Raw genomic sequence first — 65,459 nt, forward strand, 5'->3', positions numbered from 1 at the left:
CTTGTGCGGGTGGATGGCCGCGATCCAAGGGATCAGCAGGTCCGCGCGGAGGCCCGCGTCCAGGCGCACCCTGCCGCCGCGCAGCCAAGTACGGTCCGCCTCCTCGAACCTCCAGAGCTCGATGTGGGGGGCGTCCAGCTCCATCAGCTCAGCGTAGCGCACAGCTCCCTGACTCAGCGCAGCGCAGCGGAGCCTCTCCACCCCGGTGCTGCCTGCTGGAAGCACCCTCCCCGTGGGCAGCGGGATGTACCTCAGGGTGCGCTCCTGGCCGTGCGCGTCCAACAAGAGGAACCCCAGGCGGAGGTCGACCCAGGCGATCCTCCCGCCGTGGGAGACCACGCCCTGGCCGGACCCTGACCACGGCCTGTCGCCGCCGCCGACCGGGACTCCCTCCACGGCCACAACGAAGCCCCTCCAAGTCCAGGTGCGGCTATCGAAGCATAGAACGACAGCCATACCTGCTGCTGGTGCCTGCTGGAGCGCCAGCACCAGGAAGCCGTCGCCGTCGACGCGCGAGACCATCCCGATAGTGTCAGGTGCCAGGAAAGCTGCTGGTCCTGGAACCGGGATCCGAGTCGCCGTACCAGAAGCGATGTCGCAGATGAGGTAGTGGTAGTAGTCGGGGCGCGCGCGGAGGAGGAGGAGGAGGAGGTGACCTGGGTCCAGCACCGCGGCCACGTAGGGGCCCTCCTGGTCCTCGAGCGAAGCGAAGGGGCCGCTCGCGCTGATCTGGGGAGACACCGCCAGCGTGCTCGGCCGCGGGGGTGTGTCGGCATCCAGCTGAACCTGCACACCCGGCGCCATGTGGGCGTCCAGCAGAGCAACGGAACCCAGCAGGATCCAGTCCAATCGGTCGCCGGTGGGGATCATCTCGATCCTGCAAGACAAGACACAACACCGGAGCGCGAGAACGCCCGCGTTTGAGGCCAAATCCAAGCCATGGTGGTGATCGTTTCTTCATTTTCTATGTCGGAGAGGAGAGGAGGAGGTTGAGAGGGGAGAGAGGGCACCTGAGAGCCGACCACGACGACGAGATCGGGCGCGGCGTGGTGCGGGGACGGGCAGGGCGGAGCCCAAGCCTCCGCGGCGGCTGGCTTGGGGCCTTGTGCGTGAGCTGCCGTATCCACGTCTCGAGACGATGCCTGTCGAGGAACGCATCCCAAAAGCTGTTCCAGAGGCGGCGAAGGGCGGCGTCCAGCGTCGCGGCCATACGGTCGTCGTCGTCATCGACGACGAGGACGTCGTCGCCGTGGGGCTCGAACTGGAGCGTGCGAGGGCGGCGCTCGGGGCCGCGGCGGCGGAGGCGGAGCCGCTCGAGCATCCCGACGGGGCGGCGGCGGAGGGCCTCCTCGGCGTCGCGCCCACGGCCTCCGAGGAGCGCTCCCGCTCCCGGGCGCGGAACCGCCTCGAAGAGGTCTCGGAGCGCCGGGCCGAAGGAGTCGCTGGAGGGCAGGCTGCAGCGGAGCTCTGCCAGGAGGTCGCGGGTCCGGCGGAAGAGCTCGGCCGGGCCCGGAAGCCCCTGCAGGAAGTCCTCCACGGCGGGACGCGCCGTCGCCCGCCAGCGCGGCGACCCGTCGCGGAACCGGGGCCGAGACGAGTCGGGGGCGCGGAGCAGGGCGGATGCCCGGGTGGCGGCGGCGCGGAGGGCGGCGGTGGATCCCGCGGTGGCCGTGCGGACGCGCGCCGCGGCAAGAACACGGACGCGCCCGGCGCCGGCGAGGAGGCGGGTGACGGCGGACATGGCGGCGGGGTGGGGCTCGCGCGTGGTGTGGACTGTGGAGGAGAGGAAGGGAGGGCAGGGGGAGAGCGAGCGAGGTGAGGTGAGGTGAGGTGCGCAGCGAGAGAGAGGGGTTGGGGGCTTTGATATGCCGGCGGCCGGGGAGCGGAGTCTGTTGGTTGGGCAGTTGGTTTTGGAGGGAACTTTGATACCGCCTCGCCTGCCTACTTGCCACGGATCGTCGGAGGCGCACGCGGCCGGCGATGGCCGAGGAGCTTTGCCCAAACCATCTTGTTTTCTTTTGCTTTCATATTTAACTTAGAAAGTTTACACAATTTAATCTTCGCCATTTCAAAAAATTTGAAATGCTTCAACTTAGATTAATAATTGGATAATAAAGGATCGAGGGCTGGCCTTGCCATCATGTACTTCGCAAGATATTCTTCAAGCACAAACTCGCGCCGCCGATCCGATGCCGATGCAACGAAAGGAACCGAGGGCGACCAATGTCACGAGGTCAAGCTCGAGTAGAGCCCAAGATCAGTGGCGGAGCCAGAAAAATAGGATAAGGAGAGCCGGGTATTGTTAAACTTTGTTGGGGTGAGCCAATCTATCAAAAACACCCATTTTAGCAAAAAAAATGCTGCTACTATTCATATATTAGGCCTAAATCACAGGTGTTAGGGGGGCTGGTCCGAGAGGATGATCAGCCACACTGGGACTGAGACACGGCCCAGACTCCTACGGGAGGCAGCAGTGGGGAATTTTCCGCAATGGGCGAAAGCCTGACGGAGCAATGCCGCGTGGAGGTGGAAGGCCTACGGGTCGTCAACTTCTTTTCTCGGAGAAGAAACAATGACGGTATCTGAGGAATAAGCATCAGCTAAGGGCCCTGGCTCGCACCCCCCTGTCTCCGCCGTTGCCAAGATCAATAAAGTAAGAGAGCTCGAGCATCCACAATTGTATGAATTTTGTTGACTCTAAGCCGAATACATCAAACTCTATCTTTTAACTTTTTTGATTTATTTGAATACTCCTGTTACAAGCTATCTTTTAGCCGATTATATCAAACTCTTAAATGGGCCTCCGAATCCGCCCCCTCTGTGTGGTATCATCCCTGTCTAATTTGTCGCAGTCGAGACGTGGCATGAACCTCCCAAACCGTCCATCCCCCCATCCAAACGACATGATCCTCCTCCTCGCTTGAGCTCTCACCTTCTCTCTCTTCCAAAACCTACCCATATATACAGCACAATCTGAAGAAAATACAAACATAAGAGGCATATTGGAACTATCATTTGTCCATGCTCCAATTAATACATGCATGCATGACACATCACATACTACGTACCTACGGCTCAAGTAAAACTAAAAACGGCTATATTTATGAAAGAAGGGAGTGGCTAAGTAGGCTAGAGATAAGGCACTCGCTTAGGGAGTTGCGTGAGTACGGTAATCATGTAGTTGTGTTTTTGTTGCTATGATAATTTCAAGGTTTTTAAACTGACAAGAGGGGAACTTGTCAAATGGTAGATAATAGGAAGAAGACCATGCATGTTTATCCTTCCCATTGTCAAAAACATTATTTGGTGCACAATACCGAAAACTATTGGTCTCTTATGATGTCAAAATTGCTTAGTTGGTCCTTTTGTCAAGTAATCTTATTATCTGTGTGCCATGTGTATCGTATCACAGTCCGTACGAGCTCACAAACACAATGGCTCATGGGACTCATATATACATACGCAACTGACTTCATAAGGCGTACTACGTACCCAAGTTTTCCTAAAAAAAAGAGTTGTATCCCTACCAAACTGAGGAGTCTTGTTTGTGGATGACCAAGAGTACCTTGCGATGAGGTGGGGCTGCCTCCATAATTTGCATATTATAAAGTCGTTTGAGTCCGGCACCATGGAGGAGGGCGAAGATCTATTGTGCCCTATTTCGAGATCAACTAGATATAAACAGGACTAGGGCTATTATCCGCCGAAAGGGTTGAAGCTAGGTTAAACTCGTGTCTTGTGTCTATGTGGTGACATGTGATGACGTCTCACTCCCAATTATCTAGTGCGACTAACATATTGCTGAGAGGCATCCGACGTAATTGTCCTCAACAGTTTCGTCGATGGATCAATGACATGTGGTTTCACGTGTGTGGTGGCTACGTAATCAAGGAAATGGGAAGGTGGAGGAAGTTTATCTGAATACTAAAGTAAGAAGGAAAATTAGGGGGAAATCCGTAAACTATATGACAAATTGAATTTACTAGCCATAGAAATTTATTCTAAAACACATTTTTAATCAAACATACATTAAAAACAATAAATTTAGAAGAAACGTGAAATTTAGAAAAATCGATTGTGCCATAGAAAGTTATTGAACTACCAAAGAACTAAAACATGAAATATAAAAAGCGAAACATTTTTAGTTTGAACCATTCCCATGGTTCCAACCAAGTATTTCGAAATGCCAGGCATTTTAAAACATCCTAATAATCTGGAGTAACTTCATGGATAATCTATTTACCCCTTGATTTTTTTTATCTAATTTCTTTTCATGTTTTTCCTTTTGTTCCTTGATTTTGATGAGAGCACGACCATGGACGATATTAGCAATTATCAAACCATGGACGATATTAAGAATTATCAACTTTGTTAGGGTCAATCTGGCATGAGTGTTACCTACTCATAACAAGAAATGAAGAATACCAAGTACATACTCCCTTCATCCAAAAATAACTGTCATGGTTGAACTAAAATCACAACACTTATTTCTGGGCGAAGGGAGTACATGATTGGAGACACCTGGAAAAAGCACATGGTAATTATTCGGTAGCATATATAGTGAACTTCCGTCCCGTCCCAGCAACGTGGGAGGCGACCGCAAAGAAAAGAGTAAGGTACCACCTCAACACAATTTTTTTTCTTGTGTGTGGTAAAAATTCATGTAATGTGTTGTTTGAAGTAGTTTGTACATGTTTGGATGCGAATGTGTGAACTTGTTTGTACATGTCATTTTGTTGTTTGAAGTAGTTTGTACATTTTTTCGATAAGGAAATAGTTTGTATATGTTTGGATGCGGACGCGTGCTGTAGGTTGCATGCAGGATCCGAAATGCTTTATATACGAAGGCGAAATAATTAAATACATGAGATGTAGATAGACATACCGCATGTCGTACGTGGTGCATGGCCCAAGTAAGAGGTACGTACACTCATGAAGCATGCATGAACTGCAAGTCAACAAACTAGTTGAGGGGTTTTCTTTCTTCAAGAGGAAAGAAAGAAAAGCGACCTCGGCCAGGCGAGTAGCCTTCCCAGCCATCCTCGGGCAGCTCCTGGCCGCCGGCGACCTCTTGATCGTCGGTGGTGAGGGGGTTGCTAGATCCGCACGAGTAGATCGTGTAGATTTTGGTTTTACGCGCTAGTAGTTTAGATTTTTTGGGTCGTTCAACATCTTGACTTCGGCGATAGCGATGACGACGATGAATAAAGAAGCTGTAAATCCTTCCCCATCGAGGCGATCAGCCATACAGTCAGGGATGGATTTGGAAACCGGTCTATTCAAGTTAGGATGGCGTGGCGGCGGCAAACATCCTTATGTTGAACTTGGGTCCTCGGGCTCCACCGTTCCGACGGCGTTTTCTCCAGCGCCGGCGCAAAGCTTGGGAGGTAGTATGGTTTTCTCCTCCGACATTTTAGTGGGGGTGAGGGGGAGGGGGTGGTACCTTGGTCTGTTTTTTTTTTCAAAGGCAATGGCTTCTCCTTTGGTAAACTACTTTGGAGGTTCGAAAAGTTGCATATCAGCGATGGAGCCGCATCGAGCTCGAGTGAAGAGGTGATTCGTTACTTTTTACTTTGATGGTTGTTGCGGTTGTGCCGGAGGTAGATGATGGACGTTGGAGTCAAGCTCAGGAAAGTCGTCGGTCTTGATTGTGATTTTCATTCTCGACTAGTGGTTCTTTGTGCAAAGACTAGCATTCCATAGTTTTTTCAGTTTTGCCAGGTCGGTTTGCATGTGACTCGTACAAGTCAACAACTAGAAGCCGCGGTCCTCATCAAAGCCATGGCGCACCTCCCGCGCAAAAAAGAAAACAAAAACATGGTGCACCGGCATTGTCCGCATCAAATTAAAGCCAAAGGAGACATTCAAGTACTAGTTTTCTCTTAAACCGAACTTTATAAACTTTGACTAAGTTTATAAAATGTTACCATTAGACTCATCGTTGAATATATTTTTCATATCATACATATACTTATTATTGTAAATGTTCATAATATTTCCCACAAACTTGGTCAAATTTTATAAAAGTTTGGCTCATAATAAAGCAAAGCAAAATTCGTTGTAAAATTTCTAAGACTCTCCCTCGTGTCCGCTTTGATTATATGGAATCATCATCATCATCATCATCTTGAAACATGTCCCTCGTTGGAAATCGTTGTGTGATCTTTTAGGACCACAAATGCTACAGAAATCCTACGGAATCCACAAATGGTCCGGCTACGTCCCCTGCTACAGGTACAGCAGCGCCGCCACCGTCGCAGGTCCGAAGCCTCCGCGCAGGGCAGGACAGGAGTGGTGCCGATCGCGCCACGCGGCGAAGCAGTCCACGCCGCCAAAGCCGTCCAAGCCGGCCGCGCCCGAGGCGCCGCGGCCATCTGCGTCCGCTTTGAGCGGTGCAGGGTGTGGCCAGAGAGGCTCCCCGGCCAAGTGCGTCCGGTGCAAGACCGTGCTGCGCGAGCAGGAGCAGAGAAGGACGTCGTCGTCGGGGTCGTAGACGAGACGTTCCATTGCCCCTCCGGGTGCCCGCGAGGCGAGACGCAGTTCATGTCCATGGATGGAGTCCGCCGGTGCCGGACCAGCCTGAAGCGCCTCATGGTCAAGGTGAAAGGCCCCTTCAGAGTTCAGAGTTCAGGATGCCATGTATATACTTATAACTAGCTCACAAACCTTTTCAAAAAATAAAAACAACTACAGTAGCTCATATGATAAACCTTGCAATAGATGTAAACTTTTCTATTTTCCGATGAAAACATACATGACAAGATTGTATAATTGCTTGATATATCTATATGTGGCACTATATGTTTCTTACTGAATGTTGTTGGTCCAGGCATAGGGAAGGGTGCTAGAAAATATACATGTTGGAAAACATGAGCAAAGGTCGGCCACAAGTTTAGCAATGGCTGCTGAATGTAAGAGCAGGAAAAAAGATAGTTTTGATCATGACCGGAACACCGAAACCTCTATAGAAACCTACTCTTCTTGCCCCTGTACTGTGCATCATCTCTCTTCTTCAAAACCATATACCACTGTCCACTTCGATCTGAAAGACGGAACGATCTGGCAAGAGCCGTATCAGTCCTCGTCACCGGGGGCCCAGGAACGAGGCAAAGGACTAGCGAAGCTTGATGATGGATTTGTCACCCTACCCTGCAACACACAAACACAGGGTTGCTTACTTGTCCAGGAGAGAGAATTACAGGGTAGCACCGATAAACATTGATTCAACTCCGTTAAAGCTGTGTGGTTACACAAGACCAAAGTACCAGTTGTAGTAATCGGCGCAGAGTGTTGAACAGACCTGATTCAACTTCTTCAGAGATTCTTCTGCATCTGCTAGCTTCTCTGTAACTCTTTTCTCAACATCAGAAATACTAGTCTCTTCCTTCTACCCTGTTTAAGTGATAGTATTTGTGCAAGAGCAAAGAATCTTCCACACACAAGAACTGTTCAAAAGACAAGCTACTACAGCAAACATCTTTCCTACTACCTCCGTTTCTAAATATAAGACGTTTTGGCAGTTTAAATCGAACTGCCAAACGTCTTATATTTAGGAACAGCCGAACAGGGGAGTACATAAGTAGTGTAAGCATCTACTTACTTTGCAGCTCATACTGAACTATCAGCTTCTCCTTTTCAACTTCAAACTTTGAGAAAAAAATCTGCAGAACACGACGTGTGGACAAGTAAGTAATCGACAATAGAGATCATTCATTATGTGGCAAGAAACTACAAATTCAGGTCTCATTATGCGCAAGTATAACATGAAGATATTGGCTCATCCTTTCAAACAAATGATAAACAATTAAGTGTATTTAATAGCCAGTAGCACGATTTCTCATAAACTGCACACACAGTTTGACCAGCTTAAAAGGTTAACAAAGACATGGTTTTCTTTGGATAACTTTTGGCAATAATTCTCCTACATGTGTCAGGGAAACGATAATAAACTCATTTATACGCAAATATGCTTATATAATTAGACAGGAAGCAGCTACTGTTCTTCTAGAGTCAATAGCTAGGGCAAGAGCAGACTATGTTCTACATGTATGTATTTATCGTAACACGTAGGGTGTATATATGCCATAGACTTCAGAAAATATGGTAGCAGACGCCCATTCGGCGTCCCTTTGAAATTCTGTATGTGTGAAGCCTTGTCTTTGCAGAACTTGTCATGAGTGTGGCTTGAGATTTGGTGTAGTCGGTCTTCAATGAACCTTCACACTGCACTAAAAATAAAGCTGGGAACCAAACTATTTTAGATAACCGGATGCACATCATTGTATCAATTGAAGTTCAAAAACCACTTTGGAAGCCTTCGTTAGAGCTTTAAGAACCTTCTGCCAGCTAATGCAATCAGTAACATTTGTCAGCATTCAGACTACATTTCAATGGACATTCACAGTTTTCATTATCAAGAACTAGCTTACGTATGTGTTCATGTTGAAGCAATGAGTAAAAAAAGAGCATACCAAATCTTTACTATAAAAAGGATAGCAGAAATTTCTATTCCTACACACAGAAAGTTAAAGACGAGTGAAACAGCTCAGTTCACCTTTCCTTCTCAAACTGTCTTGATGTCCTGTACCATAGATTGAATCTCTGTTGTAACGCTGAAAGTTAAAAGAATCTATTTAAATTCTACCAGCAGCTGAAATGTGTGCAATAGACATAACTTGGGACCTTTGTCAGACAGGAAAGGCTCAAATTTTGAGCCACTGAATATACACACTGAGAGGTCATCAATTCATCATATGAATCTATCCTTCATACCGGTGATCATGTATGCTATGCTTCCTTATAAGTTTATGATCAACTGCCACAGCATTACAAAGTGCCTAAAATGTCTCTTATAAGTTTATGATCTACTGGCGCAGCACTACATGCAAGACCTAAGCAGTCATGACCAATCAGGAAAACCATGGTATGCTGCCCTGCTAATTTGGAGATGCGAACACAGATTTCCAGTGTCTAAATGCAACACAGCAGGTAGAAACAGTTACATGACTCCGAAAGTCTTTGCAGGCTATTCTGAGAATGAGTCAGGAGAAAAATAGGAAGGTGGATGCATATATTCGATCAACAAAACTAGTTATCGTTCCACAAAGAAGGCGGATAAATCATGTTCAAACCAATAGGTGCACACAACGCTTCCAGGTCCTATCATTGCATCAGTACATGCCCACTTACTCCAATCATCAGATGGGCACCCGAACATACAGAAACAACATGGCACTCATATTCTAGTTCTCATCCGATTACAGACTTCTGAAACCTAAATTCAGATACAGGCATACAGCAGGCTAAAAGCACCGATAACGCTCATAACTCCAAAATTCTACCATTGAAGGGAACAAATATCCCATAAGTTTATGATCAACTGCCACAACATTGCAAAGTGCCTAAAATTTCTCTTACAACTTTATGATCTACTGGTGCGAAATTACATACGAGACCTAAGCAGTCACAAACAACCTGACAACCATGGTACGCGATCCTGCTACTTTGGTGATGCAAACATAGATTTCCAATATATAAATGCAATACAGTAAACAGAAACCCTTACATAACTCCCAAGTCTTTGCAGGCCATTGTGAGAGTGAGCCAAGAACAAAATGGGAAGGCGGAATACATATATTCTATCAAAATAACTAGCTATAGTTCCACAAAGAAGGTGGATAAATCGTCTTAAACCAACCGGTGCACGCAGCGCTTTCAAGTCCTATCGTTGCATCTACCATACCCACTACTCCAATCATCATATGGTCACTCGAACTTTCACAAACAATATAACACTCGTAAATCCTAGTTCTCATCCAATTACAGACTTCTGGAACCTAAATTCAGGTACAGGCATACAGCAGGCTAGAAGCACTGATAACACTCATAACTGCAAAATCATACCATTGAAGGGAACAAATCTCCCATAAGTTTATGATCAACTGCCACAACATTGCAATGTGCCTAAAATGTCGCCTTGCAAGTTTAGGATCTACTGGCGAGAAATTACATACGAGACCTAAGCAGTCACAAACAACCTGACAACAACGGGGTGCTGTCCTGCTACTTTGGTGATGCGAACATAGACTTCCAATATCTAAATGCAATGCAGTAAACAGAAATAATAATATAACCCCCAAGTCTTTGCAGGCTATTTTGAGAGTGAGACATGGACAAAATGGGGAGGTGGATGCGATGCATATATTCGATAAAAAAAACTAGCTATGGTTCACTCTGAACAAGGTGGATAAATCATGCTAAACCAAAAGGTGCACGCAACACTTCTAAGCCCTGTCATCGCATTGGTACCTACTACTTCAATCATCACCTGATCGTTCACAAACAACATGACACTGGTAATTCCTAGTTCACATCCAATTACAGACTCCTGAAGCCTAAATTCAGATACAGTGCATACAGCAGGTTCAGATACAGTGCATACAGCAGGCTCGGATACAGGGCCTACAGCAGGTTCAGATACAGGGCATGCAGAAGGTTTGGATTCAGGGCAGGCAGCAGGTTCAGGACTCCAGGTACTCGTAGCCACTGAACCCTAGTGTTGCAGGCAACAAATCTCCCATAAGAGTGGGGCTGGTAGAAACAGTGTGCACACTAGCATTACGAAATTGACCGGGGAGAAACATGGGGAGGTGGAATCACCTGGAGATGGCCTGCTCGGTCTTCTTCTGGCCGTCCTTGTGAGCCTTGTCCTTGATGTGGCGCAGCGTCGTCACGATCTGCTTGAAGTCATTGTCTCGGCGGATCCCGTCGGAGCAAACACCCAGAAATCATACGGCCAAATCAGTGAAGCACGCGAAAATCCGACACAAATCGAGCGTGGGGGAGAGGAGGAGGAGGGGGCGCGGCCAGGAAACCCTCGGTCTATTCCATCCGAGAAACGCCGCGAGCGGGACGCGCCGAGCGCAGAGCAGCGGCGCGAATAGCTGGGGAGGGAGGGGGAGGGAGGGGAGGGGAGGCACCTGTCGAGCTCGAGTTCGCGGTCGGAGTCGTCCATGTCGCGCCGCCTCTTGTCAGAACGAGGCGCCTAGTCCGGGTCCTTGGCTCCATCCAGCTTTCCGCCGCTCGCCCTCGCCTTCGCCGCGGCCGACATCGCTCGCCGGTGGGTGATGGTGGTGGACGAGAACTCCGCTTCGCTTCGCCCCGGTGTGCGGTGTGTGCGTGTGGGGTTTGTTTTCTTTTTTTCTTTTTTTTTTGAGAATCAGTGTTTGTTTGTTTGTTTTGTGTGTGTGTGTGTGTGTGTTTTAGTAACTCGTGTGTGTTGTGTGTGTGTGTGTGTGTGGGGTGGTGGGTGGGTGTGTGAAGGGGAGGAAAATACCCCTGTATAGCCTTTTTTCCTTTTTGACAATTCTACTATATAGCTTTTTCAAAATTTGTACAAGTAAACAAGGATTTTATGTGTATTTGTGTAAAATTTCAGGATTAAATATCTTGAAATGCGATTTGTACAAAAAAAGACAAATTCATGGTCTAGGAGGATGAATAGTATCATGCGCTAAAAAGGCTCATATTTGTTTTTTTTTTCATAGACCTCATTTCGACGTATTTCGTCCTGAAAATTTAGACACTTGTGCATTATAACTCCATGTGTATGTATATCTTTTGAGAAAAGCCTAGGTTCAGCCAGTGGAAAACTCAAATGTATCATCCGCCTCTTGTGAACAACACGTGTCCCACGTGGGATCCATCAGTATCTCCCTTCCTAACCTTATCCCTTCACGATCTCTCATGTCCACTTGTTTTCTTCTCTAATATTTCTGCAACTGACTCTTTGTTGCAAAAAATTCGGCAACACAATCCCCGTTGCAAAAAGGTGAAGAATAAAATTGCAACAAGACCTCTATTACAAAAAAAATATGCAACATGACCTTTGTTGCAAAAAAATTGCAACACGATCCCTATTGCAAAAAGGTGACGGAGAAAAAAATTTGCAACAACATTGTTGCAAAAAATTCCGCAACACCACCCTTATTGCAGAGGGCCTTCTGCAACACAACTCTTCTTGCAAAGGGAGGTTGTTTACGTGGATAGATCGGATGACCATTAGCGTTTCCATCCAATGGCCGGAAAGGCGGTGGATATTTTCTTATTATCCAGAATATTTTAAATTTAAAATATGAATTTTTCAAATACCAGCGTCCATGGAGCTCGGCCACCAAAATGGTATTTTATTTTCTTGCTAATAATATACTCTTACTAAAAATAGGCTAATAACATGATCTGCGGTGTTTACATTTTCCCTGAAAACCTAAAACCTCTAGCGGCAGCTAGGGCAACTAGGGCTTCGAGGGGGCCGTCTTCCGGCACTGTCCTTCGTAACTCCCCTCCGCCAATGACCTCTCGGACGTTGGTGGGGAGGGGGGTCACCGGATCCCGTGTAGACAGATCGTGTAGCTTTTTGGGTTTTAGGGTCATAGTATCTTAGGTTTTTGGTTGTTCGACTTCATGGCTTCGGCAACGCGATGGCGGCGGTAAATAATAAAGCTTCCATCCTCGACATGACGTTCTGTTCGTTGGTGGGTGATGTATCTGGTTGCTAGTTTGTTCATGTGGGGTTGGTGTGGCGGCGGCGATGTCCCTATGGTGAATATGTATCCTCGGGCTCCGTTGTTGTGACGGTGTTTGCTCCATCGCTAACGTAAAGCTCGAGAGGTAGTGCATGAGTGGATGTAGATAGCGATCTGCGTCGATGGCAATTGGAAGATGGTGGATCATGTGTTGGGTTATGGTTGGTGGTTGGCAGCTATGGTTTCCTCCTCTGATATAATTGTCGAGTGGAGATGGCAGATCTGGAGTTCGATGGTGTGTCTGGGGTGCTGCCCCGACAAAAAAATTTCAATGTCATTTGTTTCGCCTTTGGTAAACTACTTTGGAGATCCGAAAAGTTGCAAATCAGCGATGGAGCAGCGTTGAGATTGGGTGAACAGGTGATCCGACACATTTTCTTTTGATGGCTGTTGCGGTGGTGCTGAAGGCGGGTAACGAGTGTTTGGTGTCAGGTTCAAGGGGTTCTTTTGTCGGGAATCGTAGCATAATTTAAAATTTTCCTACGTTCACCAAGATGCATCTATGGAGTCTACTAGCAACGAGGGGAAAGGAGTGCATCTACATACCCTTGTAGATCGCGAGCGGAAGCGTTCCAATGAACGTGGATGACGGAGTCGTACTCGCCGTGATCCAAATCACCGATGACCGAGTGCCGAACGGACGGCACCTCCGCGTTCAACACACGTACGGTGCAGCGACGTCTCCTCCTTCTTGATCCAGCAAGGGGGAAGGAGAGGTTGATGGAGATCCAGCAGCACGACGGCGTGGTGGTGGATGAGGCGGGTCTCCTGCAGGGCTTCGCCGAGCTTCTGCGAGAGAGAGAGAGGTGTTGCAGGGGAGGAGGGAGGCGCCCAAGGCTGTAGGTTGCTGCCCTCCCTCCCCCCCCCCTTTATATAGGCCCCTGGGTGGGGGGGTGCGCCAGCCCTGGGAGATGGGATCTCCAAGGGGGGGCGGCGGCCAAGGGGGGAAGGGGTTGCCTTGCCCCCCAAGGCAAGGGGGAAGCTCCCCCCTAGGGTTCCCAACCCTAGGCGCATGGGGGGAGGCCCAAGGGGGCGCCCCAGCCCACTAAGGGCTGGTTCCCTTCCACTTTCAGCCCATGGGGCCCTCCGGGATAGGTGGCCCCACCCGGTGGACCCCCGGGACCCTTCCGGTGGTCCCGGTACAATACCGGTAACCCCCGAAACTTTCCCGGTGGCCGAAACTTGACTTCCTATATATAATTCTTCACCTCCGGACCATTCCGGAACCTCTCGTGACGTCCGGGATCTCATCCGGGACTCCGAACAATTTTCGGGTTTCCGCATACATATATCTCTACAACCCTAGCGTCACCGGACCTTAAGTGTGTAGACCCTACGGGTTCGGGAGACATGCAGACATGACCGAGACGCCTCTCCGGTTAATAACCAACAGCGGGATCTGGATACCGATGTTGGCTCCCACATGTTCCACGATGATCTCATCGGATGAACCACGGTGTCGAGGATTCAATCAATCCGTATGCAATTCCCTTTGTCAATCGGTATGTTACTTGCCCGAGATTCGATCGTCGGTATCCCAATACCTTATTCAATCTCGTTACCGGCAAGTCTCTTTACTCGTACCGCAATGCATGATCCCGTGACTAACGCCTTAGTCACATTGAGCTCATTATGATGATGCATTACCGAGTGGGCCCAGAGATACCTCTCCGTCACACGGAGTGACAAATCCCAGTCTCGATCCGTGCCAACCCAACAGACACTTTCGGAGATACCCATAGTGCACCTTTATAGTCACCCAGTTACGTTGTGACGTTTGGCACACCCAAAGCACTCCTACGGTATCCAGGAGTTGCACGATATCATGGTCTAAGGAAAAGATACTTGACATTGGAAAAGCTCTAGCAAACGAAACTACACGATCTTTTATGCTATGCTTAGGATTGGGTCTTGTCCATCACATCATTCTAATTATGTGATCCCGTTATCAATGACATCCAATGTCCATAGTCAGGAAACCATGACTATCTGTTGATCAACGAGCTAGTCAACTAGAGGCTTACTAGGGACACTTTGTGGTCTATGTATTCACACATGTATTACGATTTCCGGACAATACAATTATAGAATGAACAATAGACAATTACCATGAACAAAGAAATATAATAATAATCATTTATTATTGCCTCTAGGGCATATTTCCAACAGTCTCCCACTTGCACTAGAGTCAATAATCTAGTTACATTGTGATGAATCGAACACCCATTGCGTCCTGGTGTTGATCATGTTTTGCCCTAGGGAGAGGTTTAGTCAACGGATCTGCTACATTCAGGTCCGTGTGTACTTTACAAATATCTATATCTCCATTTTGAACACTTTCACGAATGGAGTTGAAGCGACGCTTGATATGCCTGGTCTTCCTGTGAAACCTGGGCTCCTTCGTAAGGGCAATAGCTCCAGTGTTGTCACAGAAGAGAGTCATTGGGCCCGACGCATTGGGAATCACCCCTAGGTCGGTAATGAACTCCTTCATCCAGACTGCTTCCTGTGCTGCCTCCGAGGCTGCCATGTACTCCGCTTCACATGTAGATCCCGTCACGACGCTTTGCTTGCAACTGCACCAGCTTACTGCTCCTCCATTCAAAATATACACGTATCCGGTCTGTGACTTCGAGTCATCCAGATCTGTGTCGAAGCTAGCGTCGACGTAACCCTTTACGACGAGCTCTTCGTCACCTCCATAAACGAGAAACATATCCTTATTCCTCTTTAGGTACTTCAGGATATTCTTGACCGCTGTCCAGTGTTCCTTGCCGGGATTACTTTGGTACCTTCCTACCAAACTTACGGCAAGGTTTACATCAGGTCTGGTACACAGCATGGCATACATAATAGACCCTATGGCCGAGGCATAGGGGATGACACTCATCTCTTCTATATCTTCTGCCGTGGTCGGGCATTGAGCCGTGCTCAATTGCACACCTTGCAATACAGGCAAGAACCCCTTCTTGGACTGATCCATACTGAACTTCTTCAATATCTTGTCAAGGTATGTACTTTGTGAAAGACCAATGAGGCGTCTTGATCTATCTCTATAGATCTTGATGCCTAATATATAAGCAGCTTCTCCAAGGTCCTTCATTGAAAAACACTTATTCAAATAGGCCTTTATACTTTCCAAGAATTCTATATCATTTCCCATCAATAGTATGTCATCCACATATAATATGAGAAATGCTACAGAGCTCCCACTCACTTTCTTGTAAACACAGGCTTCTCCATAAGTCTGTGTAAACCCAAACGCTTTGATCATCTCATCAAAGCGAATGTTCATACTCCGAGATGCTTGCACCAGCCCATAGATTGACCGCTGGAGCTTGCATACTTTGTTAGCATTCTTAGGATCGACAAAACCTTCCGGCTGCATCATATACAACTCTTCCTTAAGGAAAAAAAAGCCATTAAGGAATGCCGTTTTGACGTCCATCTGCCATATCTCATAATCATAGTATGCGGCAATTGCTAACATGATTCGGACAGACTTCAGCTTCGCTACGGGTGAGAAAGTCTCATCGTAGTCAACCCCTTGAACTTGTCGATAACCCTTAGCGACAAGTCAAGCTTTGTAGATGGTCACATTACCATCCGCGTCCGTCTTCTTCTTAAAGATCCATTTGTTTTCTATGGCTCGCCGCTCATCGGGCAAGTCAGTCAAAGTCCATACTTTGTTTTCATACATGGATTCTATCTCGGATTTCATGGCTTCTAGCCATTTGTCGGAATCCGGGCCCGCCATCGCTTCTTCATAGTTCGAAGGTTCACCGTTGTCTAACAACATGATTTCCAGGACAGGGTTGCCGTACCACTCTAGTGCGGAACGTGTCCTTGTGGACCTACGAAGTTCAGTAACTTGATCTGAAGCTTCATGATCATCATCATTAACTTCCTCCCCAGTCGGTGTAGGCACCACAGGAACATTTTCCCGCGCTGCGCTACTTTCCGGTTCGGAAGGGGTGACTATCACCTCATCAAGTTCCACTTTCCTCCCACTCAATTCTTTCGAGAGAAACTCCTTCTCTAGAAAGGACCCGTTCTTGGCAACGAAGATCTTGCCCTCGGATCTGAGGTAGAAGGTATACCCAATAGTTTCCTTAGGGTATCCTATGAAGACGCATTTTTCCGACTTGGGTTCGAGCTTTTCAGGTTGAAGTTTCTTGACATAAGCATCGCATCCCCAAACTTTTAGAAACGACAGCTTAGGTTTCTTCCCAAACCATAATTCATACGGTGTCGTCTCAACAGATTTCGACGGAGCCCTATTTAAAGTGAATGCGGCAGTCTCTAAAGCATAACCCCAAAATGAGAGCGGTAAATCGGTAAGAGACATCATAGATCGCACCATATCCAATAGAGTGCGATTACGACGTTCGGACACACCATTTCTCTGAGGTGTTCCAGGCGGCGTGAGTTGTGAAACTATTCCACATTTCCTTAAGTGTGTACCAAATTCGTGACTTAAATATTCTCCACCACGATCTGATCGTAAGAATTTTATTTTCCTGTCACGTTGATTCTCGACTTCACTCTGAAATTCCTTGAACTTTTCAAAGGTTTCAGACTTGTGTTTCATTAGGTAGACATACCCATATCTACTTAAATCATCAGTGAGAGTGAGAACATAACGATATCCTCCGCGAGCCTCAACACTCATTGGACCGCACACATCGGTATGTATGATTTCCAATAAGTTGGTTGCTCGCTCCATTGTTTCGGAGAACGGAGTCTTGGTCATCTTACCCATGAGGCATGGTTCGCACGTGTCAAATGATTCGTAATCAAGAGACTCCAAAAGTCCATCTGCATGGAGCTTCTTCATGCGCTTTACACCAATGTGACCAAGGCGGCAGTGCCACAAGTATGTGGGACTATCGTTATCAACTTTACATCTTTTGGTATTCACACTATGAACATGTGTAACATCACGTTCGAGATTCATCAAAAATAAACCATTGACCAGCGGGGCATGACCATAAAACATATCTCTCAAATAAATAGAACAACCATTATTCTCGGATTTAAATGAGTAGCCATCTCGAATTAAACGAGATCCAGATACAATGTTCATGCTCAAAGCTGGCACTAAATAACAATTATTGAGGTTTAAAACTAATCCCGTGGGTAGATGCAGAGGTAGCGTGCCGACGGCGATCACATCAACCTTGGAACCATTCCCGACACGCATCGTCACCTCGTCCTTCGCCAGTCTCCGTTTATTCCGTAGTTCCTGCTTTGAGTTACAAATATGAGCAACCGCACGGGTATCAAATACCCAGGAGCTACTACGAGTACTGGTAAGGTACACATCAATTACTTGTATATCACATATACCTTGGGTGTTGCTGGCCTTCTTCTTGTCCGCTAAGTATTTGGGGCAGTTCCGCTTCCAGTGACCACTTCCCTTGCAATAAAAGCACTCAGTCTCGGGCTTGGGTCCATTCTTTGACTTCTTCCCACTAACTGGTTTACCGGGCGCGGCAACTCCCTTGCCGTCCTTCCTGAAGTTCTTCTTACCCTTGCCCTTCTTGAACTTAGTGGTTTTATTCACCATCAACACCTGATGTTCTTTTCTGATCTCCCCTTCCGCTGATTTCAGCATTGAATATACCTCGGGAATGGTCTATTCCATCCCCTGCATATTGTAGTTCATCACAAAGCTCTTGTAGCTTGGTGGAAGCGACTGGAGGATTCTGTCAATGACCGCGTCATCCGGGAGATTAACTCCCAGCTGAGACAAGCGGTTGTGCAACCCAGACATTCTGAGTATGTGCTCACTAACAGAACTGTTCTCCTCCATTTTACAGCTGAAGAACTTGTCGGAGACTTCATATCTCTCGACCCGGGCATGAGCTTGAAAAACCAGTTTCAGCTCCTCGAACATCTCATATGCTCCATGTTTCTCAAAACGCTTTTGGAGACCCAGTTCTAAGCTGTAAAGCATGCCGCACTGAACGAGGGAGTAATCATCAGCACGCTGCTGCCAAGCGTTCATAACGTCTTGGTTCTCTGGGATTGGTGCTTCACCTAGCGGTGCTTCTAAGACATAATCTTTCTTGGCTACTATGAGGATGAGCCTCAAGTTCCGGACCCAGTCCGTATAGTTGCTGCCATCATCTTTCAGCTTGGTTTTCTCTAGGAACGCGTTGAAATTGAGGACAACGTTGGCCATTTGATCTACAAGACATAGTGTAAAGATTTTAGACTAAGTTCATGATAATTGAGTTCATCTAATCAAATTATTTAATGAACTCCCACTCAGATAGACATCCCTCTCGTCATCTAAGTGAAACATGATCCGAGCTTAACTAGGCCGTGTCCGATCATCACGTGAGACGGACTAGTCAAGATCGGTGAACATCTCCATGTTGATCGTATCTTCTATACGACTCATGCTCGACCTTTCGGTCCTCCGTGTTCCGAGGCCATGTCTGTACATGCTAGGCTCGTCAAGTCAACCTAAGTGTATTGCGTGTGTTCCGAGGCCATGTCTGTACATGCTAGGCTCGTCAACACCCGTTGTATTCGAACGTTAGAATCTATCACACCCGATCATCACATGGTGCTTCGAAACAACGAACCTTCGCAACGGTGCACAGTTAGGGTGAACACTTTCTTGAAATTATTATAAGGGATCATCCTACTTGCTACCGTCGTTCTAAGCAAATAAGATGCAAAAACTTGATAAACATCACATGCAATCAAATAGTGACATGATATGGCCAATATCATCATGCTCCTTTGATCTCCATCTTCGGGGCACCATGATCATCTTTGTCACCGGCATGACACCATGATCTCCATCATCATGATCTCCATCATTGTGTCTTCATGAAGTCGTCACGCCAACGATTACTTCTACTTCTATGGCTAACGCGTTTAGCAACAAAGTAAAGTAATTTACATGGCATTATTCAATGACACGCAGGTCATACAAAATAATAAAGACAACTCCTATGGCTCCTGCCGGTTGTCATACTCATCAACATGCAAGTCGTGATTCCTATTACAAGAATATGATCAATCTCATACATCACATATATCATTCATCACATCTTCTGGCCATATCACATCACATAGCACTTGCTGCAAAAACAAGTTAGACGTCATCTAATTGTTGTTGCAAGTTTTTACGTGGTTTGTAGGTTTCTAGCAAGAACGTTTCTTACCTATGTATGACCACAACGTGATTTGCCAATTTCTATTTACCCTTCATAAGGACCCTTTTCATCGAATCTGTTCCGACTAAAGTAGGAGAGACAGACACCCGCTAGCCACCTTATGCATCTAGTGCATGTCAGTCAGTGGAACCTGTCTCACGTAAGTGTACGTGTAAGGTTGGTCCGGGCCGCTTCATCCTACAATGCCGCCGAAACAAGAAAAGACTAGTAGCGGCAAGAAGAATTGGCAAACTCAACGCCCACAACTACTTTGTGTTCTACTCGTGCATAGTGACTACGCATAGGCCTGGCTCATGATGCCACTGTCGGGAATCGTAGCATAATTTAAAATTTTCCTACGTTCACCAAGATGCATCTATGGAGTCTACTAGCAACGAGGGGAAAGGAGTGCATCTACATACCCTTGTAGATCGCGAGCGGAAGCGTTCCAATGAACGCGGATGATGGAGTCGTACTCGCCGTGATCCAAATCACCGATGACCGAGTGTCGAACGGACGGCACCTCCGCGTTCAACACACGTACGGTGCAGCGACGTCTCCTCCTTCTTGATCCAGCAAGGGGGAAGGAGAGGTTGATGGAGATCCAGCAGCACGACGGCGTGGTGGTGGATGAGGCGGGTCTCCTGCAGGGCTTCGCCGAGCTTCTGCGAGAGAGAGAGAGGTGTTGCAGGGGAGGAGGGAGGCGCCCAAGGCTGTAGGTTGCTGCCCTCCCTCCCCCCCTTTATATAGGCCCCTGGGGGGGTGCGCCAGCCCTGGGAGATGGGATCTCCAAGGGGGGGGGGGCGGCGGCCAAGGGGGTAAGGGGTTGCCTTGCCCCCCAAGGCAAGGGGGAAGCTCCCCCTAGGGTTCCCAACCCTAGGCGCATGGGGGGAGGCCCAAGGGGGCGCCCCAGCCCACTAAGGGCTGGTTCCCTTCCACTTTCAGCCCACGGGGCCCTCCGGGATAGGTGGTCCCACCCGGTGGTCCCGGTACAATACCGGTAACCCCCGAAACTTTCCCGGTGGCCGAAACTTGACTTCCTATATATAATTCTTCACGTCCGGACCATTCCGGAACCTCTCGTGACGTCCGGGATCTCATCCGGGACTCCGAACAACTTTCGGGTTTCCGCATACATATATCTCTACAACCCTAGCGTCACCGGACCTTAAGTGTGTAGACCCTACGGGTTCGGGAGACATGCAGACATGACCGAGACGCCTCTCCGGTCAATAACCAACAGCGGGATCTGGATACCCATGTTGGCTCCCACATGTTCCACGATGATCTCATCGGATGAACCACGGTGTCGAGGATTCAATCAATCCGTATGCAATTCCCTTTGTCAATCGGTATGTTACTTGCCCGAGATTCGATCGTCGGTATCCCAATACCTTATTCAATCTCGTTACCGGCAAGTCTCTTTACTCGTACCGCAATGCATGATCTCGTGACTAACGCCTTAGTCGCATTGAGCTCATTATGATGATGCATTACCGAGTGGGCCCAGAGATACCTCTCCGTCACACGGAGTGACAAATCCCAGTCTCGATCCGTGCCAACCCAACAGACACTTTCGGAGATACCCGTAGTGCACCTTTATAGTCACCCAGTTACGTTGTGACGTTTGGCACACCCAAAGCACTCCTACGGTATCCGGGAGTTGCACGATCTCATGGTCTAAGGAAAAGATACTTGACATTGGAAAAGCTCTAGCAAACGAAACTACACGATCTTTTATGCTATGCTTAGGATTGGGTCTTGTCCATCACATCATTCTCCTAATGATGTGATCCCGTTATCAATGACATCCAATGTCCATAGTCAGGAAACCATGACTATCTGTTGATCAACGAGCTAGTCAACTAGAGGCTTACTAGGGACACTTTGTGAACTAGATTGTTGACTCTAGTAAACTCTTTGGATGTTGGTCACATGGTGATGTGACCTGTGAGTGTTAATCACATGGTGATGTGAACTAGATTATTGACTCTAGTGCAAGTGGGAGACTGTTGGAAACATGCCCTAGAGGCAATAATAAATTGGTTATTATTATATTTCCTTGTTCATGATAATCGTTTATTATCCATGCTAGAATTGTATTGATAGGAAACTCAGATACATGTGTGGATACATAGACAACACCATGTCCCTAGTAAGCCTCTAGTTGACTAGCTCGTTGATCAATAGATGGTTACGGTTTCCTGACCATGGACATTGGATGTCGTTGATAACGGGATCACATCATTAGGAGAATGATGTGATGGACAAGACCCAATCCTAAGCCTAGCACAAGATCGTGTAGTTCGTTTGCTAAGTGCTTTTCTAATGTCAAGTGTCATTTCCTTAGACCATGAGATTGTGCAACTCCCGGATACCGTAGAAATGCTTTGGGTGTACCAAACGTCACAACGTAACTGGGTGGCTATAAAGGTGCACTACAGGTATCTCCGAAAGTGTCTGTTGGGTTGGCACGAATCGAGACTGGGATTTGTCACTCCGTGTAAACGGAGAGGTATCTCTGGGCCCACTCGGTAGGACATCATCATAATGTGCACAATGTGACCAAGGAGTTGATCACGGGATGATGTGTTACGGAACGAGTAAAGAGACTTGCCGGTAACGAGATTGAACAAGGTATCGGGATACCGACGATCGAATCTCGGGCAAGTAACATACCGATAGACAAAGGGAATTGTATACGGGATTGATTGAATCCTCGACATCATGGTTCATCCGATGAGATCATCGAGGAGCATGTGGGAGCCAACATGGGTATCCAGATCCCGCTGTTGGTTATTGACCGGAGAGTCGTCTCGGTCATGTCTGCATGTCTCCCGAACCCGTAGGGTCTACACACTTAAGGTTCGGTGACGCTAGGGTTATAGAGATATTAGTATGCGGTAACCCAAAAGTTGTTCGGAGTCCCGGATGAGATCCCGGACGTCACGAGGAGTTCCGGAATGGTCCGGAGGTGAAGATTTATATATGGGAAGTCTTATTTTGGTCGCCGGAAAAATTTCGCACTTTATCGGTATTGTACCGGGAGTGCCGAAAGGGGTCCACCAAGGGGGTCCACCAGCCCCGGGGGGCCACATGGGCTGTAGGGGTGTGCGCCTTGGCCTATATGGGCCAAGGGCACCAGCCCCAAGAGGCCCATGCGCCAAGAGATAAGGGAAAGGGAGAGTCCTAAAGGGGGAAGGCACCTCCGAGGTGCCTTGGGGAGGATGGACTCCTCCCTGGCCGCACCCTTCCTTGGAGGAAGGGCCAAGGCTGCGCCCCCCCTCTCCCTTGGCCCTATATATAGTGGGGGGGAGGGAGGGCAGCAACATCTAAGCCCTGGCGCCTCCCTCTCCCTCCCGTGACACCTCTTCCTCCCCGCTTGCGCTTGGCGAAGCCCTGCCGGGATCCCGCTACTTCCACCACCACGCCGTCGTGCTGCTGGATCTCCATCAACCTCTCCTCCCCCCTTGCTGGATCAAGAAGGAGGAGACGTCGCTGCTCCGTACGTGTGTTGAACACGGAGGTGCCATCTGTTCGGCGCTAGGATCATCGGTGATTTGGATCACGACGAGTACGACTCCATCAACCCCGTTCTCTTGAACGCTTCCGCTCGCGATCTACAAGGGTATGTAGATGCACTCCTCTCTCTCATTGCTAGATGACTCCATAGATTGATCTTGGTGATGCGTAGAAAATTTTGAATTATTGCTACGTTCCCCAACAGTGGCATCATGAGCTAGGTCTATGCGTAGTTTCTATGCACGAGTAGAACAGAAAGTAGTTGTGGGCGTCGATTTTGTCAATTTACTTGCCGTTACTAGTCTTATCTTAATTCGGACCGACCTTACACGTACTCTTACGTGAGACAGGTTCCACCGACTGACATGCACTAGTTGCATAAGGTGGCTAGCGGGTGTCGGTCTCTCCCACTTTAGTCGGATCGGATTCGATGAAAAGGGTCCTTATGAAGGGTAAATAGAAATTGGCATATCACGTTGTGGCTTTTGCGTAGGTAAGAAACGTTCTTGCTAGAAACCCATAGCAGCCACGTAAAACATGCAACAACAATTAGAGGACGTCTAACTTTTTTTGCAGGGTATGCTATGTGATGTGATATGGCCAAAAGGATGTGATGAATGATATATGTGATGTATGAGATTGATCATGTTCTTGTAATAGGAATCACGACTTGCATGTCGATGAGTATGACAACCGGCAGGAGCCATAGGAGTTGTCTTAATTTATTGTATGACCTGCGTGTCAATGAAAACGCCATGTAATTACTTTACTTTATTGCTAACCGTTAGCCATAGTAGTAGAAGTAATAGTTGGCGAGACAACTTCATGAAGACACGATGATGGAGATCATGGTGTCATGCCGGTGACGAAGGTGATCATGCCGCGCCTCGAAGATGGAGATCAAAGGCGCAAGATGATATTGGCCATATCACGTCACTTTATGATTTGCATGTGATGTTTGTCATGTTTACATCTTATTTGCTTAGAACGACGGTAGCATAAATAAGATGATCCCTCACTAAAATTTCAAGAGACGTGTTCCCCCTAACTGTGCACCGTTGCGAAGGTTCGTTGTTTCGAAGCACCACGTGATGATCGGGTGTGATAGATTCTAACATTTGAATACAACGGGTGTTGACGAGCCTAGCATGTACAGACATGGCCTCGGAACACATGCGAAACACTTAGGTGACTTGACGAGCCTAGCATGTACAGACATGGCCTCGAAACACAAGAGATCGAAAGGTCGAACATGAGTCGTATAGTAGATGCGATCAACATGGAGATGTTCACCGATGATGACTAGTCCGTCTCACGTGATGATCGGACACGGCCTAGTTTGGCTCGGATCATGTATCACTTAGATGACTAGAGGGATGTCTATGTGAGTGGGAGTTCATTGAATAATCAGATGAACTTAATTATCATGAACATAGTCAAAAGGTCTTTGCAAATTATGTCATAGCTTACGCTTTAGTTCTACTGGTTAAGATATGTTCCTAGAGAAAATTTAGTTGAAAGTTGATAGTAGCAATTATGCGGACTGGGTCCGTGAACTGAGGATTGTCCTCATTGCTGCACAGAAGGCTTATGTCCTTAATGCACCGCTCGGTGTGCTAAACCTCAGCGTCGTCTGTAGATGTTGCGAAACATCTGGCATGCACGTTTTGATGACTACGTGATAGTTCAGTGCGTAATGCTAACGGTTTAGAATTGTGGCACCAAAGACGTTTTTGAAACGTCGCAGAACATATGAGATGTTCCGAAGACTGAAATTGGGATTTCAGACTAGTGCCCACGTCAAGAGGTATGAGACCTCTGACAAGTTTCTTAAGCCTGCAGACTAAGGGAGAAAAGCTCAATCGTTGAGCACGTGCTCAGATTGTCTGAGTGCCACAATCGCTTGAATTGAGTGGGAGTTAATCTTCCAGATGAGATAGTGATGGTTCTCCATAGTCACTGCCACCAAGCTATTAGAGCTTCGTGATGAACTATAACATATCAGGGATAGATATGATGATCCTTGAAGTATTCGCGATGTTTGACACCGCGAAAGTAGAAATCAAGTAGGAGCATCAATTGTTGATGGTTAGTAAAACCACTAGTTTCAAGAAGGGCACGGGCAACAAGGGATACTTCATGAAACGGCAAATCAGTTGCAGCTCTAGTGAAGAAACCCAAGGTTGAACCCAAACCCGAGATTAAGTTCTTCTGTAATGAGGGGAACGGTCACTGAAGCAGAACTACCCTAGATACTTGGTAGATGAGAAGGTAGGCAAGGTCGACAGAAGTATATTGGATATACATTATATTAATGTGTACTTTACTAGTACTCCTAGTAGAACCAGGGTATTAGATACCGGTTCGGTTGCTAAGTGTTGGTAACTCGAAATAAAAGGCTGCGGAATAAACGGAGACTAGCTAAAGGTGAGATGACGATATGTGTTGGAAGTGTTTCCAAGGTTGATGTGATCAAGCATCGCATGCTCCCTCTACCATCGACATTGGTGTTAAACCTAAATAATTGTTATTTGGTGTTTGCGTTGAGCATAAACATGATTGGATTATGTTTATCGCAATACGGTTATTCATTTAAGGAGAATAATGGTTACTCTGTTTATTTGAATAATACCTTCAATGGTCTTGCACCTAAAATGAATCTCGATCGCAGTGATACACATGTTCGTGCCAAAAGATATAAAATAGTAATGATAGTACCACATACTTGTGGCACTGCCATTTGAGTCATATTGGTATAGAACGCATGAAGAAGCTCCATGTAGATGGATCTTTGGACTCACTCGTTTTGAAAAGATTGAGACATGCGAACCATGTCTATTGGTATATATGCATGAAGAAACTCCATGCAGATGGATCGTTTGGACTCACTTGATTTTGAATCACTTGAGACATGCAAATCATACCACATGGGCAAGATGACTGAAGGGCCTCGTTTTCAGTAAGATGGAACAAGAGAGCAACATGTTGGAAGCAATACATTTGATGTGTGCAGTCCAATGAGTGCTGAGGCACGCAGTGGATATCGATATGTTCTTACTTCACAGATGATTTGAGTAGATGCTGAGTGTATTTACTTGATGAAACACAAGTCTGAATTATTGAAAGGTTCAAGTAATTTCAGAGTGAAGTGGAAGATCGTCGTGACAAGAGGATAAAATGTCTATGATATGATCATAGAGATATCTGAGTTACGAGTTTGGCACACAATTAAGAAATTGTGGAAATTGTTTCACGACTAATACCGCTTGGAGCACCATAGTGTGATGGTGTGTCCGAACATCATAACTGCACCCTATTGGATATGGTGCATACCATGATGTCTCTTATCGAATTACACTATCGTTTATGGGTTAGGCATTAGAGACAACCGCATTCACTTTAAATAGGGCACCACGCAATTCCGTTGAGACGACACCGTTTAGAGAAACCTAAGTTGTCGTTTCTTAAAAGTTTGGGGTTGCGATGCTTATGTGAAAAAGTTTCAGGCTGATAAGCTCGAACCCAAAGCGGATAAATGCATCTTCATAAGAATACCCAAAACAGTTGGGTATACCTCCTATTTCAGATCTGGAAGCAAAAGTAATTGCTTCTAGAAACGAGTCCTTTCTCGAGGAAAAGTTTCTCTCGAAAGAATTGAGTGGGAGGATGGTGGAGACTTGATGAGGTTATTGAACCGTCACTTCAACTAGTGTGTAGCAGGGCACAGGAAGTTGTTCCTGTGGCACCTACACCAATTGAAGTGGAAGCTTATGATAGTGATCATGAAACTTCGGATCAAGTCACTACCAAACCTCGTTGGTCGATAAGGATGCGTACTACTTCAGAGTGGTACGTAATCCTGTCTTGGAAGTCATGTTGCTAGACAACAATGAACCTACGAGCTATGGGGAAGCGATGGTGGGCCCGGATTCCGACGAATGGCTCGAGGCCATGAAATCCGAGAGAGGATCCATGTATAAAAGCAAAGCATAGACTTTGGAAGAAATACTTGATGGTCGTAAGGCTATTGGGTGCAGATGGATTTTAAAAGGAAGACAGACAATGATGGTAAGTGTCACCATTAAGAAAGCTCGACTTGTCGTTAAGATGTTTTCCGACAAGTTCAAGGAGTTGACTGCGATGAGACTTTCTCACTCGTAGCGATGCTAAAGAGTCTGTTGGAATTATATTAGCAGTAACTGCATTATTTATGAAATCTTGCAGATAGGATGTCAAAACATTGTTTCCTCGACGATTTTCTTGAGGAAAGGTTGTATGTGATACAACCAGAAGGTTTTGTCAATCCTGAAAGATGCTAACAAGTATGCAAAGCTCCAGCAATCCTCCTAAGGACTGGAGTAAGCATCTCGGAGTTGGAATGTACGCTTTGATGAGATGATCAAAGATTTTGGGTTTATACAAAGTTTGTGAGAAACTTGTATTTCCAAAGAAGTGAGTGGGAGCACTATAGAATTTTTGATGAGTATATGTTGTTAACATATTGTTGATCAGAAATGATTTCTGGAAAGCATCCAGGGTTGTTTGAAAGGAGTTTTTCAAAGGAAGACCTGGATAAAGCTGCTTACATATTGGGCATCAAGATCTATAGAGATAGATCAAGACGCCTGATGATACTTTCAAAGAACGCACACCTTGACATGATTTTGAAAGAGTTCAAAATAGATCAGCAAAGAAGGAGTTCTTGGCTGTGTTACAAGGTGTGAGTATTGAGTAAGACTCAAGACCTGACCACAGCAGAAGAGAGAGAAAGGACGAAGGTCGTCCCCTATGCTTTAGACGTAGGCTCTACAGTATGCTATGCTGTGTACCGCACATGTAGTGTGCCTTGCCATGAGTTGGTCAAGGGGTACAATAGTGATCCGGGAATGGATCACATGACAGCGGTCGAACTTATCCTTAGTATCTAGTGGACTAAGGAATTTTCTCGATTATGGAGGTGAAAAGGAGTTCGTCGTAAAGGGTTACGTCGATGCGAACTTTGACACTAATCCGGATGACTCTAAGTAGTAAACCGGATTCGTATAGTAGAGCAGTTATTTGAAATGGCTCCAAGTAGCGCGTGATAGCTGCATCCACAAGATGACATAGATATTCGTAAAGCACACACGGATCTGAAAGGTTCAGACCCGTTGACTAATAACCTCTCTCACAAGCATAACATGATCAAACCAGAACTCATTGAGTGTTAATCACATAGTGATGTGAACTAGATTGTTGACTCTAGTAAACTCTTTGGATGTTGGTCACATGGTGATGTGACCTGTTAGTGTTAATCACATGGTGATGTGAACTAGATTATTGACTCTAGTGCAAGTGGGAGACTGTTGGAAACATGCCCTAGAGGCAATAATAAATTGGTTATTATTATATTTCCTTGTTCATGATAATCGTTTATTATCCATGCTAGAATTGTATTGATAGGAAACTCAGATACATGTGTGGATACATAGACAACACCATGTCCCTAGTAAGCCTCTAGTTGACTAGCTCGTTGATCAATAGATGGTTACGGTTTCCTGACCATGGACATTGGATGTCGTTGATAACGGGATCACATCATTAGGAGAATGATGTGATGGACAAGACCCAATCCTAAGCCTAGCACAAGATCGTGTAGTTCGTTTGCTAAGTGCTTTTCTAATGTCAAGTGTCATTTCCTTAGACCATGAGATTGTGCAACTCCCGGATACCGTAGAAATGCTTTGGGTGTACCAAACGTCACAACGTAACTGGGTGGCTATAAAGGTGCACTACAGGTATCTCCGAAAGTGTCTGTTGGGTTGGCACGAATCGAGACTGGGATTTGTCACTCCGTGTAAACGGAGAGGTATCTCTGGGCCCACTCGGTAGGACATCATCATAATGTGCACAATGTGACCAAGGAGTTGATCACGGGATGATGTGTTACGGAACGAGTAAAGAGACTTGCCGGCAACGAGATTGAACAAGGTATCGGGATACCGATGATCGAATCTCGGGCAAGTAACATACTGATAGACAAAGGGAATTGTATACGGGATTGATTGAATCCTTGACATCGTGGTTCATCCGATGAGATCATCGAGGAGCATGTGGGAGCCAACATGGGTATGCAGATCCCGCTGTTGGTTATTGACCGGAGAGTCGTCTCGGTCATGTCTGCATGTCTCCCGAACCCGTAGGGTCTACACACTTAAGGTTCGGTGACGCTAGGGTTATAGAGATATTAGTATGCGGTAACCCGAAAGTTGTTCGGAGTCCCGGATGAGATCCCGGACGTCACGAGGAGTTCCGGAATGGTCCGGAGGTGAAGATTTATATATGGGAAGTCTTATTTTGGTCGCCGGAAAAGTTCCTAACTTTATCGGTATTGTACCGGGAGTGCCGAAAGGGGTCCACCAAGGGGGTCCACCAGCCCCGGGGGGCCACATGGGCTGTAGGGGTGTGCGCCTTGGCCTATATGGGCCAAGGGCACCAGCGCCAAGAGGCCCATGCGCCAAGAGATAAGGGAAAGGGAGAGTCCTAAAGGGGGAAGGCACCTCCGAGCTGCCTTGGGGAGGATGGACTCCTCCCTGGCCGCACCCTTCCTTGGAGGAAGGGCCAAGGCTGCCCCCCCTCTCCCTTGGCCCTATATATAGTGGGGGGGGGGGGGGGAGGGAGGGCAGCAACATCTAAGCCCTGGCGCCTCCCTCTCCCTCCTGTGACACCTCTTCCTCCCCGCTTGCGCTTGGCGAAGCCCTGCCGGGATCCCGCTACTTCCACCACCACGCCGTCGTGCTGCTGGATCTCCATCAATCTCTCCTCCCCCTTGCTGGATCAAGAAGGAGGAGACGTCGCTGCTCCGTACGTGTGTTGAACGCGGAGGTGCCGTCCGTTCGGCGCTAGGATCATCGATGATTTGGATCACGACGAGTACGACTCCATCAACCCCGTTCTCTTGAACGCTTCCGCTCGCGATCTACAAGGGTATGTAGATGCACTCCTCTCTCTCTCGTTGCTAGATGACTCCATAGATTGATCTTGGTGATGCGTAGAAAATTTTGAATTATTCCTACGTTACCCAACACTCCCCTCCACCGCCGCCGCACTTTCCAATCGCCCCTCCGCCACCACTAGTAGCCATGCCCCACGCGGGGTTAGGAGCTACCCATATCTAACGCTGGAGCGCTAGCTGCAGCTCCTTGAGCAGGTTCGGGCAAGGCGCGAAGCCCGGATTGCCGTGGGGCTACCTCCGGACGCGGTGGATCTGGAGGAGGACTTGGAGGTGTAGGAGGAGGAGGTTGAGGAGAAGGAGGAGGAGGAGGAGGATGTGGGGGACGTTGGGGGCCGATTTTGCTGTTTTGACCCTTTTTGAAAAGTTCAGATAAATCTAACCCCGGTCTGTAAAATTTTAGGATCTGACTCTTTTTCTACCGGCATTGGCCTCGGCGGTAGGATAGCACAACCTACCGCATAGGTCTCTGGCGGTAGGACTTACGTGCGTCGTCACACCCGTTTGGTGTGGAAAAGACTCTACCGCCATGGTCCTTGGCGGTAGGGTTCTTCAGCTTTGTTTATTGCAAGTATGCCCCTATAATAATTGCTTGCATGTCCCTACCGTCAAGTAGCCTCCGAATACGTTCCCTCCCGGATACCATCCCCGGTCTAATTCGTTGTCATAATCGAGACGTGGCACGAGCCTCCGAATACGTTCCCTCCCTGGTACCATCCCGACCCTTTCTCCTCCAAGTTTGGCGAGAGCCTCGGGAGGCTCACAGCAACCGTTCCCCGAATGCGCCAGCGTTGTCGACAAACACAGCAAGACCCCATATCCGCTTTGCAGCACCGGGCAAGCAACACGTAGTAGCATCCGTCAGCGCTGTCGCGTGCTGTCGTTGCTGCGCGCTGCATCGAAGCATCCATCGGCGCCGCCTCGTGCTGTCGCAACTGCATCCATCGGCATCGTCACGTGGTGTCATTGTTGCGCGCTGCATCGCAGCAACCACCAACGTGGTCGCGCGCTGTGTCGCAGCATCCGCCGGGGGCCGTCGTGCGCTGCGTCACCGGGCTTGACACGATGCTGCAATTGTGATCGCCGCTGGCGCTCCCCCGGCGAGGTGCGCAACGTGGCAATGCAACACGCGGTTTTTTTGGTGCCTGCTACGAAGGGTGCCGGTGCTGCAACTGGCCGACGGCGCTCCGGTCGTTGCTGCAAGGAGTGTCGTTACGCTTCAAGGGAGGCCCGACGATGCGGCTTGATGTTGTGCGTTGCGGCGACGTACGTGGGGAGAACGAAGCAGCGTTTGTACGTTGACTGAAAAATCAAGATGACTATGTTTGCATCTAGATTATGACCAATCGGACGGCTGGCTATCAGCCCGGCTGATTTCTCCAAAGGTGTAACGAAAGCGGTAAAGTAAAATACGCTTTGGAGGCAAGAATACGGTTGCAGCATCCCCCATTCCAGTCAGCGCGGCCTTCCATCCCGCCGCTGTGCCGACCGCCGAGGTGCCGGCCGGACGGAGGAGGACGGCGGCGGGGAAGCACGCAGCTGCGCAGCGACCGCGGGAGGTTTCAGCGATCGGCCGCATTGCTGCGGCAGGAGGAGCAGCGCGGGCTTCCGGCGACAAGGCTCCGTCGCGCGAACCAAGACGCGGACTCGACGGGATTCCGGCGTCAGAAGCAGCGGCTGGGGCCACGCGGCGACTCCGGGACGCCGCTGCCCGATTCCGGCGCGAAGGCTACGTCGCGCGAATCACGGCGGCCTTGACCAAGAAGGAGGGGTTCGTGCCGCGCGGCGGCCGGTGCTGGTGAGTTTGGGTCGGTACGTCGCGACGGCGGCGAGCCTGCTCGGCGGCCCACGGTTGGACCTTGGAGCCGCGCGAAGAGAAGGGGATCCACTCCAAACCCAGCACAGGTAAATTTCGATTCAGTAGTGGAACCACTAATTCAGTATTGTGTGTGTTGCATAGCTGAATATATCTTCAGAGTTCGGACTGTGAACACTTATCTTCAGAGTTCAGAGTTCAAGCTGAATGGCCAAAACAGGAGCAGGGTTACCTTATTGGAATTCACAATCATAACAATGGCTGGGTTTAGTTTTCTATACCACAAACCAAAGAACTAACTGGGCATACAAGATTACAAACATCACCTTGGAAGATCACCAATCAGTTCGGACATGTCGCTGGTCCCATGTGTTCCCTTGTCGAGCAAGACAACAACTGAAGATGATCCTCCATTGTTAATCATGTGCATAGCTGTTGTCTTCAGGACCATTGGTTGTTTGCCAGCTGAAGTTTTCATTTACCAAGTACTCCCTCCGTCTAGAATTACTTGTCGCGGAAATGGATAAAAATAGATGTATTCTAGAACTAAAATACATCTAGATACATCCATTTGTTCGACAAGTATTTCCGGACGGAGGGAGTATTCATTTTATTGCTATCTACAAAAGATAAGCATAAACTGGCAGACGATGCCAGCTGAACTATTTTATTATTATAGAAATGCTACTTGAAGTTAGTTTGAGCCATCAGAAGATGACACTTGGAGCAAAATAACGACAGTCAAAGGCTTCTTAATTGGACCATACACATCCCAAAGCTCGTTTCTCACAAATTTACTACAATGGTGTAAGTGTTCTACCAAAGAAACAATGGCGTATGTGGCGATTTCTCCAGCATGTCAAATCAAATGATAGGATTATTGCTCCGTAACTGGCCAACTTATTACGACAATGTGCGGGTTAATTATTTAGTGTTGCATATCCCAAACAAAAGAATTGACTGTGCATCAAATACAAACATCATCTTGCAAGATCTTCAACCAGCTCAGACATATCGATAGTCCCACGTGTTGTCTCGTTCAAAGGGACAGCCACTGAAGGTGATGCTCCATAACTACGTGCAAAGCAGTTATGTTCACAAGCACTGGTGGCGTGCGAATAGAGTCTCCTCATCATATCTAGCCTCTCTGCAACTTCCTTCATTGTTGGCCTGTCATCTCCCCTCTGGCTAAGGCAGTGAACTGCGAGTTCACACATGTTCTCAAGGACCACCATACCCGCGTCATCTGTAATTTCAGAGTCCAGCATAACGTGGTGCGTCTTCCGATGAAACATCAAGGGAAAGCTATATGACAGTGAGTGCTTTCCATTAAAGTTGTTGGTATATATAGCTCTCTTTCGTGTCATTAGCTCGAGAAGAACAACCCCGAAACTGTATACATCGCTTTTCTCAGTGAGAAGATGGCTGATAAAGCTCTCAGGGTCAAGGTATCCCAGTGTTCCATGGACAAACATGATGAACTCACTTTCATCCATGGACTTAAGTGCTGATGCTCCGAAATCAGCAACCTTTGCATTGAGCTTGTCATCCAAGAGAATGTTGGCAGACTTGACATCGCCATGTAGGATTGTGCGAGATGTGGATGAATGTAAGTAAGCTAGAGCTTCTGCTGACTGTGTAGCAATCTTCAGGCGAATAGCAAGGGGAATTGGCAATCTACGATCAGCACCGTGAAGGAACTGGGATAGAGTACCATGGGAGACAAACTCATAGACCAACATTGGGACATCTTTGTCCAGACAACAGCCTAGTAACCTCACAATGTTTCTGTGATTGATCTGTGACAAGATTATAATCTCATTGACAAATTCTTCTCTCCAATCAGCATTGATTGCTTTGGACTTCTTTATGGCGACCTCTTTTTGATCATCCAAAGTTCCTCTGTAGACCATACCATGACCACGACATCCAATAACTCGATCTTCATTGTAGTTGTCAGTGGCTCTCGTTATCTCTTTCTCCGTAAGTATGCGGATTGTGTCAACCTGCTTTGACCTCATCTCATCGTATAACTTGAGACCTCCATTTTGTCTGAAATACTCATCTTTCTCCCTCTTGTGCCTTCTTATTTGAAATTGCATGAGTAGCAAGCATGCTAAGGCCATCACCGAAGTTGCAGAAATACTGAGCCCTGCAAATGTATATTTTTCAGAAACTAACACTAATATATTTCTATAGCAAATTTTGAGCTCACTATTTTCTTTTGGTTTTACAAGTATTTTTTTATTGTTACATGAATGTTAGTTATTACAATGCATATGTTACTGTAAATAAACGTATGAAAAGGGATTCACTGTTTGAATAAATGATGCGTACCAATGACCAATTTTTGATCTGAAGACAACAGAGATCGGCATCCAAATTTTGTACCATCAGGTCGTGTTCCTCTCTTGCATATGCAAGAGTAGTTCCCGGGTGTGTTGCTACAGACCCCTTGTCTGCATGGATACAAATCTTCATACTTGGGGTCCTGCTTACGCAATGTGCACTCGTCTATGTCTGAAGATAACATTGGAAACATCTACTCAGAAGAGTAAATCTGAAACATGAATTCACTATGCTTTCACTATTGCATGTTGGCTAAAGAAAGATTAAGGAAGTAATGAATCCATGTTTTCAATTCAATATGCAATGCTGTAACTATGCTTCACATAACATCTTCGAAATTAATATTACACCGTGCATTAGCAACTTACATCAGATTTTTTTTGCTTGCCAGTTCTCTGTGATGGTGTGGTGGAAATCAAAGCTACATGAGGTAAAATCGCAACCCACATATTGGAAAGTCTTCATATAGATGTTTTGTGAAAGTGTATCTGGGTTTAACTAACACTGCATATTGTTTATAGTTCCATCTGTTTTCAGTGTAATATCCATAGAAATCTAGAGAAGTTAAATTAAAGTAAATACTTAACCTTGACAGCCATTCAGAAGATAAGGATTGCCCTCATATCCTCCGGAGCACTGGCATAAGTATCCTGGACCGTTGTTCGCGGCCATGCAATAGCTGTTTGTACTGATGCAACCATAGTCAGTAGGTGTGTCTTTCCCCTTCTCCGGGCATGAGCCATTCCTAATGGCCCAGTCGACAACAACGGCAGCACCTCTGTTAGCTCGACCATCGATGAACCCAAGTGTGCCGGCAAGGTCCTGCTGCCCGAAGGTGTACCACCCGACCTCAGCCACCATGGCGTACAAGCATGGGTTGAAGCTCCATACCCTGCTCTGTGTCATCTCAAATTTGATCTCCAAGGAGGTGAGGTTGGTGGGGATGGCAACCTCACAGCAGCCCATCCCATTGCATGGCGCGTCCTCAGACGTGTTGTTGATGCCCTCGCAGTTCGAGTAGCAACCAGTCACATACTGGCCCACGGTTTCTTTGTAGCCGGTGATGAGCCCAAGGGTGTTGCAGCCAATGACTGTGAAACGGTTGCGTGGCGGTGACGGGAGGAAGGGCGTGTGCTTCAGATCGTACCCTGTGGTGAACTTGGTGAATGTGGTGTTCGACGTGAAGCAGATGTGATTGACGGGGCTGTATAGGTGCATCTCGCCATTCTTCAGTGAGATGTCGGTGATCTCAGCTGCTACATTCGGATCACCAACAGTTGGCCTTGGTGGATCGACCGTGCTGTCGCAGTCGAGGTTGAAGTAGCTGTTGAGGCTGATCGCAGCGCAGTGCGCGCCAATCCCAAAGGGGTATGGGATGGATACGTCGCCACACTTGTCAGGGCAAGCTGGTGACGACATGGAGTGTCCAGAAGAGGCTCGGGCAAGTGTTCCCACTGCTGGGAAGAAGATGCTTGCTATGAAGATTACCATGACTGTCGATGCTCCTGCCATAGTTGGATGCCAGTTAGCCATGTTACATGTATGCAAACTGCACATTATATTAGCTGGACAGGGTTAAATCAATATGGAGTAGGTTTGTCACCAGAAATAACTAAATGGAAGTTCCTCTAGCCATACCATGACCACCACATCCAATAACTCGATTTTCCTTGTAGTTGTCAGTGGCTCTCTTTATCTCTTTCTCTGTAAGTATGCGGATTGTGTCGACACGCCTTGATCTCATCTCATCATATAACTTGAGACCTCCATGTTGTTTGAAATACTCATCTTTCTCCCTCTTGTGCCTTCTTTGAAATTGCATGAGCAACATGCATGTGAAGGCCATCACTGCAGTTGCAGAAACACAAACACTGAGGCCTGCAATAATATATTTGTGAGGAACAGATGCCTGTAAATTTCTATTAGAATTTGGACTTTGCTATTTTCCTTTTGGTTGCAACTGGTAAGCAGTGTTCAGAGTTCAATAATTTTGTTTCTATTACATGATTTTTGCTATGGAAGCACACGTTTTGTAGATGAAAGCATGAACATAGATACACTGCTTATATAAACGAGGCTTACCAATAACCAATTTCTCACCAACCATTGGGCGTGGTGAATCGATTGTGCCGTTGCAGGTGAGGTTGAAGTAGCTGTTCTGGCTGCTCGCAGTGCAGTCTTCCCCAATGCCGAAGGGGTATGGGATGGGCACTGCTCCGCACTTGTCAGGGCAGCCTGGCAACGGCATGGAGCGGTCGGATGAGGCTCCGGCCTCTGCTGCCATTGCTGGAAAGGAGATGCATACTATGGAAACTAGCAGGGCTGCTGATGCTCCTGGCATGACTGGATGCCAACAACCCAGTTAAATCAGTATGTGGTATACTCCCTCCGTTCCTAAATATATGTCTTTGTAGAGCTTCAACTATGAACCACATACGGATGTATATAGATGCATTTTGAGTGTAGATTCATTCATTTTGCTCCGTATATAGTCCATTTAGTGGAATCTCTACAAAGACTTATATTTAGGAACGGAGGGAGTATATGCTTGTCTCTAGAAAAGAAAATTTGCAAGTTGCCATGTGATTCATCTGAGAGAGTCTCCAGCAGTGTCAGTCAACTAGCACAAGTGGTATCACTGTATCAGAGTGTACGTTAACACGCAGGGGAGACTTTGACCGTGATTGTGTGCTTGCCTTCATTTCGAATTGCTGCTTTTGTCAATGGTTTCACACCCCTCCTCTGAGATCTTCTATGGTTTCCAGGAAATCAGATGGTTTGGTGTTGGTGGTAACGTGAAGGAGGATGAATCATCGTAGATTGGCTGGTTGAAGCCTACACATTAAAAAAAATCAACAAGGTGAGAACACCACGATTCCAACCTTTATGTATTAGAGAAAAACAATTATTTAGCATACACATACGCTCTTGTGCTGGATGGGGACTTTTATTTAGGTCAGCTGGATCATATCATCATTCATGTATTGAGAAGCATGAGAAAACCAGGAGTTAGTGGTGAATTTTCTTGATTCGACAATGTGCTGGCTTGCATTCTCAGAGGCTGGTCAGCTGGAGCATGACAACACTCATTGTATTGACTATTGAAGAGCATGAGGAGACGAGAGCAGCGGTGCAGCACGGAGCAGTGCTGACACCTCCGCAGGCTGCGCCTTCTGGGGCCGGTCCTCGAGCTCCGCCTAGGAAATCCAGTTGTTGCATAGTATGTATAGTTCCTGATGATTGATTATTATTGATTGGTTGCAATGGCTATTGTGTGGTCGAGGCATTTGGAGGAGATAATTTTTGTTGGGGCTTGCCAGGCGCTTGGGTTGGGTTGCTCATGTACTCTAAGTAGATCGTTCCTGACAGTAGCAGTTTGCTGTTGTTTGCTAGTTGAAGTAGGAGTTGCTTTTGTAGTAGCAGTTATAGATCTAAGTAACCTTGCTGGCCTTGTTGTGCCCGGCAAAACAATCTACGAATATTATGAATGAATGAATGGATGGATGGTTTCATGGTGCATCAAGATGGAACTGATTGTTTTAACTTTTTTCTCTCTGTGCCCCTCGTCTTCTCGTTGGAACATCGTAATAAATACTCCCTCTGTCCCAAAATATAAGAACGTTTTTAACACTATACTAGTGTAAAAAAAACGTTCTTATACTATGGGACGGAGGCAGTAGTACAGTATGGTTCTTATTCACTCAGAGGTACCAAATCTGAGGTGATCTTTTCAGGCTGTGGGAAAGAGCTGTTCAGTTAACTGAATGCTGTCTAGAGCTGTTGTTGCAGGTTTGATGCAGATGTTCAGTTCTTGCAGGTGGGAGGTGTTATCTAGAGCTGTTGTGCTCTTGGCTGCCCGGTGATGGGGCGTGCAGCATGGGGACGGGGCACCAGACCAGACCAGATCTGGTTTGTTTAACTGAATGCTGCGACGACGCTGCAGTCCCAGGATCTCGCGAGGCCAGGAGCAAGCTGGCGACGGATGAACATCAACAAGCTGACATTGCCATGGCCTGATGGTGCTGGTCCAAGACCGAGGGAGGGAGCGGCCACAGCAGCACGTCGGCGGCTCGTTCTGGCAGCTTTAGTGGTCTTTTTGTGGTCTCGAAATCTTGGTGTAATTTCTGTTCTGTTTGAGGTGCTTTCTATTTTCGATGAACTTTGATAATAGATCTAGATCCTTCTTGAGAAAAAAGGAAGTCTGAGGTCTATAGCTCGCTTGCTGCGAGGAGGAGTGAATGCTCGCCTACAGCGCTCCTTTAGTGGGCCAGCCCGTGACACTGTTGGTCTTTTTGAAAACAAAAAAGTGTAGCGCAAAGACATAGCATTGATTTTCCTCTATAACCTTTAGCACTATTTTACCCCTAGAAAAACCTTTGGCACTGTTTTTTTCTTACTTTTTGTTTATATTTCGAGATGTTCTAAATATATAATTCTTCAAAAATTACTTCACAATATTTTTTAAAACTTTCATCATGCATTAAGAAAATGATCATGAAACATAAAAAATTGTTCGTGCAACCTTAGAAAATGTTCATAAATATCTTTAAAAAATGTTCACGCTACTTAAAAAATTTCTAACACATAAAGAAATATTTGCATTTAAAAAAATATTCATGGTATTTCTGAACAATGTTCAAACATGTGTTTTCAAATGTTCACTATTTTTTTTTCAATATGAATTTTGCAATGTTCAACATGGATTAGTATAAATGTTCAATGTGTATTTGTAAAATGTTCAATCATGTACGTGAAAAATGTTCAACATATATACGTAAAATCTGCAATATGTATTTTTAAAAAGTTGACATATATATAGAAAATGGAACAAATTGAAAAGGAGAAAAAAAAGGAAACCGATAGAGAAAACACATGGAAAAAACAAGAAAAAAGGGAAAGGTTCTTACCCCGGTACTAGGAGAGCAACTAGTTAACGAGCGCTCCTTCGGGAGCCTCGCAACGATCAGCGCCACTTGACGCGCTCTAGGCCATTTGCAACGCGTCGTGCTCTGGGCGCTCCCTCCGGATTTTTTTTTTTATTTTTCCGCACGCGTTTTCGGCTTTTTAAACGGTTTTTTCCGGGTTTTTTCGACGTTTTGGTTTTCCACCGGTCTTCCTTAGCTTTTCGATCAAAAAAATATGGAAAAAAATTTGCGCGAAAAAACACGTTTTTTTTTCTTTCGCGAGAGTCACGGTTTTGCTTTCGTGAGAGGCACGGTTTTGCTTTTGCGAGAGTCACGGCCGTGCCCCTCGGAAACGAAAAAAAAACGCGTTTTCTGTTTTTTTCCTTTCGCGAGAGTCACGGTTTTGCTTCCGCGAGAGGCACAGTTGTGCTTTAGCGAGAGTCACGGCCGTGCCTCTCGGAAACGGAAAACAACGTGTTTTCTGTTTTTTTTTCTTTTGTGAGAGTCACGGTTTTGCTTCCGCGAGAGGCACAGTTGTGCTTCCGCGAGAGTCACGGCCATGCATCTCGAAAAGGAAAAAAACATGTTTTCTGTTTTTTTCCTTTCGCGAGAGTCACGGTTTTGCTTCCGCGAGAGGCACGGTTGTGCTTTCGCGAGAGTCACGGCCGTGCCTCCTTGGAAACGGTAAAAAAAGTGTTTTTTATTTTTTTTCCTTCCGCGAGGGTCACGGTTTTGCTTTCACGAGAGGCACGGTTGTGATTTCGTGAGAGGCACGGGCGTGCCTCTTTCGGAAAGGGAAAAAACCCATGCTCTCGGTTCGGTTTTTTCGTCCGGTTTTTTTCGTGAAAAAAGAGTTCGTCAAAACCTATCAACATGGGATCTAGTTTAGAAGATCTCGACGCGAGAAATCCAACGATGAAGGCGGTTCAAGATTTGGACGCACAGTTTGAGAGATAAAACGTTTTGAATAAACAAATCTACGAAAAAAAGGAAAAACTCCCAGGTTGCGACAAGTGACGCGCTGCATGTGCGTCACTTGTCGCAACCAGGGGAGTTGGAGTGATCTTTGCAACGAGTACTCCTCAACTAGTGATTTCGCTGTACTGATCCATAGAAACTTCCTACAACTGTGCTATTGGGCCATCTCACCAAGATATACACTTTCTTTTGTCTTGCAGTGAGCGAGACATAGCATTGATGAAGACTGATGCTGTTGGAGGACATGTTGTTACTAGGTACATCGGGGCCTACGGTGCAACTTATACACGTGATTTCTCTACTCTCTATTTATATCTCTGTTACTTAAAAAGAACCTAAGGTTCCATCTTTCACTCACTTTTCTCCATAGTTTCAAGAATCGAACCGGTGAGCCTGACGGTTCAGGTTTTTACTGGTCAGACTATTGGTTCGCCAGTTCGATTATTGGTTCCCTAGGTGCAAAATATAATACATTTTTGTAGTAGGGAAGGTCAAAAAGATTATTTCCTTCCTTTAGTACAACAACTCGGGTGGGATTTAGTGGTTATTGGTCCAAGTTTAACTCATTTGATCCGTCACAACTTGACCTGAGTTCAAATCCCACTCAATTCAATTGATTTTTCACACTCGACTTAGCTAGCATCATTGCTCGGTTTAGCTACTCCGGGTTTTTCAACCCTGGTTCATATAAAAACCAGCCGATTGAACCAGTTTTCTACAATCCAATTACGGAGCGGTCTAATTAGATTATAAAAACCGCCGAGGCCGCTTGCTCTAGTTTTTTCCGGTCTAACCGGCGCACCGGTCTGTTTTTTTAAACTATGGTTTTCTCCCCACCATCCATTCGTCCAACCTTCCACCCTCCATCTTTTTTCCTAGTTTTGCATCCCCTTCTGGTTTTCATCAAACTAATATTCAGTAACCCAATAAACCAGATCGTCCTATGGTATAACAATTGGATGCAAAGACTAGGGCAATGGAACTTCTTTTCTTTTTTTTTTGAGAAAAAAATAGAGGGAGTTAAATGGTTGAGAATTGATCTGCTACAGAGGAAGGAAGCGTCCCCCATCCTATCTGTCACCGAGTGTTTCCTTCATGCCACCATCTTTGCCTCCCCCGTCTTACCCGTGCAGCGGCCTTGTCAGCGGACATAGGAGTGGGGACCTGCCCATGGCGTTAAGAATGGGGACAATTCAGATGGCAAGTTGGCAACAGCCAACAAGCTATACAGTATACACACATTATGGCCATGGTCAAACTATACAGTATACACACATTATGTGCATGTTCCATACCTACAAATGCCAAGTTTGGCGATTTCTCCGGCATGAATAATCAAATGTTAGGATAATTGCTTTGCTCCATGAACGAGTTAACTTATTATTACAACGGTGGCTGGGTTTAGTTTTGCATAACACAAACCAAAGAACTAACTGTGCATACAAGATTGCAAACATCACCTCGCAAGATCTTCAACTAGTTCGGACATGTCGATGGTCCCGCGTGTTGCCTCGTCGAAAGGGACAACAACCGAAGATGAGCCTCCATAGTTATGTGCATAGATGTTGTTTCCATGACCATTGGTTGCGTGCAAATGAAGTCTCCTCATCATCTCCAGTCTCTCTGCAACTTCCTTCATCGTTGGCCTGTCATTTCTTCTCTGGCTAAGGCAACGGACTGCAAGTTCAGCCATGTTCTCAAGGACAACCAACCCTGCATCATCTGTAATTTCAGAGTCCAGCATAACGTGGTGCGTCTTCTGATGAAACATCAAAGGAAAAGTATAGGACAATGATTCCTTTCCATTGAAGCTGTCAGTATATATAGCCCTCTTTCGTGTCATCAGCTCCAGAAGAACCACCCCAAAACTGTATACATCACTTTTGTCGGTGAGGCGGCGGCTGATAAAGCTCTCAGGGTCAAGGTAGCCAAGGGTTCCATGAACAAACATGATGAACTCACTTTCATCCATGGACTTAAGTGCTGATGCTCCGAAATCAGCAACCTTTGCGTTGGTCTGATCATCCAAGAGAATGTTGGCAGACTTGACATCCCCATGTAGGATTGTGCGAGATGTCGACGAATGTAAGTAAGCTAGAGCTTCTGCTGACTGTGTAGCAATCTTCAGGCGAAGATCAAATGGGATTGGCGATCTAGGATCAGCACCGTGAAGGAACTCAGATAGAGTACCATGGGAGACAAACTCGTAGACCAACATTGGGACATTTACATCTAGACAACAGCCGAGTAGCCTCACAATGTTTCGGTGATTGATTTGTGACAAAATTATAATCTCATTGACAAATTCTTCTCTGCAATCATCGTTGACTGCTTTGGACTTCTTTATGGCAACCTCTTTTTCATCATCCAAAGTTCCTCTGTAGACCATACCATGACCACCGCATCCAATAACTCGATCTTCATTGTAGTTGTCAGTGGCTCTCTTTATCTCTTTCTCTGTAAGTATGCGGATTGTGTCGACTTGCCTTGATCTCATCTCATCATATAACTTGAGACCTCCATTTTGTTTGAAGTACTCATCTTTCTCCCTCTTGTGCCTTTTTCGTTGAAATTGCATGAGCAACATGCATGTTAACGCCATCGCCACAGTTGCAGAAACACAAACACTTAGGCCTGCAAAAATATATTTTGGAGAAACTGATGCTAGTAAATTCCTGTTTTTAGAATTTGGACTTCGCTATTTTCCTCTTGGTTGCAACTTGTAAGTAGTGTTTTGTTTCTATTGCTTGATGTTTGTTATGGCAGTATAAATCTTGATGTTGATGGAGGAATGGATAGAGATAAACTGTTTACATGAACGTTGCTTACCGATAACCAATATTTGAGCTGGAGAATGCAGAGATTGGTATCCAAAATTTGTACCATCAGATCTTTTTCCTGTCTTGCATTTGCATAGGTAGCTTCCCGGTGTGTTGTGGCAGATCCCTTTTCTGCATGGATACAAATCTTCATACTTATGGTCCTGCTTACGCAACGCACACTCATCTGTGTCTGAAAATATTAACGAAAGCACTTAGAAGCATCAAATTAAACACAAATTCTTTTTACTTTCATTAAATATGGATAAAAATTAATAAAGCCAAGTAGGGGAATTCACTTTGTAATGATGTAGCTTGTCTTTCTGTAAATTTGTTTCAACTTCATATTACAGAAAAACTGACGTTTTTTTTTTGTCATTACTATGCTGATGTGTGCTGAACTAGATACAATTATATGAGTATTGCCAGGCGGTCACACAAGGTGAAATTAGGAACTCACCTGCTGGTGAATTTCCTTACAGATGTTTCGTGGAAGTGTATTTGGTCTAACTAACACTTTATGGTTTAGAGTTCCATCAGTTTTTAGAGTAATATCCTTGGAAATCTACACAAGTTATATTAGAATAAATATCTAACCTTGACAGCCGTTCAGAAGATAAGGATTTCCCTCATATCCTTTGGAGCACTGGCATAGGTACCCTGGACCATTGTTCATGGCCATGCAGTAACTGTTTGCACTGATGCAGGCATAGTCATTAGGTGCGTTTTTCCCCTCCTCTGGACACAAGCCATTCCTAATGGCCCAGTCAGCGATGGATGGAGCACCCCTCCCGGCTCGATCTTTGATAAACCCAAGGTTGCCGACGAGGTCCTGCTGCCTGAAATTGTACCACCCAACCTCGGCTATCATGGCGTAGAAGCATGGGTTGAAGCCCCATACCTGGCTCTGGTTCGTTGCAAAGATGATCTCGAAGGTGGTGAGGTTGGCTGGGATGGCAGACTCACAGCAGCCCATCCCAGCACATGGTGCGCCATCCGACGTATTGTTGACACCATCACAGTAGGAGTAGCAGCCAGCTACGTACTGGTTCGCGGTGCCCTTCTGACCGCCGATGAGCCCCATGGTGTTACAGCCAATGACTGTGAAGTGGTTGCGCGATGGAGAGGGTAGGAAGGGCGAGTCCTGCAGCCGGTACCCTCCGGTGAACTTGGTGAATGTGGTGTTTGACTTGAAGCAGATGTGGCTGACAGGGCTGAGCACACGCATCTCGCCATGCTCCAGTGAGATGTCAGCGACCTCAGCTACTGCTTCTGGAGGACCAGCCATTGGCCGTGGTGGATCGATCGTGCTGTTGCAGATGAGGTTGAAGTAGCTGTTCCGGCTGGCTGCGGCGCAGTCTTCCCCAATGCCGAAGGGGTACGGGATGAGCACGTCGCCGCACTTGTCCGGGCAGCCTGGCAAAGACATGGAGCGGTCGGATGAGACTCCGGCCGCTGCTGCCATTGCTGGAAGGGAGATGCATACTATGAAAACTAGCAGGGCTGCTGATGCTGCTGGCATGATTGGATGCCAATCACCCATGTTACATGTATGCAAACAGCACATCAGCTAGCCCAGCTAAATCAGTATGTGGTATGCTTATCTCTGCAAAAAAAGTAACTGCATGTTGCCATGCGATCCTGATTGTATATAGTTCATCTGCGAGAATATCCAAGAGTGTCAGTTAACTACTACAACTGGTATTGCTATACGTACGTTAACTCGCACAGAGACTTTGACCTTGATTGTGTGTTTGCCTTACTCTTACTTCTTTATTTGGAGTTGTTGCTTTTGTCAATGGTTTCGCCCCCCTCATCTTATTTTCTATCGTTTCCAGGAAATGAGATGATTTGGTGTTGGTGGTAACGTGAAGGAGACAATTTGAGTTGTTGAAGCCTACTAATTCTTTTTAAAATCAACAAGGTGAGAACACCCCGGTTCCAACTTCCCATTAGAAAAGAAGAAATATGTAGCTTACACATACACTCATTCGCTAACGCGTTAGCTTGCATTCTCAGAGGCTTTTTATTTAAAAAGAAATTGGTCAGCTGGGGCATGTCAACATTCATGTTTTTACCTTTTTTTAGACAAATTCATGTTTTTACCTAGAAGAATACATTCATGTATTGAGGAGGGCTGCGGCGAGTTTCTAGCTGCATGGGCCAGGTGGTACAGTTGGGCCTATTTACTTCTGGGCCCAGCAAAATGCACACTATCCGGAATCCGATGTGGCCCAACTTATAAGCTGAAAATATGTGACCATATATTGCTATCAGAACATAGTTGAAGAGAAATAAGATGTGGACTCAGGAGTGCGGCGTTTCTGCTCCTGAGCTCATCTGCACCCGCCCTAACGAAAAAATCAAAACAAATACTAAAAAAATTCAAAAAATTTAAATTTCTTTTTGTGTGGTAGATAAGTTTATGCGTGAGGTGCGCTCCAAGTTTCAACTCAAGGTCTGTAAAAAAGTTTACTGTTCACACACTGTTCTGACCCGATTTGTTTTTTCGCTGAGAACTGCTCAGATGTTCAAATAATTTGAAATTTGGAGCGAACCTCACGCATAAAATTATCTATCACACAAAAAAATTGGATTTTTTGATTTTTTTTCGTATTTTTTGATTTTTTTTCTGACCGGGTGCAGATGAGCCTGGGCACCGAATTGGGTTTTCGCTCAGTTGGCAGCTAAGAATTTGTTTTTCTTCGTTTCAGCGGAAGCTTCTCCAAATCGATGCTACTGCTCCTATCATTTGGTATTGAAGGTTGAAAACATGTGGCCGTGCGGGGAGAGGCCACCGGCGGAGGGGTCGGCCGGGACGGGGGAGGTGCAGCCGGGATGAGCAGGAAGAAAAAGAAAGGTAAAAGAAACAAAGAAATGGTAAACCACTGCTAAGTGGGTTCATATGACAACAAAAATATGACGGCTGCAGTTTTAGAGTGTCTGAAATGGGAAAGTACTCCATAGCCTCTAAAAAACTTTTAGGAGTGCACCCTAAAATCATTATAGAGGCTGTGTTTATAAAGTGCCGTTGTTGCTCTAACTTATTACAATTTACAATAGTGGGTGGGTTTAGTATTGCGTACCACAAACAAAAGAATTAACTGTGCATACGAAATTACAAAGATCATCTTGCAAGATCTTCAACCAGTTCAGACATATCGATGGTTCCATGTGTTTTCTCATCGAAAGGGACAAGAACCGAAGATGACCCTCCATAGTTATGCGCACCGCGGTTGTTTTCGTGAGTATTGTTCCCGTGCAAATGGAGTCTCCTCATCATCTCTAGTCTCTCTGCAACTTCCTTCATTGTTGGCATGTCATCTCCCCTCTGGCTAAGGCAATGAACTGCAAGTTCAGCCATGTTCTCAAGGAGCACCAAGCCTGCATCATCTGTAATTTCAGAGTCCAGCATAACATGGTGCGTCTTCTGATGAAACATCAAGGGAAAACTATATGACAATGATTCCTTTCCATTGAAGCTGTCAGAATATATAGCCCTACTTCGTGTCATCAGCTCCAGAAGAACCACCCCAAAACTGTACACATCACTTTTATCGGTGAGCCGACGGCTGGTAAAGCTCTCAGGATCAAGGTAGCCAATTGTTCCATTGACAAACATGATGAACTCACTTTCATCCATGGACTTAAGTGCTGATGCTCCAAAATCGGCAACCTTTACATTGAGCTGATCATCCAAGAGAATGTTGGCAGACTTGACATCCCCATGTAGGATTGTGCGAGATGTCGACGAATGTAAGTAAGCTAGAGCTTCTGCTGACTGTGTAGCAATCTTCAGGCGAAGATCGAATGGGATTGGAGATCTAGGTGCGGCACCATGAAGGAACTCAGATAGAGTACCATGGGAGACAAACTCATAAACCAACATTGGGATATCTACATCCAGACAACAGCCAAGTAATCTCACAATGTTTCGGTGATTGATCTGTGACAAGATTATAATCTCGTTGACAAATTCTTCTCTCCAATCATTGTTGATTGCTTTAGACTTCTTTATGGCAACCTCTTTTTGGTCATCCAAAGTTCCTCTGTAGACCATACCATGACCACCACGTCCAATTACTCGATCTTCATTATAGTTATCAGTGGCTCTCTTTATCTCTTTCTCTGTGAGTATGCGGATTGTGTCGACCTGCCTTGATCTCATCTCATCATATAACTTGAGACCACCATTTTGTTTGAAGTACTCATCTCTCTCTCTCTCTCTCTTGTGCCTTTTTCTTTGAAATTGCATGAGCAACATGCATGTTAAGGCCATCAGCATGGTTGCAGAAACACAAACAATGAGGCCTGCACAAATATATTTTTGAGAAACTGATGCTAGCGAATTTCTATTAGAATTTGAACTTTGCTATTTTCGTTTTTGTTGCAGCCTGAGAGTAATGTTCAGAGTTATATTTTTGTTTCTATTACATGATGTAGATGAAATAATGTACAGTTTACATAAACGATGCTTACCAATAACCAATTTTTCAGCTGGAGAATGCAGAGATTAGCATCCAAACTTTGTACCGTCAGATCTTTTTCCTGTCTTGCATTTGCATAAGTAGCCTCCCAGTGTGTTGTGGGCTTGTGGCAGTCCCTTTTTCTGCACGGATACAAATCTTCATACTTGGTGTCCTGCTTACGCAATGCACACTCATCTGTGTCTGAAGATATTAACGGAAGCACTTAGAAGCATCAAATTAGACACACACCACTGTAGTACTTTCATTCATAATGGATCAAAAAACAATAAAGTCAAATAGGGAATTCACTTTGTAATGCTGTAGCTTGGCTTTCTGTAAATTTTCTCAACTTAATATTACAGCATGTGTTAGTAATTTACCCTACAAATGATTTTTTTTCCCAGTACTACAGTGAGGTGTTCCAGGTGGTCACCTGTAGGCACAGAAGTTTTGAAGACTTCTGTTAAAACTAAAAGTTGGAGCTGCTACACAAGGTGAAATTCAGAACCCACCTGCAGGTGAGTTACCATACAGATGTTTCGTGGAACGATGGAAATGTATTTAGTCTAACTAACACTGAATATGGTTTAGAGTGACATCAGTTTATAGATTAATATCCTTGGAAATCTACACAAGTTATATAGAGTAAATATCTAACCTTGACAGCCGTTCAGAAGATAAGGATTGCCCTCATATCCTTTGGAGCACTGGCACAAGTACCCTGGACCATTGTTGGCAGCCATGCAGTAGCTGTTTGCACTGATGCAGGCGTGGTCATTAGGTGCGTCCTTCCCCTCCTCCGGGCATGAGCCATTCCTAATGGCCCAGTCAGCGATGATGGGAGCACCCCCCCGGGCTTGATCATGGATAAACCCAAGGCTGCCGGTGAGGTCCTGCTGCTTGAAATTGTACCATCCAACCTCGGCCACCATGGCGTAGAAGCACGGGTTGAAGTCCCATACCTTGCTCTGGTTCATCTCAAACTTGACCTCGAAGGTGGTGAGGTTGGCTGGGATGGCAGTCTCACAGCAGCCCATCCCAGCACATGGTGCGCCATCCGACGTGTTGTTGACACCATCGCAGTATGAGTAGCAGCCAGCCACGTACTGGCTTGCGGTGCCCTTGTAACCGCCTATGAGCCCCAGGGTGTTGCAGCCGATGACTGTGAAGTGATTGCGTGACGGGGAGGGTAGGAAGGGCGTGTTGTCCAGCTCGTACCCTCTGGTGAACTCGGTGAATGTGGCGTTTGACTTGAAGCAGATGTGGCTGACGGGGCTGAGCACGCGCATCTCGCCGTGCTCCAGTGAGATGTCGGCAACCTCAGCTACTGCTCCGGGATCACCAACCATTGGCCTTGGGGGATCGGTCGTGCCATTGCAGGACAGGTTGAAGTAGCTGTTCCGGCTGGTCGCGGCGCAGTGCTCCCCTATGCCGAAAGGGTATGGGATGGGCACATTGCCGCACTTGTCGGGGCAGCCTGGCAACGACATGGAGCGCCCGGAAGAGGCTCCGGCCGCTGCTGCCATTGCTGGAAAAGAGATGCATACTATGGAAATTAGCAGGCCTGTTGATGCTCCCGGCATGATTGAATGCCAATTAGTCATGTTACATGTATGCACTCATACATGTACTTGTAAGTTTGTCATACAATACTGATTGTATATGGTTATTCATGGGAGGGAATCTCCAAGAGTGTCAGTTAACTACTACAAGTGGTATTAGTATATCGGGGTGCACGTTAACACGCACAGATGCTTTGACCTTGATTGCGTGTTTGCCGTAGTCTTAATTCTTTATTTGTGGGGTTGCTTTTGTCAATGGTTTCGCCCCCTCATTTTATTTTTTCTTGTCTTCAGGAAACGAGGTGATCTGGCGTTTTTGGTAACATACAGGAGTAGGAATCATCACAGACTGGCCAGTTGGGGCCTACCCTCACTAGAAAATTAGCAAGGTGAGCACAAACCGGTTCCGGCTCATTTGAGAAGAAATCTGGAGCCTACACAATACACTCTCATTCGCCAATGTGTTAACTTGTTGCATTGCCAGAGTGGTGATTTTTGGTTCGTTCAGTTGGAGCATATCAACATTCATGTGTTCACCTAGAAGAATACATTTATGTTATGAGGGGCATCAGGAGACAAGGAGCGAATGATGAGTTTTGAGGTTCTAAACATTGTGATGAGTTTCTAGCTGGATGGTCAAGGTGGTTTGGTTGGGCCTATTTACCTCTGGGCCCAGGAAAATGCATACCATCCGGCATCTGACCCGGCCTGAAGCTCTGACGATATATTGCTGTCGAAACATAGTTGCAGAGAAAGAAGGATATGGACTCAGTTGGCAATTAAGAATTTTTATTTCTTCGCTTCGTCGGAAGCTTCTCCAAATCGATGCTACTGCTCCTATTTTATCATTGGGCTATCGAAGGTTGACCGACAAACATGTGGCTCCTGTTGGTTTTCCGAAAAGTAAAATGAGGCACATGAAGCAAAGTGGATCAAAATTGGCGAAACAATCGCCATCACCTGGACAAGTTATGATCGCTGCTGCTTCAGAACTGGTAGTTCAGTGACGGTGGCAGCAAAAGAGAGCTAACAATGTGACGAGTGAACTTCTATTTCCCACGGGTTAGAAATGCGGGCTTCCGGCGCTAAGGCTCTGTCGTGCGAACCGTGGTGACCCTGGCCGAGAGGGAGGGCTCCATGTGGCGTGGAGACTGGCGGTGAACGCCGGCGCTGGTGAATTTGGATCAGTTCGTAGTGCCGCCGCCGATTCTGCTCCGTGGCAGCTAGTCACCAGCTCATGATTGGACCGGCAGTGCGTAGTGCGTATTGACCCACGGAATTGGGAGACACTCATTCCCCACCCAGCACAAGTAAATTCCGATTTCTGCTATGGAACTAATAAAATCCGTATTGTGTTGCATAAGTGGACATGTCCTTAGTTGAAATGGTACCATTTCCAAATTAAATGGCCAAGACAAAGTCTGGATACTCATAATCAAACTATACGCCTATCGTCTACATGTTCCATACCTGCAATGGCGTGTGTTTTATCAAAAATAAAACAATGATGTATGTGGTGATTTCTCTGGCATGTCAAATCGAATGTTAGGATCCTTGCCCCGTAAATTGGTGTAACTATTGCAACAGTGGGGGTTAAATATTTATTGTCACATATCACAAACAAAATAATTGACTGTGCATAGAAAATTACGAATATCATCTTGAAAGATCTTCAACCAGTTCTGACATATCGATGGTCCCACGTGTTGTCTCTTCCAAAGGGACCACAACTGAAGATGATCCTCCATAGCTATGTGTATAGTGATTATTTTCAGGATCACTAGCTGAGTGCAGTCGGAGTCTCCTCATCATCTGTAGGCTCTCAGCAACTTCCTTCATCGTTGGCCTGTCATCTCCCTTTGGGCCAAGGCACTGCACTGCAAGTTCAGCCATGTTCTCAAGCACCACCATAACTGCATCATCTGTAATTTCAGTGTCCAGCATAACAAGGTGTCTCCTCTTTTGAAACATCAAGGGAAAACTATATGACAATGATTCCTTTTCATTGAAATTGTCAGTATATATAGCCCTCTTTCTAGTCATCAGCTCGAGAAGAACCACCCCGAAGCTGTATACATCACTTTTGTCGGTGAGATGACGACTGATAAAGCTCTCTGGATCAAGGTAGCCCAGTGTTCCATGAACAAACATGATGAATTCACTTTCATCCATGGACTTAAGTGCTGATGCTCCGAAATCGCCAACTTTTGCATTGAGCTGATCATCCAAGAGAATGTTGCCACACTTGACATCCCCATGTAGGATTGTGCGAGATGTCGAAGAATGTAAGTAAGCTAGAGCTTCTGCTGACTGCGTAGCAATCTTAAGGCGAAGTTCCAAAGGGATTGGCGATCTACAACCAGTGCCATGAAGAAACTCAGATAAAGTACCACCGGGGACGAACTCATAGACCAACATTGGGACATCTACATCCAGACAACATCCTAGTAACCTCACAATGTTTCGGTGATTGATTTGTGACAAGACTATTATCTCATTGACAAATTCTTCCCTCCAATCATCGCTGATTACTTTGGACTTTTTTATGGCGACCTCTTTTTGATCATCCAAAGTTCCTCTGTAGACCATCCCATGCCCACCACATCCAATAATTCGATCTTCATTGTAGTTATCAGTTGCTCTCTTTATCTCTTTTTCAGCAAGTATGTGAATTGTGTCAACCTGCCTTGACCTCATCTCATCATATAACTTGAGACCTCCATTTTGTTTGAAATACTCATCTTTCTCCTTCTTGTGCCTTTTCCTTTGTAATTGCATGATCAACGAGCATGCTAAGGCCATCACCACCGTTGCAGAAACACTGAGGCCTGTAAAAATATATTTAGTAAATTTCTATTTCAATTTTGACTTCAGTATTTTTTTCTTCCTTTTTGCTTAGTAGGGTCTAGAATTAGTATTATATGCTACTATTACATGGGTGTTTGTTATTCCGAGACACGCCTTAATGTAGATGAAAATATGAAACCGAGGTAATCTCTTTAAATAGATGATACTTACCAATAACCATTTTGTCTGCTGGAGAATGCTTAGATTGGCATCCAAAATTTGTACCATCAGATTTTGTTCCTTTCTTGCATTTGCATAAGTAGCTTCCTGGTGTGTTGTGGCAGACCCCTTTTCTGCATGGATACAAATCTTCATACTTGGTGTGCTGCTTACGCAATGCGCACTCATCTGTGTCTGAAGACAATAACGAGAAGATACACTCAGTAGTCAAACCAAACATGTTTCATTATTATATGTCAGCCGAAGAAAGTTTCAACAGGTAATGAAGCCAACCAGTCAATTCGCTTTGTAATGCTGTAAACTTCCCTATACATTACATCTTCTAAAGTAGCATTACATCATGTGTTAAAATATAGACAATTCACACCAGAAAAGAAGACCATTATTTTCCAGTTCTTTCTTTAGGTGTGGTAGAAATCAAATCCCCTCCAAGTTCATATGGGCATAAAGACCCACAAACTCAGCCCCTCCCCGCTCCACACTATCAACCGTCAGATCTTGGCTCAAAATGATCTCAGGCATCCATTTTGACTAGTATGACTATATGATTGTTGCCTTTTGCTACTAGCAAATGTTTTGAAGACTTGTGTTGAACATTAACGGTGGCTGTGGATGCACAATAAATTTGAAACCACCTATTGGTGAGGTCATATAAAATTTTCATTACTGTATCTTGTGGAACTAATACGAAAATATGGTTTAGATTTCCATCAGTTTTCGGGGAACTATCCCTGGAAAACTACAGAAGTTAAATTTGAGTCGATACTTTACCTTGACAGCCGTTCAAAAGATAAGGATTGCCTTCATATCCTTTGGAACACTGGCATAAGTACCCTGGACCATTGTTCGCGGCCACGCAATGGCTGTTGACACTGATGCAGGCATAGTCATTAGGCTTGTCCTTCCCCTCCTCCGGGCATGAGGCGTTCCTAATGGCCCAGTCAGCGACAACGGGGGCACCTGTCTGGGCTCGATCATCAACGAACCCAAGTCTGCCGACGAGGTCCTGCTGCCTGAAGTTGTACCACCCAACCTCTGCCACCATGGCGTAGAAGCACGGGTTGAAGCCCCATACCTTGCTCTGGTTCATCTCAAACTTGACCCCAAAGGAGGTGAGGTTTGCGGGGATGGCAGCCTCGCAGCAGCCCATCCCAGCACACGGCGCGCCTTCAGTCGTGTTGTTGACGCCCTCGCAGTAGGAGTAGCAACCAGCCACGTACTGGCTCGCGGTGCCTTTGTACCCGCTGATGAGCCCCAGCGTGTTGCAGCCAATTACCGTGAAGCGGTTGCGCGACGGGGAGGGGAGGAAGGGCGTGAGTTGCAGCTCGTACCCTCCGAGGAACTTGGTGAACGTGGTGTCCGAAGTGAAGCAGATGTGGTTGACGGGGCTGAGCACACGCATCTCACCATGCTCCAGCGAGATGTCGGTGATCTCAACCACTGCCTCGTCATTGCCGACCATTGGCCGCGGTGGATCGATCGTGGCGTTGCAGGTGAGGTTGAAGTAGCTGCTCAGGCTGGTCGCGGCGCAGTGCTTGCCGATGCCAAAGGGGTATGGGATGGGCACGTCGCCGCACTTGTCGGGGCAGCCTGGCAGCGAGACGGAGCGGCCGGAGGAGGCTCCGGCCAGCGTTGCCGCTGCTGGGAGTAAAATCCTAGCTATGAAGGCAAGCATAATTGGACGCTGATTTCTCATGTTACATGTTTGCAAACAGCATACCAGACTATGTTAAACTGATTTGGAGTAGCTTTGTGCCTGCAAATAAGTAAACACAAGTTGGTATGGTGCTCTGCACACTGCATCTCAAGCGATAAGGTGTTAGTTTAATTACCACAAATGATATCACTAATCATACCAGCAGGGGAGACCTTGACCCTGATTCTTGGGCGTGTTGCCTCATTCTTTCTTTTGTTTTCGTTTTGAGATGTGACGCCTCTTTGTTTTAATTGAACATCACTATTGATGCTTACCGTCTGATGAAAGAATTCGAGCAAGAACACGGGAAGTCATCCACGCGACAAATAAAGTACCTCTTGTCATTGTCGAAGGTTTTGTTTAAAGATGTAGTTTAACCCCATTTATATTGTCTCTTGTTTCAGGAAACGAAGTAATCAACAGGTCGATTAGCTTGGCTGGTTGGGGGGCAAGGAACCATCGCAGATTGGAGGGCAAGGTTTGCTTTGAAGTCAAAAAGGTGAGAACACTCCAGTTCCAACTTCTCATTAGAAAAAGTGGAATTTGGGAGCCTACACAATACGCAAATGCTGATTATTCCCATCGCCAATGTGTTTGTTAGATAGCCTGCGGTCTCTGGTTTTGGGAATTGTTAATTTTGCAAGCCGGGATATAATTGAAATTCATTAGTTGATCTCAAAAATACATCCAGACGCTGATTTGTTCTACTATTTGCGAAATGCATTCAGGTGTTGATGATCTTCTAGCTGGATTGGCCGAGAGGTCCAGTTGGGCCCATTTTTCACCGAACCTGACAAACTATTCAGCCCGACCCGGCTCGAAATTTTGGTCTCAGATCAGAGAAAGAAAATACAGTGTTGCAGAAACAAAAGGGTATGGAATCAGTTGGGTAGTGAAAGAGAGCTTTTATTTTCCTGTCTAACAAAAGGATCATCATCAGAACAGAAAAAATGCATATGAGCTTCTAGATGGGTGGGCCGAGATGTCCAGTCGGGCCTATCTATCGCTGGCCCCGATGAGCCATCCGGCCCGTCCTAGCCCAACTTCGCATGGGCCTCATAATTTCTGTCTCATTCAGAGAAAAAAAAACACTGATGTCTTCTGAAAAACAAAAACAAAAACAATCACTGATGCTTCTCTAAAAAAATCATTGGTGCCATGTTGGTGTGGAAACAGTGTTGCCAAAACAAAAGGGTATGGAATCAGTTGGCTAGCTAAGAGAGCTTGGATTTTTCCCTCTAAAATAATACTAATATGAAGTCCGGCCGGCGATGCCAGTGGAACTTAGCTTGAGTGATCAGCAAGACGACACTTGGAGCAAAACAACAACAGTCATTAGCAGTCTGTGTCTCTCTCTTAATTTGGCCATACACATCAAGCACAGCTCGTTCCTCGCTGTATTCCTATGCTAAATAATCAATTCAATACAGTTTTGGACTTGTCTCCTCTGCTTAATCAGCAGCGTCGTCTTTGCACTCCAGTCCTTGCACTTGTCTCCGCTTCATCGCAGGCTCCTCGCGTCTGGTCAATGCTACCGCTCCCATCATTTGGCCATCATCAAGGGTCCAAGCTTGGTCTACAACTGTTTCAATACCTTGGCCCTGGTGCTTAATTCCGACGTCGACACAATGTCGACTAGCTAGCTGCGTGTGCAATTGGCAACGATATACGTACGTACGTGTGACATGTCCTGGCCCCAGTTACTACTAACTTGTGCTGTAAAAATTGACGGAGTATCCGTATCGTGTTGAGCATTTATGTATCACTGTCGTCGACGGTACATGTCGGCTCCATACTGTAGCAATAATAAGAGTTAATTCTGATTTGTACTACCTCCAAGTGACACTTTGCACCATATTTTGGATATATGCATGTAATACTGATTTGCACTGCATTTTTTTTTGAAGGGGCACTGCATTTTATTTTTCATGACAGGGAGGACGTACTACCCTTTTGTTTCCCCGGCCCAACTCGGCGGTGCATTTTCACTTGCCATTTTACGGTCTGATAGACAGCGGCAGAAGAGGACGAGACGGCGCTGGCCGGACTGTTTTGTTGCTTCTATAGCTCCCTTTGGATCGGGTTGATCGCACAAAGGAGCGTGCCGTGATGTAAGGCCAAATCCCCAAAACAAAATATGTTGCAAATTGGAATATATTGTAGAATCCAAAATGTAGTGCGAACCTGACAAAACTATAAAAATATGGTGACGTTGTGAGTTGGAATACATAATAGAATCCAAAATATGGTGTGCAGCGAACACAATTATGAAATATGATGATGTTGGAATCCGAATATATTGTAAAATCCAAAATACAGTGACACAATTATCGAATCCTGACAAAGAGGTGGTCCAAATTGGAATCAACCCCAACAATAATAAAACCCCAAGGTTCAATCTGCAAAAGTGATCTTCTCTGACGATGGCGATATAAAACCACCGGGCATGGCACGGCACCGCACTCTGTCTGCATTATTGCGCTTTCCTTCAGTCGACCACACCTGAGAGCTCACACCGTCCGTAAGAGGCAACCAATGGCGTCCACGGAGGAGCTGCCGTCGTTCAGGACGCCGGGCACCGTGCCCTTCAAGTGGGAGCTCCAGCCGGGCATCCCGAAGCAGCCGGCATGCCACGCAGCCGCCGCTACAGCGCCACCGTCGTTGGCGCCGCTGCAGCTCCCTCCGAGGCTCGCGCTGCCCCCCGGCGCCGCCGCACGCGCTGCGTCCAGCGGCGGCGCGCGGTGGACCTGCCCCGCCTCGACGTCGGCGCGGTGGACCTTCACGGGCGTGTCGTCGGCAGCGCTGCTGTCGCCGCCGTCGACGGCGACTGCGACTGCGACGGCCCCACGGCACCGGCGGTCCATGTCCGCGCGGTTCGCGACGTCGCTGACGCTGCCGTTCACGCGGCCGCGGCGGCGTGGCCGGTCCAGGGAGGACGCCGACGTCGCGTTCGCCGCCCTCTACGGCGACAGCATCGTGCAGTAGTAGATGCGTGCGTGTCGTGTCTCGCTCTCGCCAGATTGTGATTAGTCACACCTATATTATAGATTGCCTCTGTCATAATACTACCTCCATCCAGTCTCTGTAGATTGCCTCTTAGTTACCAGCTGCCAATCTGCAAAAGAACAGTAGTTTCGTGTCAAAGACAGACGTAACTGCTTATTATATATATGTCAGAATTTTGTTTCAGAGTTCTTGTTGGATAACTTCAGCGTTATTGTAACCTTGTCGAATAATCAATCAACGAGATTGCTAAGATTAATTCAAGTTTCAGCCGATGCTATATTCATGAGATCTCATGCGGATATCCGTGCAAAATTTTCTTTTAGACTTTTTTTGTCTTCCTTTTTACATGTTCTGTCGCTTGACTGAGACTTAGAATGAGATCTAGCCACACCCATCAATAAACCTATGTAGATTTTTTTTTAAAGATACGGTATAGATATCTGGCAAACATTTGCTGGGGGTGGGATGTCAGTGAACGCCCCCAAGCCATCTGATTTGATCTCACGGTGGCAATTTTTGCCAAAAACTCCCTGCAAATTAAACAAAATGCCATGACATTTCTGTAAAATACCACCCCCAGCCACACAAAATGCCATCTGAGGCGTTCACCCTGCCATCCCTCCTAGCAACCGTTCGCAAGGGATTGGCGTCCAAAAGGTATTATATCATCATTCATGTGCTTGCAAATATCGGGGAAAAATATTATTATTATTATTGTTGCCTATGTGAAGATAATTTTTTATCACTGAGTTTCTCTTTTTCTAAAATTGTTTAACACGTGAAGCCAAAATTTATATGAAAACATATAACTTGCACGTGTGGAACTTTACATATATTGTTGATGTTTTTAAATGTTTGATTTAAAAATTGCCGTTTATGCGGGAGCCATATCTGTACATTCACATTTAAATTACACATAATTACAAGTGAGGTGATTTGGAGCTCGGGTCTGAGCTTGAATTTTTTGAAGTACACATTATATGTAATTGTTCATTACAAATATATAAAAATGTATATAATCGATGAATTATACATGTATATAAATTTTTAGTACGAGATATTTAGAATGTGAGCTACTAAAAAAGGATAATTTTGTGGATTTGTAGTGAAAAATGGTTTAATCATATGTAAAAACATGTGTTGCATAAAAAAATTATATGTACATATATTACATCCATATGTACATATTATTTTCAGATTTTTTGGAACTTGAAAATTTTAATTTTGAAATTTCTAAAGTCCGGGCTCATTGGATCTAAAAGGCATTCCCTGTAACTATGTACTATTGTCAACTCAAAGTGGCTACATCACCGAAAATCCAAATCGGTGCCCAGGCTCATCTGCTCCCGGTCAGAAAAATAATTCAAAACAAATACTAGAAAAATTCAAAAAAATCCAAATTTTTTGTGTGGTAGATAATTTGATGCGTGAGGTCCGCTCCAAATTTCAACTCATTTGGATATCTGAGCAGCTCTCAGCAAAAAAGACAAATCGGGTCAAAACAGCGCATGAACAGTAAACTTTTTTACAGACCTTGATTTTGTCTTTTTTGCAGAGAGCTGCTCAAATGTCCAAATGAGTTGAAATTTGCAGCGAACCTCACACATCAAATTATCTACCACCCAATTTTTGTTGAAAGTTTTTGAATTTTTCTAGTATTTGTTTTGATTTTGTTCGTCAGCGCGGGTGCAGCTAAGCCCGGGAGCAGAAACGCCGCACTCCATCATCACTATGTATTCTGCATGTGCTCACTCTCAAAGCCTCGCCGTCTATAATTGTGTGAGGGCATGTAGCAGTGCGTTCTTGACTAGCATATCGGTAGGCAAAAGTCACCATAAAAACTGTAGAGAGCGCTATGCAAGACAAGAGCTTTTGCCCATCGTTCATGGCATGATGATTGTGAATTGTATCTTTGTAAGCCTAGCTCACTTGTTAGAACAGAGGTTGTGCAACAAAGATGAGAATTTAGGTTTTTATTATTAAATAAATAGGTGGACAGGTACCTCGCCGGGTGGCGTTCCTGCCTTCTCTTCCCCGGAGGGCGGTTGGTGTTGGTCGACGCCGTCCTCGATGCCATCCCGTCCTATGCCATGTCCGCCATGAGGCTGCCGCCGAAAGTGGTCGCCGCCCTTGATGCTCTTCGGCGTGCGTTTCTCTGGAATGTGGCCGACAGGGCCTCCGGGGCGCAGTGTCTCATCGCCTGGGATCGTGTCTGCTAGTCCAAGGCAGGGGCTAGGGGTGCGTGATCTGGCCACCCAGAACGACTGTCTCCTGTTCAAGATGCTCCACCGCCAGCATGCTACGACCCCCTCGAGGTGGGTCGGGTGGCTTTGGGACGATCTTGCTGGGCGGGGGCTGCAGGTGCTTCTTCCCGCCTACCGGGAGCTCACACGTGTGTTAGTCGGCTTCGGCACGAAAACCTTCTTTTGGCATGATTCCTGGCTACCCCCTGGCCCTTTGGTCTGCGCCTTTCCCTCCTTGTTCTCCCACACCACCTGCTCGAAGGCTATGGTGCTGCAGGTCCGGCGGGGTGGTCTGCTGGCGTTCGTTGTCCCCCACTTGACGCGAGTTGCCTCTCCTTTGGAGCTCCGTCGCCCCCTCTCGCGTGAAATTCTTCGTCTGGCTTCTGTCCATGGCGAGAGTACACACCCGGGACATCCTGCTATGCAAGCGGATCGTTGACGCCCCCGGGGCTGGCTGCTCGTGTTGTCCCATCGCACTTAAGACGGAAGACCACCTATTTTTGGCTGCGGGCTCGCCGTCCGCTTCTAGCGGTGCCTTGGCCTCTACTCGGGCTCCGGCAGCAAAGGTGCACGCCCTTCATCTGTTCGACGTTAGAGCATCTCCAGCCGCGTCCCCAACAGGCCCTTCCCACGCGTTTTTGCCGCGCTGGCGCCGAAAAAACGGCCCAGTCGCGCCCCCAGAAGCCCATTTTTCGCCGGCTCGGGCCGAAACTAGTGCCGGCGGACCCAGGCCGAACCCGGCGCCCTGGGGGGCGCCTGGGGCGCCGGCACAAGCGAAAAGGGCGCGTGGGTCCGCCCTGTCGGCGAGTCGAGCGCCTCTTCCCGCCGTTTCTTCTGGCTTTTCCCCCACTTCCCTCCCATTCTCTCCATTCCTTCCGCCAAGCTCCCCCCCGCTCGCCTCCCAGCCGCCCGCCATGCCATCGAAGAAGTACGTCGTCCCCCGCGCCGCGGCAACCGCGACCGCCTCCGTCGCCCAGCCGAAGCAGAGGAAGCCGAGGGCGCCGCCGTCCAAGCCACCGGGCATGACAAACGCCGAGTGGAGGGCGGAAGTTCAGCGACGGAAGGCTGTCACTGCTGACCGGCGGAACAGGGCAATCGCCAAGAAGGCCCGTGACAACGCGGCGCATGCGGCTGCGGCTTCGGCGGACCAAGCCGAGGCCGAGGCGACTCGCGCGGGGATGATGAATCCACCCGGCAGCCACGCCCAGTACGCGCCCTGGGGCCAGCAAGGTGTCGGCTCTCCGTCGCCTCAGCCATGGGGATGCACGCCCTCGCCGGGCTACGCCGACGGGGACACGCACGGTGGGTTCAACCCCAACGTCACCTTCCCCCATAGACACCCGGCCCAGCGCACGCCCTCGCCCTCCTTCGCCGGCGTGCAGTACCCTCCATACAACTACTCGTCGCCCGCCTACGCGTCCTCCCCGACGCCCCCTCTCCGCCGTGGCGTGCTGCCCTTCTCGCACCTCGGCGACACCGACGAGACCGAGGCCGACATGGACGACATCATCGCGACAGGCTCGACCGCCTCTCTTCGCCGTGTGCGCCCGCCAACTGTTTGTTCCTCCGCGTAGTTGCTGCGCATGTTCGCCTTGTATCGGTAATTCAAGTACCTCCACGTTTACAAGCGCATTGACATGTGCGAGAAGTGGGCGGAAGTCCGGCGCACCCTCGACAAGGCCAAGGAGACCTACAAGCCGGACGCGCCGACTCTGGGCGCGTCAGAAGGGCGGCCGGACGGCAACAAAGGTGCCAAGAAGGGGAAACACGCCGACGCGGCCACCACTCGAGTGCAGGAGTCCATCGAGCACTGCCTCGCCGATTCACAGGCCCGGGCCGTCCTTCGTGAAGAGAAGACCGAGGCGCGGTGGTCGGCGTCGATGTCGAGCAGCGCCGTCAAGCTCGACCTACTCTGGACCAACGTCGCCGCGAAGAAGAGAAACACCGACCTGGCTTTCCTGCTGGGCGGGGCGGACATGCTCTAGAGCAACGACGAGGCGGTCAAGGCGTGGTACGAGGTGGAGCGTGGCCTCATCCTGAACCAGCTTCCCTCAACGACGCCGCCCACGCCGACGCCCACGCCGCCGCCGCCGCCAAGCTCGAGCGATGATGCCGCCGAGACTCCCCGCAGCACAGAAGCTACGCCGACGCCGCCCAGCATGGAGACCCCGCCGAGCCCGCGCACACCGACTCCGCCGACGCCGGAGGCCGACCTCGCCGTCTTATGCGCATGCACGTCCTTTCTGCTTTTTGTACGCCGAACTTGTGGCCGCTTGATCGCCGGATTTGTGGCATCTATTTTGTGAGCGGGAATGACTTCGTTTGAATTTGCCGCGGCTGGGGGGCGGCGCCTGGGGGCGTGGCTGGGAGGTAGGTCGCCCCTAGGGGCCAATCTAGCGCCGGTTCGCCCCCAGGTCGCTCTTTTTTGGCGCCCTGGGGGGCTGAACGGCTGGAGATGCTCTTACACCCGTGGTTGGAGGTGCGTCCCCTCGCCGCCTTCCTCCCGCTTCGCCTTCGGCACCTTTGGAAGAGGCGGAATTGGGTGGTCTTCGAGATGCTCCCTCCTCGGAGGCCATGCCGAAGTGCTGCAGAGACGATGCTGCTCTCTAGCGCGGCAGGTTTAAGGATGAAAACAAGCCACACGTGGATGTTTGCCTCCGTAGACTTGTCGGCGGAAGCGTGTGATGTAGCTTGCTCCCCTCCTCCCGCCCCCCGTCGCTCTCTTCTTCCCCTCTTGTAATACTGCTCTCTCGAATATTCTTGGGCTATAAGACTACCCACAGTGAGAGTAACTTCAGCAGTAACATAAGGTCCAACTTAGCAAGTTTGCTTGTAGCCCTCAATTAAAAAAAGCAAGTTTGCTTGTGTGGCAATGATTTAATAAGGAGAGATGAATTGAGTAACATAGCTAATTACTCATACTATGAGTAACATCACATATACCAACATAAAATGAGTCTACAAGCTAATAAATAGTGTTGCATGACACCGCACATATGTTACTCCCCACTATGAAGGTAGTAATATAGACTAGTAACATATATGCATGTTACTAGTCGAAGTTACTCCCCACTGTGAGTAGTCTAAGCAATAAAAGATTCATGCGGGGGAGTTCTCTCCCCCACTTGAAAATTCAAAATTCTTTATTAAATAATAGTTTTTTGTGGGAGATTAAATAAATAGTTACGAAGACCCTCTCCGTGGCTTACTTCCGAAGAGAAAATATTGTAACCCAACATCGTTAAGCTAGTTGCAGAAGACGGACGCTAAAGTGGGTTCAAGAGAAGAGTGAAAAGAGAAGAAGCTCAACACAACATATGTTTCCTTTTTCGCATATATAATGGTTGGACATGCGAATATTCATTTCTGAGTCTAGACTCATCTGCATCTGGTTAAGAAAAAAATCGTAATTTTTCTTTAAAAATCTAAGTTTATTTCCATAGTAAATAATTTGATGCGTGAGGTGCGCTTCAAATTTTAGATCATTTAGACATATTAATAGCTCTCAGCAAAAAAAATTAAAAAAAATTAGGCCAGAGCCGTAAACTTTTTTACTTACCCTAAATTTGTCATTTTTGCTGAGAGCTACTCAAAATGTTCAAATAATCTGAAATTTGGAGCGGACCTCACGCACCAAATTATCTACCATGCAAAAAAAGATATTCTTGAATTTTTGTAGTTTTTTTTCTCCTTTTTCGGTGCAGGTGTAGATGAGTCTAGGCACCGAATTGCTGCTTCCTTGACCATGATCCTGATCCTATAGTGCCTATAGAAATATTGAGATTTATACAAAATTTATCTGGCGAATTTTGTTTTTTTAACAGAGTCACGTGCACTTCAGGGCGCTTCTCATGTGCGAACCAACCTGTGGTTGGATGGTTAGAGAGACAGTGGTATTCCCAGCCCACCAGAGTTCAAGTACTGGTGCTTGCATTGTTTTTGGATTTATTTCAGGATTTCTGGCGGTGCGCTTTCAGTGCGAGGTGACATTTCCGTCGACGACGAGGCACTTACGATGACTTCGTAAATCTCCAGATGATATGCCGGCTCAGGCTCAAATGCCCGGTATATGAAAAAAAGAATAATGGACCAGATCGCGGGCGGCCCTTGCAGCATCGATTCGCCTCCGCCTACGCTGCCGCTTCTCCCGGACGACCTTCTCTTGGAGATCTTCCTCCTCCTCCCGCCGGAGCCCATCTACCTCTTTCGCGCCTCCTCCGTCTCGGCTTCTTCACCAACCAGGGAGGCAACCCCTCCTTCGTCCCCACCTCCGGCGGCTGCGTGCTCTCCACCGCTGCTAATATGTCCCACGCCGACTGGTGGGCCTACGACTATCGCCACGATCGCGCCCTCCTCCACAGCCGCCGCACCTGGAAGCTGCTGGTCTGGGACCTCGTGACCGGCGAAGACCGCTGCGTGTCGTACCCGGAGCAGGCCCTTCGGGGGAGCTTGAAGTACAACGGCGCGGTCCTCTGCGCGTCTGGGCTTGCAGAGTGCCACTCGTGTCCCTTTCTCGTGGCACTCGTGTTCAGTAGCCAGGTTGATTTTATCACCCCGGCCTGCGTCTACTCGTCCGTGACCGGCGTCTGGGGTTGAGACCACTTTGATTCATGTACCAGATTCATTTGTCACGGAGAAGCCGACAGCTCTAGTGGGAAACTCACTCTACTCGCTGTTGGATACTTGGATAACGATAGCATCATTGAGTTTTTTTTTAAAGAAAAGGCTCGAGAAGGGCTTGGAACTAACCCGGCTTTGAATTAACAAATCCATCAACCGGCCAGAATACAACGAGCGGCAGCATACAAACATAACCGAAAAAAGAAGATAAGAAAATGGGGATGCAACCCCAGCCAATAGGTACAAGGTGAGGAAGCTAAGCAAATGAGAGGGATGCTCGAAACCGAAGCTTATCACACTCGATCATCACGTGGTGTCTCGGCACGACGAACTGTAGTGACGGTGCATACTCAGGAAGAACACTTATACCTTGAAATTTAGTGAGAGATCATCTTATAATGCTACCGTCGTACTAAGCAAAATAAGATGCATAAAGGATAAACATCACATGCAATCAAAATAAGTGATATGATATGGCCATCATCATCTTATGCTTTTGATCTCCATCTCCAAAGCACCGTCATGATCACCATCGTCACCGGCTTGACACCTTGATCTCCATCGTAGCATCGTTGTCGTCTCGCCAACTATTGCTTCTACGACTATCGCTACCGCTTAGTGATAAAGTAAAGCAATTACATGGCGATTGCATTTCATACAATAAAGCGACAACCATATGTCTCCTGCCAGTTGCTGATAACTGTTACAAAACATGATCATCTCATACAACAATTTATATCTCATCACGTCTTAACCATATCACATCACAACATGCCTTGCAAAAACAAGTTAGACGTCCTCTACTTTGTTGTTGCAAGTTTTACATGGCTGCTACGGGCTTCTAGCAAGAACCGTTCTTACCTACGCATCAAAACCACAACGATTTTTCGTCAAGTGTGTTGTTTTAACCTTCAACAAGGACCGGGCGTAGTCAAACTCGATTCAACTAAAGTTGGAGAAATAGGCACCCGCTAGCCACCTGTGTGCGAAGCACGTCGGTAGAACCAGTCTCATGAACGCGGTCATGTAATGTCGGTCCGGGCCGCTTCATCCAACAATACCGCCGAATCAAAGTAAGACGTTGCTGGTAAGAAGTATGACTATTATCGTCCACAACTCATTGTGTTCTACTCGTGCATATAACATCTACGTATAGACCTGACTCGGATGCCACTGTTGGGGAACGCAGTATTTCAAAATTTTTACCTACGATCATGCAAGATCTATCTAGGAGAAGCATATCAACGAGCGGGGAGAGTGTGTCCACGTACCCTCGTAGACCGAAAGCGGAAGCGTTTAGTAATGCGGTTGATGTAGTCAAATGTCTTCATGATCCAACCGATCCAAGCACCGAACGTACGACACCTTCGCGTTCAGCACACGTTCAGCTTGATGACGTCCCTCGATCTCTTGCTCCAGTTGAGGACGAGGGAGAGTCCTGTCAGCACGACGGTGTGGCGACGGTGATGATGAAGTAACCGGCGCAGGGCTTCGCCTAAGCACTACGACGATATGACCGAGGCGTGTAACTGTGGAGGGGGGCACCGCACACGGCTAAGAGAAGGCTTGGTGTGCCTTAGGGGTGCCCGCTCCCACGTATATAAAGGGGGGGAGGAGAGGTGGCCGGCCCAAGGGGCGGCGCACCATGGGGGGCAGTCCTACTTGGACTCCCGATCCAAGTAGAATTCGCCCCCCTTT

The 65,459-nt window shown here is 47.0% G+C and overlaps 4 protein-coding genes, 3 long non-coding RNA genes and 1 pseudogene across 12 annotated transcripts; 3 read left to right on the top strand and 5 right to left on the bottom strand.

The window, feature by feature from the left end:
• Window positions 1-6,529: 6,529 nt before the first annotated feature.
• LOC123123694 (uncharacterized) lies at window positions 6,530-11,216 on the bottom strand. Of its 4 annotated transcripts, XR_006460741.1 has the most exons (4): window positions 10,980-11,216; window positions 10,660-10,736; window positions 7,301-10,552; window positions 6,530-7,149 (listed from the first exon to the last, which is right to left on the bottom strand). It is a non-coding gene; the product is annotated as an uncharacterized lncRNA (long non-coding RNA). The 4 variants fall into 4 exon arrangements; XR_006460740.1 differs by having other exon boundaries at window positions 7,301-10,736; XR_006460742.1 differs by lacking the exon at window positions 10,980-11,216 and having other exon boundaries at window positions 6,531-7,149; window positions 7,301-10,545; window positions 10,660-10,972.
• Window positions 11,217-31,721: 20,505 nt separating this feature from the next.
• LOC123123696 (uncharacterized) lies at window positions 31,722-38,795 on the top strand. Of its 3 annotated transcripts, none has more exons than XR_006460746.1 (5): window positions 31,722-32,177; window positions 34,829-34,867; window positions 36,576-36,814; window positions 37,203-37,297; window positions 38,255-38,795. It is a non-coding gene; the product is annotated as an uncharacterized lncRNA (long non-coding RNA). The 3 variants fall into 3 exon arrangements; XR_006460745.1 differs by having other exon boundaries at window positions 36,576-36,807; XR_006460743.1 differs by lacking the exon at window positions 38,255-38,795 and having other exon boundaries at window positions 36,576-36,807; window positions 37,203-38,226.
• LOC123123695 (wall-associated receptor kinase 4-like) lies at window positions 32,938-36,721 on the bottom strand. Its single transcript, XM_044544264.1, has 5 exons — window positions 36,520-36,721; window positions 36,076-36,315; window positions 35,025-35,942; window positions 34,426-34,608; window positions 32,938-34,240 (listed from the first exon to the last, which is right to left on the bottom strand). The coding sequence occupies exons 1-5, from the start codon at window positions 36,719-36,721 to the stop codon at window positions 33,069-33,071; spliced, it is 2,715 nt and encodes a 904-aa protein (XP_044400199.1). The 3' UTR covers window positions 32,938-33,068.
• A 2,980-nt stretch (window positions 38,796-41,775) lies between the features above and the next one.
• LOC123126112 (wall-associated receptor kinase 5) lies at window positions 41,776-44,674 on the bottom strand. The gene is made up of 3 exons (XM_044546509.1): window positions 43,736-44,674; window positions 43,149-43,331; window positions 41,776-42,953 (listed from the first exon to the last, which is right to left on the bottom strand). The coding sequence occupies exons 1-3, from the start codon at window positions 44,658-44,660 to the stop codon at window positions 41,776-41,778; spliced, it is 2,286 nt and encodes a 761-aa protein (XP_044402444.1). The 5' UTR covers window positions 44,661-44,674.
• Window positions 44,675-44,973: 299 nt separating this feature from the next.
• LOC123126115 (uncharacterized) lies at window positions 44,974-54,366 on the top strand. The gene is made up of 5 exons (XR_006461563.1): window positions 44,974-45,062; window positions 45,853-45,998; window positions 48,012-48,125; window positions 49,464-50,479; window positions 54,297-54,366. It is a non-coding gene; the product is annotated as an uncharacterized lncRNA (long non-coding RNA).
• Window positions 46,016-49,172, bottom strand: LOC123126114 (wall-associated receptor kinase 5-like; annotated as a pseudogene).
• On the bottom strand, window positions 50,494-53,878 carry LOC123126113 (wall-associated receptor kinase 5). The gene is made up of 3 exons (XM_044546510.1): window positions 52,968-53,878; window positions 52,188-52,370; window positions 50,494-51,997 (listed from the first exon to the last, which is right to left on the bottom strand). The coding sequence occupies exons 1-3, from the start codon at window positions 53,869-53,871 to the stop codon at window positions 50,826-50,828; spliced, it is 2,259 nt and encodes a 752-aa protein (XP_044402445.1). The 5' UTR covers window positions 53,872-53,878; the 3' UTR covers window positions 50,494-50,825.
• Window positions 54,367-56,368: 2,002 nt separating the features above from the next.
• LOC123126116 (uncharacterized) lies at window positions 56,369-57,145 on the top strand. The gene has a single exon (XM_044546511.1). It carries the CDS (start codon window positions 56,428-56,430, stop codon window positions 56,875-56,877), a length of 450 nt encoding a protein of 149 aa, XP_044402446.1. The 5' UTR covers window positions 56,369-56,427; the 3' UTR covers window positions 56,878-57,145.
• Window positions 57,146-65,459: the final 8,314 nt, after the last annotated feature.

The sequence above is a fragment of the Triticum aestivum genome, chromosome 5D (assembly GCF_018294505.1).
Source record: "Triticum aestivum cultivar Chinese Spring chromosome 5D, IWGSC CS RefSeq v2.1, whole genome shotgun sequence".
Classification (NCBI taxonomy): domain Eukaryota; kingdom Viridiplantae; phylum Streptophyta; class Magnoliopsida; order Poales; family Poaceae; genus Triticum; species Triticum aestivum.

Bases quoted from the DNA above. Each gene is read 5' to 3' on its own strand.
- LOC123126113 (XM_044546510.1), bottom strand. From the start codon at position 53,871: ATGCTTGCCTTCATAGCTAGGATTTTACTCCCAGCAGCGGCAACGCTG. The intron at 52,371-52,967 runs GTAAAGTATCGA...TATTGTCTTCAG, and splicing joins TCTTTTGAACGGCTGTCAAG to ACACAGATGAGTGCGCATTG. The intron at 51,998-52,187 runs GTAAGTATCATC...ATATTTTTACAG, and splicing joins AGCAGACAAAATGGTTATTG to GCCTCAGTGTTTCTGCAACG.
- LOC123126116 (XM_044546511.1), top strand. From the start codon at position 56,428: ATGGCGTCCACGGAGGAGCTGCCGTCGTTCAGGACGCCGGGCACCGTG.
- LOC123123695 (XM_044544264.1), bottom strand. From the start codon at position 36,721: ATGGCAGCAGAGGCCGGAGCCTCATCCGACCGCTCCATGCCGTTGCCA. The intron at 36,316-36,519 runs GTAAGCCTCGTT...ATATTATTGCAG, and splicing joins TGGTGAGAAATTGGTTATTG to GCCTCAGTGTTTGTGTTTCT. The intron at 34,609-35,024 runs GTTAAGTATTTA...TGTTATCTTCAG, and splicing joins TCTTCTGAATGGCTGTCAAG to ACATAGACGAGTGCACATTG.
- LOC123126112 (XM_044546509.1), bottom strand. From the start codon at position 44,660: ATGCCAGCAGCATCAGCAGCCCTGCTAGTTTTCATAGTATGCATCTCC. The intron at 43,332-43,735 runs GTTAGATATTTA...TAATATTTTCAG, and splicing joins TCTTCTGAACGGCTGTCAAG to ACACAGATGAGTGTGCGTTG. The intron at 42,954-43,148 runs GTAAGCAACGTT...ATATTTTTGCAG, and splicing joins AGCTCAAATATTGGTTATCG to GCCTAAGTGTTTGTGTTTCT.